At 44.4% G+C, this 72,089-nt stretch overlaps 2 protein-coding genes across 4 annotated transcripts; both read left to right on the forward strand.

Moving 5' to 3' along the window:
* The first annotated feature begins 7,402 nt into the window (after positions 1–7,402).
* Positions 7,403–9,820, forward strand: LOC125537451 (uncharacterized). The gene is made up of 5 exons (XM_087543976.1): positions 7,403–7,760; positions 7,858–8,068; positions 8,546–8,809; positions 8,905–9,061; positions 9,302–9,820. Exons 3-5 carry the CDS (start codon positions 8,779–8,781, stop codon positions 9,555–9,557), a joined length of 444 nt encoding a protein of 147 aa, XP_087400102.1. The 5' UTR covers positions 7,403–7,760; positions 7,858–8,068; positions 8,546–8,778; the 3' UTR covers positions 9,558–9,820.
* Positions 9,821–22,210: 12,390 nt separating this feature from the next.
* Positions 22,211–26,638, forward strand: LOC125537450 (uncharacterized). 3 transcript variants are annotated; one of them, XM_048700767.2, is made up of 12 exons: positions 22,211–22,413; positions 22,547–22,669; positions 22,782–22,854; positions 22,975–23,034; positions 23,191–23,307; positions 23,424–23,963; positions 24,116–24,528; positions 24,678–24,777; positions 24,883–24,942; positions 25,041–25,127; positions 25,327–25,464; positions 26,006–26,638. In XM_048700767.2, the coding sequence occupies exons 2-12, from the start codon at positions 22,557–22,559 to the stop codon at positions 26,360–26,362; spliced, it is 2,058 nt and encodes a 685-aa protein (XP_048556724.1). In that variant the 5' UTR covers positions 22,211–22,413; positions 22,547–22,556; the 3' UTR covers positions 26,363–26,638. The 3 variants fall into 3 exon arrangements, with proteins under 3 accessions (XP_048556724.1, XP_048556723.1, XP_048556725.1); XM_048700766.2 differs by having other exon boundaries at positions 22,213–22,413; positions 22,945–23,034; XM_048700768.2 differs by having other exon boundaries at positions 22,217–22,413; positions 22,945–23,034; positions 23,424–23,885; positions 26,006–26,637.
* The last annotated feature ends 45,451 nt before the right edge of the window (positions 26,639–72,089 follow it).

The raw sequence follows: 72,089 nt of genomic DNA on the forward strand, positions 1-72,089 counted from the left end.
GGGTTTTCTCAGTATTACGGGATATTTAACTAAGCTGTGTTCGGGAGTCGAGTGCTTACCGAGGTATCCAGATGGTTGCAGTCGAGGCCAATGTCTTCGGTGGTATCCGGCCACTACTTTCGTGTCCCAAAGAACAACTTCCACATTCCTCTGTGTGTCATGCCGAAGAAGTGCTGAAGGGTCCGTGGTCCTTCCGGATTGAACTCCCACATGCGGAGGGGCCGTCGCTGGCACGACAGGACCCGGTGGACTAGCATTACCTGGATTACGTTGATGAGGCCGGTGTCCTTTTCGAGGAGGCTCCGGATGCGGCTTTGTAGAGTCTGCACTTTGTCAATTGATCCCCAGTCCAGCCCCTTATTAATCCATGATGTGAGCTGTAATGGAGGGCCAAATCGGAACGCAGGTGTAGCTGCCCACTTGGTACCACAGGGTTCGGTGATGTAATACCACTCCCGCTACCATAGGTTGGAAGCTTCCGTGAAAGAGCCTTTGGGCCAAAAAGTGTTGGTGAGCTTGTTCACCGTAGCACCAACACACTCTATTTGCTTCCCCTCGATTACCTTCGGCTTTACATTAAAGGTCTTGAGCCATAAACCAAAGTGTGGGGGAATGCGGAGAAAGGCCTCCACATGACAATAAATGCCGAGATGTGAAGAAAGGAGTCCGAAGCTAGATTGTGAAAATCTAGCCCGTAATAGAACATGAGTCCGCAAACGAAGGGATGGAGAGCGAACCCTAGCCCATGGAGGAAGTGAGATATGAATTCGACCCTCCCGCCGGATCTGGGAGTAGGAATAACCTGTCCTTTAGCAGGGAGCCTATGGGGGATTTCCGCGGTCAGGTATCTTGCGCCCAGATCTTCGTGATATCCTCCTCTGTGACAGAGGAGGCCACCCATCGGCCTTGAGGGCTGGGTCCGGACATGACTGGGAGGCTCAGAAGAATTAAGTTGGAACATGGGTGCTGGAACTCGAGGTTGGAAGGGTTGAGGAAGAGATAGACGCCGAGGAGAAAGACGGGTCTGTGCCCCTTCATAAAGGAGATGAATATCAAACGCCTCCTCATAGGCCTTAAATCCTGCCTATTCCCAAGAGATCAAGCCAATGGAACGGCTGGTTATCCACGCCCATATTAATGAGAATCCCGTAATAAGGGGACACGATCTCTGCTTCGACAAGACGTGCCAATAAAACCGCATCTTAAAACGTTGAGCGGGAGGCTAAAAACGGTTCGAAATAATGGCCGGGCTGGGACGTGATGTCGTGCTACAAAACTTGTCAGCAGATTGGACTTGTAAAATATTATACTCTCTGCGGTTGTGTATGGTATTTGTTTTGCAGAGCTGGACACATTTTCTGTGTTCAAAGGCTGTTTTGGAGTATTCGGAGGAGGAACCCGCCTTGCAATGCCAAAGACAATCAGTGTGCCGGAAACCTCGTCATTGAAGCCTGGTTCAGGGGCTACTGAGGGAGTCCTGGATTAAGGGGTCCTCGGTGTCCGACCTGTTGGACATGGGCCGGACTAATGGGCCATGAAGATACAAAATAGAAGACTCTCTCCCGTGTCCGGATGGGACTCACCTTGGCGTGGATGGCAAGCCTGGCGTTCAGATACGAGGATTCCTTTTCTGTAACCAACTTTGTACAACCCTAGCCCCCTCTGGTGTATATATAAACCAGAGGGTTTAGTCCGTAGAGGCAATCATAATCATGCAGGCTAGACTTCTAGGGTTTTAGCCATTACGATCTCGTGGTAGATCAACTCTTGTAACCCCCATACTCATCAATATCAATCAAGTAGGACGTAGGGTATTACCTCCATCAAGAGGGCCCGAACCCGGGTAAAACTTCGTGTCCCTTGTCTCCTGTTACCATCAACCTTAGACGCACAGTTCGGGACCTCCTACCCGAGATTCGCCGGTTTTGACACCGACACCTGTATTTACAAGAAAGTGAGTGGGAGTTGTGTAGAATTTCTAATATTATATGTGGATGACATATTGTTGATTGGAAATAATGCAGAATTTCCGGATAGCATAAAAGGATACTTGAATAAGAATTTTTCAATGAAAGACCTCGGTGAAGCTGCTTATATATTGGGCACCAAGATCTATAGAGATAGATCAAGACGCTTAATTGGACTTTCACAAAGTACATTCCTTGATAAAGTTTTGAAGAAGTTCAAAATGGATCAGCCAAAGAAAGGGTTCCTTCCTGTGTTACAAGGTGTGAAGTTGAGTCAGACTCAATGCCCGACCACTGCAGAAGATAGAGAGAAAATGAAAGTCATTCCCTATGCCTCAGCCATAGGTTCTATCATGTATGCAATGCTGTGTACTAGACCTGATGTGTGCCTTGCTATAAGTTTAGCAGGGAGGTACCAAAGTAATCCAGGAGTGGATCATTGGACAGCGGTCAAGAACATCCTGAAATACTTGAAAAGGACTAAGGATATGTTTCTCGCTTATGGAGGTGACAAATAGCTCGTCATAAATGGTTATGTTGATGCAAGCTTTGACACTGATCCGGATGACTCTAACTCACAAACCGGATATGTATTTATATTGAATGGTGGAGCTTTCAGTTGGTGCAGTTCAAAGAAGAGCATCGTGGCGGGATCTACGTGTGAAGCAGAGTACATAGCTGCTTCGGAAGCAACAAATGAAGGAGTCTGGATGAAGGAGTTCATATCTGATCTAGGTGTAATACCTAGTGCATCGGGTCCAATGAAAATCTTTTGTGACAATACTGGAGCAATTGCCTTGGCGAAGGAATCCGGATTTCACAAGAGAACCAAACACATCAAGAGACGCTTCAATTCCATCCGCGATCAAGTCAAGGAGGGAGACATAGAGATTTGCAAGATACATACGGATCTGAATGTTGCAGACACGTTGACTAATCCTCTCTCATGAGCAAAACATGATCAACACCAAGACTCCATGGGTGTTATAATCATTACTATGTAATCTAGATTATTGACTCTAGTGTAAGTGGGAGACTGAAGGAAATATGCCCTAGAGGCAATAATAAAGTTCTTAGTTATATTTCCTTATATCATGATAAATGTTTATTATTCATGCTAGAATTGTATTAACAGAAAACTTAGTACATGTGTGAATACATAGACAAACAGAGTGTCCCTAGTATGCCTCTACTTGACTAGCTCGTTAATCAAAGATGGTATAGTTTCCTGACCATAGACATGTGTTGTCATTTGATGAACGGGATCACATCATTAGAGAATGATGTGATGGACAAGACCCATCCGTTAGCTTAGCATAATGATCGTTTAGTTTTATTACTATTGCTTTCTTCATGACTTATACATGTTCCTCTGACTATGAGATTATGCAACTCCCGAATACCGGAGGAACACCTTGTGTGCTATCAAATGTCACAACATAACTGGGTGATTATAAAGATGCTCTACAGGTGTATCCGATGGTGTTTGTTGAGTTGGCATAGATCGAGATTAGGATTTGTCACTCCGTGTATCGGAGAGGTATCTCTGGGCCCTGTCGGTAATGCAAATCACTATGAGTCTTGCAAGCAATGTGACTAATGAGTTAGTTACGGGATTATGCATTGCGAAACGAGTAAAGCGACTTGCCGATAACAAGATTGAACTAGGTATGATGATACCGACGATCGAATCTCGGGCAAGTAACATACCGATGACAAAGGGAATAACATATGTTGTTATGCAGTTTGACTGATAAAGATCTTCATAGAATATGTAGGAGCCAATATGAGCATCCAAGTTCCGCTATTGGTTATTGACCGGAGATGTGTCTCGGTCATGTCTACATAGTTCTCGAACCCGTAGGGTCCGCACGCTTAACGTTCGATGACAATTTGTATTATGAGTTATGTGATTTGATGACCAAAGTTTGTTCGGAGTCCCGGATGAGATCACGGACATGACAAGGAGTCTCGAAATGGTCGAGAGGTAAAGATTCATATATTGGAAGGTTGCATTTGGACATCGGGATGGTTCCGAGTAGTTCGGGCATTTTTTCGGAGTACCAGAAGGTTACCGGAACTCCCCGGGGAAGTTAATGGGCCTTAGTGGGCTTTAGTGGAGAGAGGGAAGAAGGGCCATGAGGTGGCGCACGCCTCGCCCCTGCCCAAACCGAATTGGATAAGGGGTGGGGGCGCGGCCCCCTCATTCATTCTCCTTCTCCCCTCCTTCATTTCCCTCCGGTGGAAGAAAGGAAAGAGGGGGGGGGGGCGAATCCTACTTGGACTAGGAGTCCAAGTAGGACTCCCCCCTTGGCGTGCCCCTCCTGGCCGGCCTCCTCTCTCCCTCCCTCCTTTATATACGTGGCCAGGGGCACCCCAATATCACAACCGACAATTGTGCGGTGCCCCCCTCCAAAGTTCAACACCTCGGTCATATCGTCGTAGTGCTTAGGTGAAGCCCTATGCCGGTAACTTCATCATCACCGTTGCCACGCCGTCGTGTTGATGGAACTCTCCCTCGTCCTCAACTGGATCAAGAGCTCGAGGGACGTCATCGTGCTGGACGTGTGCTGAACACGGAGGTGCCGTAAGTTCGGTGCTTGGATCGGTTGGATCGTGAAGTCGTTCGACTACATCAACCGCGTTACTGAACGCTTCCACTTTCGGTCTACGAGGGTACGTGGACACACTCTCCCCTCTCGTTTCTATGCATCTCCTAGTTAGATCTTGCGTGATCGTAGGATTTTTTTTTTGAATTACTACGTTTCCCAACATTGGGCTGCACTGCTCATACGGGTCAAAGTGCACAACAAGCACTTTCATATTTTCCTTTTCTGTACATCTCTTGTCTCAGTTTTCTATTTATTTTAGGCACTAAATGATATTTGTTCTACAAGATACTGCACATATAAATCAACTACAATATTTTGGGTGCTACACACAAGGTTCCATTTTATTTGGGAAAGTTTATACATTTGTTTGTTTTGAAAATGCCATTTTATTTTCTGTTACACCATTTAATAATTTCCTATGAATTTACTTGTGAGTCCAATGAAGTTGGTTTCAACCTGAAGATGAGGGGAACTTATAGAATTATTCGAACATTTTTAGTTTTACTACTCGAAGAATAAAAATTTCACTTGCAATTTAAAATTGTATTTGTTTTATAATTAAAGTCATTTAATAATTGTTTTCAGCTACTGTTTCATTTATTTTTGTGCACATAAACAATTTATAAAAAGATGATTTCTCCACCAATATTTTCTATATAATAATTGACACATTTAGAACAATTTAGTTTTGACATTTGAAAACTTTTAAAGTTTGACTTGAATTTAAAATAGAATTTGAACAGGGTTTGATCAACGTGAGTTTATCAAGAGTAACCGTGGTGACGTGGCAATACTAGTACAGGGTTACTGTAGCTTAATTATCCGGGCGTCACAAGCGGTAAGAAAGAAAGACGTATCATGCGCTATTGATTAAAGATACTTCCTAAAAGACAATTTAAAAATAATTAATAGGTAAACCAACATCATAGTCGGATTCTACATATTTTTCTAATCAATTTTCATATATGACATGTTAAACTTGGAGTTAGGTTTAAAAGATATGGATATTTTTAAAATGCCTTTGAATATGTCCCTAAACCTTATTTTAAAATGTTTAGGAGGTAAAAAAAACATCATACTCATATTGCACACATTTTTCTAATCCATTTTCGTATATAATATGTTAAAATTAAAATTAGGGTTTAAAAGATATGGATATTTTTGAAAAACATTTGAATCTGTCCAAAAATATGTTATTTTCTAGATGGACTGTGGGTTAATTAATCAAAATATCATGAGGTTTTTCTGCCAAAATCAATATCTCACCGAAAATAGGACCGCCGACATTTTTTCTAGTCTCATTTAAAACAGGATTGCGGGTCGATTTTAGAAAATAGGAGGCGGTTTTCTGCAAAAAATGTGAGGGACGGGCAAAAGCCCTCTCCTTATTTTTTTTCCTTTCGAAAAGGAGGTTAAGTCCCCGGCCTGGCCTCTGCATCAATCGATGCATACAGTCATTTTATTTATTATTCAACATAGGTCTAACAATCAAGCCACCACTCACACCTACAAAACTCGATAATGTGGAGTGCTCTCACTCCCCATATCTAAAACGGTGTAATCGTCGATTTATCCACATAACGTATCGGAACCCACAGCCGGTGCAGCAGACCTAAAGCATACATCACATGCACATGTTTTAGACCCACAATCATCATCGAACCGCTAGCCCATCTTCAGAAGAGAGATTTGCATTAGCCTTGCCAGTCCTCCATCCGTCGACGCCACCACAGCGCCCTACGGCGACCGCCATGCGCTCGTCCGTCCAAACACGGAGATTATGGAAGACTTGTCGTGCGTAGTACCTGCGGACCAGGCATAACACAGCGTAGCACCTGTCGCCCAGGTATGACTTGACATCTCCACGAAAAGCTTCGTGCAAGACGAAGCCGCTCCACCTCCTGCCTCTGTCTTCCAGCTCTGCTCCACAAACGATGCTCCCAAGAGAGAAAACGACACCGCAGTACCGTCGTCGTCTGATCTGGAAGACCAGATCCTAGGGTTTCCCCCGGAGCGGCACGAGTGGGTCGATAGTAGTTACACGACGATGCCTTCATCAAGATAACGACGCAGAACGCCACCATCACCTCCCATCGGCTCAGTTTTCACCGACAACTATGTCTTACCGACTTGCGGCCGGAACTAGATGGCGGATCTCGAGATCTGACCATACAGCCTTAGGCCAACCACCTTCGACGGAGGAGATGGCCACCACCGCTAGCGGCACCGGCCGGATCATATCTGATCGGAGGCGCCGCCAACCAGTCAACCATGGCCACATCCCCTCCTGATCCGCCCTCCCCAGGAAGCCGCCGGAGCAGCGCTGAACCGCCGGGAAAGACGAAGACCGAATGGCGATCTCAGGCCGCTGGTCCCTCCAGACCGCGGGGCTGCAGCCTAGATCCCCGCCGTCCCCATCACCGGCGGCGCCCGGGCTTAGCCGGCGCATGTCTCTGGGGATGACGAGGTGGAGGAGAGGGGGGAGGGGGCGGCGGCCGTGCGCTTGGGTTGGCCCCCTGATCGCCCTGGAGGGAGTGATAGGAGGGAGCCCGGGGAGCGATATGGGTGGGATAGATAGATGTACTAATCGAGGAGTGGAGTTTATGTGCTCGAGCACAAATGCGCTCGTAATCTGGGCAGTTCCTATTAGCATGGGGACACGAGCCATTCATTGCGTGGGCCATTTAAAGGGGCGGACGAAATAGTAGGAAAAGCGAAATACGTGCGCCGTGAACCCTGGACTATGGGCCGACGGAGCTACAACGCCGTGGACGGCTCCAAGCAGAGTCGTGACCCATGAAAACATGTTGTTCCCGATCCATGGCCCAGGAGACTTGCTTTCCAGTTACGGACAGGGACTTGCTACAGGGATGGTGAGCTCAGTTAGGGTCGTCTCCTGAGAGATGCTAGATACACGGACTTGCTACAGGGCGTTTACGGAGTGGTTAAAGGTGATTGGTTGAAATTAGATTAAGTGAGGCGGGCCCCCTAGTGAAAATCAGGGGGGCCAATTAGAGAAGAGCAGGAAGCAGGGTCCGTGAAAGTCCGTTGCGGGAGCCGTGTGTGTAGTATTATCAGTCGTCTCCTACCTCCGCCGCTGGATTAGTCACTTGCCGGTGGAGCTATGCGGCGATTCTCGTGGGCGACAGGGCGAACGGAACCACTGGACGCCAATTAAGAGGTGCACAGTGTGTCCCCTTTGTATTTTCTGGTGCGTGATTTTGGATGGTACTCGCTAAGTTGAGACCTTTTGTGGCCAATTTGGGTGTGTATGACAGCCGTGCTGGAAGAGGTAAATAACAGCAATATTCTGATGCAGCCGCTGCACTACCCAGTGGCGCAGCCGGCTGAGGAGCTGCTGGCGCCTATGGTGGAAGTAGGTGCGGACGGCCAGATCTGTGCGGCGGATGCATGTCAAAAAGGGTCGCCGACAGTGTCGGAGCAGTCAATTGGATAGATCGACCCTAGAGCTCCTGGCCGGAAAAGAAGGCATGTTAATTCTGCAGATCCACAAAATTAAATTGTTATGTTTGTACTTCCTGAACTTCTAGAAAAAGTTACAGGCGTGTGTCCATGTAAATATGGATGCAGAGCTGATTGAACTGTTAATGAAGTTTGGTGAAATTCAGAACTAGTATAAGTTAAGTAGGGATGCCTGTAAGCAGACATTGTAATGGACATTGCATGATTTGTGGTTTGAAGGAATGAATGAACATGTAGCTGATGAGTTGATGCTAAAGGACATTGTAGCATGTGAAAAGTAGAATATTGTAGGAATCAGAAGGATCTGTGTCGTTCCGGAGTTGATTGTGCAACTGAACCAAAAGTAGCATAGATGGAACAAAATTGTTACTGTTCGAGAACGGTGAGACTGCAAAAACTGATGTGTCGGCTGCTTGGAAATTTTTGCGAGCGCTTTGTGTGAAACTATACATGAAACTCATATCTGTTTGTGGGTGGCTGCAGGGTGAGGATAGGTGCTACTGCCCCAGGAAGGCTGCCATGTCCTAACCGGACTACTGTTCTCGAGAAGGCTATCCATGGTTTCGCCGACAATCCTGGGGACAATGTCATTGTGCCAGCTTTGGGTACAACCTTTGATTCTGTGCGTGAAGCATACAACTTCTACAACTTGTGTTCGTGGAGAAAGGATTTGGCATTAGATACGGTGAAAGCAGGCTAAATGTGGAGAGGACAACATGCATGCAGGCAATTGTTTGTGGCTGTGCGGTATGGGAATAAGGATTTGGCACTTGTTAGTAATTCAAATAATCTCGTGCGGGAGTTGTAGCTAAAATGTTCTCTCCTTTTTCCTGTTTTTTTAGGGAAAGGCGGGGTTGAGAACAGTAGGTCGTGTCATTGCGATTGCCTTGCTCTCATTAGGTTGTTGCGGTCCAAAGACAATGGTTGGTACATAGCAGAACGCCGTGAGAGGAGCACAACCACAGAAGTTGATCTATGGCACAGGAGATTCACTTTCAGGTTGTGCAAATGGAGACAATTCATTCTGTTAGGTCGATACTTCGAGGAGCTACTACTTATTTTAGTCAAAAAGGGTTGAATTGCTGAGACGACATGTGTGGAGAGGGGCGACTATTGACGATGATGGAGTTCCCGGTGCGACCCATGAGCAGCTAACATCAATATCGTTTTGAGAAGCAGGGTGTTTTAATTCACGATTTGTTGATTGCTTGCTTTTTTTCTTGCAATGGAGGGTTGCAGATTCCCCTTTCTGGAGGAATTGGATGAGAGCGCAACCCTGATGGAACAGGCAGCGTTCGCGGTGGTTCGTTTGGCCATGAGTGCGGACAAGAAGGTCCGTGAGGAAGACAGAGTAAAAGGTGTGAGGCGAGAGGCGTTGCCGCCGGAGTCCGAGATGTTCAACGGGAAGATGAACCTACATGCATCTGGTTGGGTTAAGAGGTGTGTTTCCCTAAATCTATCAAACAAGTATGCATTGCTGAATTTTTGTTGTTGAGGGATTAGCAGTGATGTTGTCATATGTGTATTGACATCCCCTTGATGTTAAGAACATTCAGACAAGTAGTTGAAGTTGTTCTTAAGTAGTGTACGGTTATGAATGGATGATGGTCTAACCAGCTTGGAGCATGTTGTTACTAATTCGAAGGTTGTTGTACAATTGGTTATTAGTTATGACTTATAGTTCATGTATGAGTCTTGTTGGATGCTTGTTTCTGAATTTAGTTGCGGAATGGAATCGAGATCACGATGTTGAATGTATGATTATGGATGTTCAATTCAGTTGGTAATGCTAGTTGTTTTTCATTCATTGGCACTGTTTAGGATTTGAAAGTGCTGTCTTTTCTGAATGCTGAACATGCTTCTGAAAATGGAAGAGTTATAGGTATTAGATGGTAATTTTGCATGTATTCAGGAGCATGTAGTTTGTGATTCGAATGTACGTAATATCTGTTACACAATACTGAAACCTGCTGCGGTGGATGACCTTTGATATGGGAGTTAAGCAGCTTGGAATCAAAATTAACATGATGATGGGGTCTGGTAGCATAGATAAAAAATAGCATGATATTGACGCCAGCTTGGATATGGTGGCAGCAGCACGATCTGGTTGCTGGGATGAAAAGTGACAAGAGGGAGCTTGAAGAGGAAGGCGTTGTTCGGTGAGAAGACGGATGGCAGTAAATGGGTCAGCGAATGCAACGGGCATTAGAACGCCTGGGGCACGGCCCAGACCGTTGGCAGCCATCTGAGCCGGCGCTAGCATGACGGCCAACGTCACATTAATGTGTTTGGTTGGTGCGCCATCGCCGGGAATAAAGATGCATATACTGCTTTTAATACGCAGAGAAATACCTTGTGGAGTGCGAATCTAAGAGGGAGCGGGCGATCAGGATAACGAGCACATATCAGCTCGGGCTCAGATAGGCACTTTCGTACTAATCGTTCCATATACTACCTTTATTTTTCAAGCAAGGAAAAAACTATGAGTTGATGATGATGATATGTACATAGTTTGGGCGGGTTGTATTAGAATTGTAGGCGGGCTAGTCTCGACAATTCAACATCACATGTTCACGACCCTATCGGGGCGTATTTTCCTTGGCCTTTTTAGTGGTACAACTGGAACTTTTACGGGTTTTGTATTTGTTTCACATGTTGGTTTAGGTGGGTCATGTACATCTCCGAGCAGAGGCTAGAAGTCAAATCCTTTTGTGCTGTATTAGAATTCTACAGTACTATATACTACTTTTAGGTAAATCAATTTAAAATACAGTTTTGTTAGAGCACATTTAGATGTGTCATAATATTGCACATCTAAGTTCTATGTCATCGATCTTACTTCGAGATGCGTATGGATATTTCTTTAAAATATCGGTTTGACAAAGATTTAGATCCTTTTAGAGGTACATTTGACCATATACCATGTTAACGAATGATGATAGGGCAGTTTCTGTCTTGGCGAAAATACCATAAAGCTGCTAATCAAAGGCAAAGTCTTGAGTGTGGTGAACTAAAATCAAACTACGTAGGAGTAGAAAGAATCATTATCTGGAGCGTGAAGTAAAAAAAAAGAAACAAAAAATGCTCCATTGCCGGGATTTGAACCTGGGTCGCCTGGGTGAAAGCCAAGTATCCCAACCGGGCTGGACGACAATGGATTAGTGACGTTTTTGTGGGACAGAGTTTTACAATCTTTGGAGTAGCAGTCAATACTATTGTAAAACTGGCCTGGCAAGCGCAGCTCAAAATTTTGTCTGGGAAATACAGTACCATTTCCATTTCAAAATAGAGGAAGTCCCAGGTAATGGCTCACAGTCATTTATTGCGACGTAGAGAGATTTATTGCTGCAGACTGCAGTAAAAAACTGGAGCAGTGGCAACAGGTGCAGGCTTGTCTGCATCATCTGTTCATCCAACACATCCTGTTGAATTGGTACTCTATGAAAGATTGAGACACCACTAAACCCTTGAGGTTGGTGAAATGGCGAGGAAGAAATGAATGCCCGATATGTTGATATTCCATCTCTGCATCCCGTTTGCCATTACTACTCCTGACATGACACAGTCGTTGTTTCGCCTGAAATCAGCGACCACAGATTATTACTGGTGTTTTTACAGTCCCTTTTCAGCTTCCAATTAAGCACTTCACAAAGGACGTGTAAGAATTTTCCCATTAAAACCAAAAACCCTTTTCCCCCTTAATTAAGCCATGCTATTTCCCTAGAAGGCAAATTAAGGTCTGAAACTGCTGCACGCGATACTCGCCGGCTAATATTGTAGCGTGTCCCAGCTTTTAGTGGAAGCAAAAAAAGAAGGCTTTTCTCTACTCACATTTGCGTCTTCTTTTTACCTTTTTATTTGAAAAAGAATGTGCTTTTTTGTTCGCCTTTGTTGCATAATAATAATGATAATGTCTGCCGTTTGTGCAATGTGGTAATTGAAAACCTTTAGTTCTCCCCCCTTTTGACCCCTTTTGGCTTTTGTTGCATGCACGGGCCTTTCATTTTCACCTTTTTTCCCTCATGTAATATATATTTGCTTGCTGCTTTCCCATTCGTGTTTATTGATGCATGTCTCTGTCTCTGTCTCTGTTGGGCGCACGTATCATTGACCTTTTTGTGCTTTTACGTGCATGCATGCAGATGCAGATGCAGGAGCAGGAGCACGATTCCCGGTGACAAATGCTGCTCTATTTAGTGAGCTCCTTTGGTTAAGACATCCATCAAGATTCACTTGTAGTTGTAGGCTATATTTGCGGTTGGTGCAGACCGGAGAGGATTATCTTCTCTGGTGACTAAAGCTACCACTTCAAAGTTGAAAGCGGTGAAAAGCTGGTACTGCAAAAGACCTGCCCTTTGCGCTTGCCTATAAATAACGGAGTACTACGAGCTGGAACAGGAATTGGTTGGATGATTACCCCAACTTGTTTTGTACAGCTAGCAGCATCCGTGTGGACTTTGGGTACAAGATATTGGATTCTCCTGTCTTTTGACCTTTGCAATAAACAAGAAGAAAACGGTGCAGTAACCTAGGGCTAGGCTAGGGCTAGGGAGAAGACCTCATCGAGACACTTAAAATTTGCACACTTGGACTTGGATGCATTTAGATAAGTTAAGGCCTCTTTTGGTTCATAGGATGTGATTATCATAGGAATAGGAATTTTGTAGGAAATGAGATGACATGTATCTCATATCCTATGAGTAGGAATAGGAAACGAGATGTCATTTGGCTGACACCAAAGGAATTTTTCCATTGAATCTAGACTCATTTTTATTTCCCTATGAAATGTGAAGGATAGGAACCAATCCTATGTAGGAATAGGAATCTATTCCTATGAACCAAAGGGCTCTAAAGAAAAAAAATCCTATAAGAATCATATCCTCTAAAATTCTTATGAAATTCCTCCAAACCAAAGAAGGCTTAAACATTTATTATCAAGCATTGATTGATAACATGTGAGCTGGCATTTTAAAACTTGTCATAATTATTTTCTTAGTCCTTCACTTCAAGCTAATACTTTCTCTTCCTCGCAAAAAATAATAATGCTTTAGACATAGAAGTCATGGTTTCCAACTAACCATTATTTTTCACATTGTAATATATATTATTTACATTATGAAGTGCTTTTTTGACAAATCTACACATATGCATAATTTCCAGGCACTCAATATGGTTTTAAAATTAATACTGGTGTTTCAGAAATTGTCTCTCTTTTGTAGATATAAAAACAAGAACGTCTTTTAGAGTGATCTTGACTATACATATGGCATTATATGCTTGTACTTGTGAACCGTATGGAGTACTCCCTCAGTACCAGTGCATAAGTCATCGTACGAAAACCAAATAATCTCAAAACACTTAGGTGCGATGCATTAACTCTTACCCCATTTCTTGTTTCTTGACATGAATGAATGAATCAACCAATAAGAGACATGAGACATGTATGCTTTTGATAACTTGGGACTAGATAACACAATATACAATGGTCAGTTCATAGCATGCAATGATATTAATTACTACCTCCATCCTCGGGGACTCGGCTGCGTTGACAATTGCGGCTACAACTATCTTCTATCTAGATCACCAGATCATGTAACAGAACCCCTCCTGCGACCCCCGCGTCGCCTCCCCCGGCGGCCGCGAGGAACCCTAGCCACGCCGCTGCGGCGCCCTCCCAACCTCGCCCCACCTCCTCGCCGCCGCCTGAGGCAGCCGCCGGGCAAGCCCGGGGTGCCAAGGATGGTGGCGGCGGGGCCTCGGCTACCCTGCCTGTGTGAGGAGTCCCGGATCTGGAGCGGCGGCTCCTTTGGCGAGGCACGACAGGCTCCGGCGAGCAACCATGCGGGCGGTGGATCCGGCGTCCTGGCCGCGCAGGCGACGGGATCCCGGTGGTCGTTGCCGCTGGCGACGGTTGGTGCGTGCGATCTGGCGCCTCCCCTCCTCCCCTGTTCCGCGTGCGGGCCAGCCTAGTCGGGCCGCGCCTCCCTTGGTCGTCGGTTCTGTACAGGAGGCGCTGCTGGTGGTGGGGATCTAATTCGGACAAAATCCCTGGGCGACCATGACCGGCCGCGCGGATGGCGACACCTGAGGGCGTCGTTACCCTCCTTGGAGGCGTCGCTACGAACTGATCTCCTCATTTCCCCTTCCCCTAGGTCTCCCGGGCGAAAGCCCTAACTTTGTTGGGCGGCGGCGCCGCTCATGGCGCCGTCCCCTTCTTGAAGGCGCCGCTTTGGAAACCTTGGGGTTAGGTGGCGCTTGCGGGGGGTGGGCGACGACGGTGGTGCGGTCCTATCCTACCATGGATCTACGTATGTTGCTTGGAGATGGATTCACGTTCGTGGAGGTCGACGTTTGGCGTCGTGGTGGCGTCGATGGTGGAGGACTTGCCAAGACTCGCGTAGGTGGAGGTCGTCGTTTGGCATCGTGGTGGCGTCGATGGCGAAGGACCTGCCAAGGTTGACACCTCAATCTGCTCTGAAGATGGACCAGTGGAAGATAGCGGCAATGACACATGTGAGTGCGTCGACCGGTTTGTATCCCGGACCTGACAGATGGCTGGGTCGGGGCCTCCGGCTTTAGATGTTAGGCTTAGGTGAGAGGCCTGGATATGTGGCCCAGCTTGCACCCCTTCATCATATGGATAGTAGCGGCAGATTGCCAAGATGGTGGATTTAGGCATATTATTGTTCTACTTTGTAAGGTCCTCGAGAATAATCAATAAAATGGCCGCATGCCATCTCTCGGATGCAGAAGCCGGGGGTCATCCTCCTTTTCTAAAAAAAATTCCTGATTTATTGGTCCTCATTGTATTATGTACCAAATGCATTAACATTTGTTAGTTAAATTCTTGGTCAATATTTGACACAAATTACAAAGGGAACTAATAAACCGGAACGAAGGTCGTAGCAAATGAACATTAAGTTCTCTCATTTTCCCCTCCGCCTTGATCGTGATGCACAATGTAAAACGACTTATGCACCGGTAGGGAGGGAGTACTCAAACTTAGAATCTCCTGACACAATAAGGATCGGTTAGTATCCGATTCCGACCACAAGTTTAAGAATCAGTCATGCATAATCAAACCTCCAGTTTAATTATAGATCACACCACAGATCTGAAGATCCATGCGAGAGTTTGATATACGGAGTAACTGTTGAGATTCCAGGCTGTGACTGCGTCGGGCTGTCTTCCTGTCTGTCCATCTTGTTATCTTGTTGTAGCTACTCTGCTGGGCGTATAAATATAAATATTTATTTTGCATCATCTTACAATCATCAGGACAATTGAGGACACTGTTACGCTAATGGACATAAACCAGTAACATGAACGCTGACTCGAACTATTGTCCTATTATGTTGATCAAATCATATCAAACCTATTTTAGTATTTGTCAGGTTCTTTTTAATTTGTCAAAAAATGGAACCACATGTCCTTTAGAAGTTGCATTATCATCCTGAGGGTGAAAAAGTAGACACGGCGGAAAGCTTATAGCAAGACTCAAACAGGATACAGATAATGTGGGATCAGCATGTAAATTGATCTGAGAAAAGAGCAACAAAAGAGGGAGCTGCTACACTTTTTTTTTGCCTATCCTTCACTTTGTCTAAGCCTAGACGCCTACTATTAACTAGTTAGCCCATGCACCAAATCAGATGCAAGCAAAGAGAGACAGGCAGAGACAACATTCCACACCAAAAAAATATTCTGGTGACAAGCAAGAAGCTGGCTTAGTGCAGAGGACAAGTAGTTAGTTGCAAATGAGGATTTCTTTTGAGAAGGGAAAAGAGCACTAGCAGTTTTTAGTCGCAAACAAGAGGAAAAGCCCAAGAGAGCAAGGCCTTCCTTTTATCCCCCCACGCACACTTTCACCGCTTTTGAGGCCACCCCTGCACCTTTCCTTCCATTCTTTAGGCTTATGCACCCGAAGAAGGTTTCAAGTTTAAACATTCTATTCTTAGGACAAAACTTGGGGTTTTGTCTCCTAATGCCTGGTTTTTACTCCTGATTTGTACTCCTATGTAGTATGGTCCCAAACCATTTCCATGCTCGCGGAAGCTTTTGTTTAACAGCTCTAATGACGGAGCCTTTCACCAATAAGCAGTCACTACCACTGTATAAGTGTTTCTTTTTGTTTTTGAACATAGTGCATGCCCTTCTTTCTTTACCTTCTTATTTTTATTCAAAAATGATAGTACAGGAAGAGAGCTTTCGAATTCTCCACTGAGGAAGAGAAAATAAATGAGTAAACTGTTAACATGTATGTATGTAGTGCGCATGTCGCCTCCTAATTTGTAGGATCTGAACTGACTACCCCAGCCTGCGTGCCTTGTCCATGGGGTGTATATATGTAACACTGATGTATGTGTGATTAATCAACACAAGAGAGCAAGTTTACTCTCCAACTTGGTATCAGTAGTCTCCAGGCCGCCGCCATGCCGGAGCAGCACTCCTCTTCCTCCTCCGCGGCGACTCTCTTCGCCACCTCGTCGCCCTCCCTCTCCGGCACTGCTCCCTCCTCGGCCTCCTCTAGCGCGGGCACCTCCCCGTTTATCTTTGGCACCCTCCCGGCTAACCCTAGCGCCACTGCCCCCGCTTCCTCTCAATTCGCCCCCATCTTCTCCTCCACCGCGCCGCCGCCGCCGCCCCCGGCCAAGCACCCTATCCTCAACGTCGACCTCACCAACCACATCCGCTTCCTTCTCAATCCCGCCGAGCACAATTATCACAAGTGGAAATCCTTCTTCCTTATGGTTCTGCTTCGTTACGGCGTCATGTATCTCATCGAGCACCCATCCCCACCCAACGCCAACAGCCAGTACCTCGAGCTCGACACCCACGTCGCCCTCGCCATGTATGCCACCCTCTCTAATCAGATCGCCGACCACGTGATCGGCGCCACCACCACTTCCGATCTCTGGTCTCGGATCAGGGACTACTTCCTCGCAAATCGCGCGGCTCAGTACATGATGCTCATCGTCAGTATCGCAACCTCAAGCAGGGCGACCTCTTCGTCGAAGAATACACACGCCGCATGAAGCTGCTCACCGCGGGCCTCGCCGACATCGACCATGCGGTCTCCGAGGTGGATCTGACCACTCAGTTCCTCCACGACATCGACGGCCGCCTTGACATGATCCGGGTCGTGCTGGGGGACACGGTTCCCTTGCCCCCGTTTGAGACCGTGTTTTCGCGCCTGAAGCTCGCCGAAGAAAACCTCGCTCAGCGCACCGCCGACGCCCCGGCCACGGTCCTCGCCGTCCATGGGCTCGGCGGGCCATCCGGTGGCTCCGGATCCAGCAGTGGTGGCAGCTCCTCTTCTCGTCCGGGCGATCGGGTGGATCGTCCCCTGGACCGCATCCCCAATCGGGCGCCTGGGCGCGACTCCAACAACCGCAGCGATGCTGGTGACCGTGGACGCGGCCGTGGGCGTGGACGTGGCGGTCGCAACGGCCAACAAGGTCGTGGTGGCTCCTCTCCCGCGCCGTTCAATCCCTACATGGGGTTCTTCGCCCCGTACGGCATGGCCATCCCTCCACCGCGCCCTGGCTGGGTGCCCCCGAACGCCGCCGGTGTCCTCGGCCCCCGTCCGGGCTCCCATGCTCAGGCGTACCCGATGCAGTACTCTCCCTACCAGCAGCCGTCTTGGGATCACATGGCTCTCCTTCACGCCGCCTACAGCAACCAGGGCTTCCACAACACCGCGCCGTCCAACGAGTGGTACCTCGACAGTGGCGCCTCCAACCATGTCACCGGCAACCCTGGTAACCTCAGCCACTCGAATTCTTCTTTACAGCGTAAATTCTCTAGCATTGTTGTAGGCAATGGCCATCACCTTCCCATTCATGCCACTGGCTCCACCTCCCTCCCTCCCCATAATTTCCAACTGCGCAACATCCTTTTCTCCCCTTCTGTCACTACTAGCCTCATCTCTGTTCGCCAATTTATCAAAGATAATTTTTGTTCCGTCGAATTTTACCCATTTGGCTTTCTTGTGAAGGATCTTCGCACACGGAGGGTAATCCTGATCTCCGCTAGCTCCGGCGATCTCTACCCGTTCTTCGGCAATAACACAACGCGGTGCACTGCCCTCTCCGCCACGACCTCCGATGGTGACGTGTGGCATCGTCGCCTCGGCCATCCAAGCACCCAATCATTCCAAGCCATTACTAGTAGTTTTCCCTTTCAATGTAATAAGCCATACACCGGCCCTTGTAATGCCTGCCAATTAGGGCACCAACCTCGCCTACCTTTCTTCTCCTCTACTAGCCGCACCAATGCTCCTTTCGAACTCATTCATTGTGATCTGTGGACCTCTCCGGTCGTGAGTTTTTCTAGCTATGAATATTACTTGGTTGTCCTTGACGATTATTCTCACTTCTCTTGGTCATTTGCATTACGGCGCAAATCGGACACGTCCATTACCCTCCAACGTTTCTTTGCTCATGTACGCACCCAATACAATGTTGTCATCAAGGCCCTCCAATGCGATAACGGTGGTGAGTTCATTAACTCCACCCTTCGTTCCTTCTTCTCTTCCCATGGCATTTCCTACCGTTTCTCGTGCCCACACACCTCCCCTCAAAATGGCAAGGCCGAACGACTCCTCCGCACTACAGATGACGTCGTGCGTACCCTCATCTTCCAAGCCAACCTCACCCTGTCGTTTTGGGTGGAGGCCCTTCACACGGCCACATACCTCCTCAATCTCCGCCCCTCACGTGCCATTCATGGCCATACACCTTACTATCGCCTCCACGGCATCCACCCCACCTACGACCACCTTCGAGTTTTCGGTTGCCTTTGTTTCCCTAACCTACACGCCACATCTTCCCACAAACTTGCCCCCCGGTCTACTCGTTGCGTCTTCTTAGGCTACCCACTCGAGCACAAAGGCTACCGCTACTACAACTTAGAATCGCGCCGCGTCATCGTTTCACGTCACGTTGTTTTCGATGAGAACGTTTTTCCCTACATCTCTCCCACACCACCAACCAGCTTCCCACCAGCCACAAACGATCCCAACCACCAAATCTCGCTCCAGCCGCGTCTTCCCGATCCCCATGCACTAGCTGGGCCCCGCCACCCGTGCACACCTGCCACACCAAGCGATCCGCCAATCCCGTCGCCCCGCACACCGGCCACCCAATCCACCCGCTCCACGCGCTCCACCCCCACGCGCTCCACCAGCTCGACCGAATCTTCCTCGCCTCCTGCGCCGTCCCCACCTGCTGCCCCGCAGCGCACTACCTCCGACCACAATCCTGTCAACCAATCTACCTCGAATCGTGCGTCCACCTCGTCCAATTCTCCTCTGATCGGATCCCCCTCGGATCACGCGCCCAGCTCCGGCCCCAGCGGATCCAACCCAACCTACCACACCCCGCCACGTCATCCTCCCCATGCAATATCGATTCGGCCCCCTCTCAACGCGCATAAAATGCGCACACGCGCCAAATCTGGCTTCTGTCAACCGAAGCGCCTCTTCCTCGCCACCCAAATGGCTTCCCCCATCTCACCCATCCCCGCCACATATCGCTCAGCCCTCCGAGACCCTCATTGGCTACATGCAATGCAAGATGAATTTAACGCTTTAATCAAGAACTCGACTTGGTCTTTGGTTCCCAAACCTGCAGGTGTTAATGTGGTCACTGGCAAATGGATATACCGCCACAAGTTCAATCCTGACGGCTCCTTGGCGCGGTACAAAGCTCGGTGGGTTGTTCGGGGTTTCACTCAAAAGGAAGGCATGGACTATGAGGAGACTTTCAGCCCAGTGGTGAAACCGGCCACGATCCGTGTGGTTCTCAGCCTCACCACCTCTGGTTCTTGGCCCATACATCAACTTGATGTCAAGAACGCATTTCTTCATGGTGAACTCAAGGAGACAGTCTATTGTGCACAACCATCCGGCTTCATCGACCCCTCTCACCCGGATCATGTTTGTCTCCTCCGTAAGTCTCTCTACGGCTTGAAACAAGCCCCCCGCACGTGGTTTCATCGCTTCAAGTCTTTCCTCTTATCCCTTGGTTTTCATGCATCCAAAAGCGACTCCTCACTCTTCATTATGTCTCACGGGTCCTCCGTTGCTTATCTACTCGTCTACGTTGATGACATAATTCTCACCGCAAGCACACCGCATGTTCTTCACTCCATCATCCACTCCCTCAAAGCCGAATTTTCCATGACAGACCTCGGCGAGCTTCATCACTTCCTCGGCATTATTGTCACACCCAACCGATCCGGTCTCTTCTTGAGTCAGCAACAATATACATTAGAGGTTTTGGATCGCGCCCATATGCTCAACTGCAAACCTGTGTCCACCCCAATTGACACCACCGCCAAACTCTCTTCTACCGATGGCCGCCTCCTTTCCAACCCAACCACCTATCGCAGCATTGCCGGTGCCTTGCAATACCTCACCCTAACCCGTCCGGACATATCATATGCGGTGCAACAGATTTGCCTTTTCATGCATCAACCAAGGGATACTCACATGCAACTAATCAAGCGTGTTCTTCGCTATCTCCGGGGTACCACCCACTTTGGACTTCAGCTCTACAAGTCCTCCTCTCTCGATCTCATGGCCTATACCGACGCCGATTGGGCAGGTTACCCTGATACGAGAAAATCCACGTCGGGGTTCTGTGTCTTTCTCGGCAACAGCTTGATCTCCTGGTCCTCCAAACGCCAGCCGACCGTTTCCCGCTCCAGCGCCGAGGCTGAATACCGTGGCGTTGCAAACTGCGTTGCCGAATCTTGTTGGGTCCGTCAGCTTCTCCACGAACTACGGCGCCCCCCTTCTCGAGCCACCATTGTATATTGTGACAACATCAGTGCATCTTACCTCTCATCTAATCCAGTTCAGCATCAGCGCACTAAACATATAGAGATTGATCTTCACTTCGTCCGTGATCGCGTGGCACTCAGCGAAGTGCGGGTTCTCCATGTTCCGTCCAGTTCTCAGTTTGCAGACTTGTTCACCAAGGGGCTTCCTTCACAGGTCTTCACTGAGTTTCGATCCAGCTTGAACGTCCTCCCAAACGGCATTCCAGCCGAGGGGGGTGTTAACATGTATGTATGTAGGGCGCACGTCGCCTCCTAGTTTGTAGGATCTGAACTGACTACCCCGGCTGCGTGCCTTGTCCATAGGGTGTATATATGTAACACTGATGTATGTGTGATTAGTCAACACAAGAGAGCAAGTTTACTCTCCAACTCAAACCTCTCAAGTGTATGTGTATGTGGTGGTTAGGCTGGTTAGTAAATGCCACAGTCAAAGATCCTACAGTAGCATCATCCTGCAGTTGCTATAAATGTTGTAGCAGATCCCTTGCACTCATATCATCATATCACACTCTGCTGTTCACTTGTCCATCAATGCCACAGCGATCTCCATGTGAAAGGGGCAGCACAGAGATTTTGAAATGTGTTCTTCTCTTGACTGTCACATCTTGGAAAACCTACACACACTGCAATTGAAACTGTGCGCCAGGGTTAAGCAGAGACATAAGTACTATTAGTCCTAAATGTAGTACGTACAGTACAGGCACTGCTTAATTAAGGACGTGCTGCATTAATGCGGCATTGCTTCATGTGCCCATTGGTTTGGGGGCCTGCTCCATTTTTATATGGTTGAAATCTTGGAGCAAGAAAAGCGAGAGGCTTGCGTTGGCATTTGTCAGCAAGCATTGGCTTATTAGCAAGACAAGATAGGAGTACTTCCATTAATCTAATCCTAGAATCTCCCCGCTTCACAGTCACCACATGAAATTAGTGACGTACTGCCCATGGTCAGGGTAGACATAAAAATAAAAATGAATGAAAACTATTTTTTCCCCTCTGCCTAGTCGAGTTAAAAAGGTGCAGCATAAATTAAGAAGAGAAAGGCAAAGGAAAAAAGAGCCGTCTGTTTTGTGATCTTTATCCAGTTCCTTTTTGCAGTTGCAGGCAACACACATGCTAATCGGCCAATGGTGATGTTGTTGCGTTTGGATAACTGGGGGTGGTTTCTGCTCTGCGGATAATGAGGATTTGCAAAATGTCCACTATCTCTATCTGTTTCTGTTGAAAACAAAAAAGAAAAATGTCCACTACCAGTAGTTACTTTGACCAGAGGAGTAGGTGCTGGTGGGTAGATGGCACCGGTGGCTATGTATGTGCAGGGCAGGGCAGGGCAGAGCTTCTTGGAGCCTAGTGTGCCTTTCTGAAGCCACCATTCTGCTCGCTTGCATCATTGGCCTCTCTCCCCCACTCTCCCGCTTCACTGCTCCAGCCTTCAAGTCTCTTTCTCCCACCTCTGCTCCACTGCCCAACCCTTAAATCAATTCCGAGCACTCCACCAGCTAAATTGTGTGAGCTCTCTCTCTTTTCTTTCTTTTGTATTCTTCGTTGCATTTCTCTCTCCCTGTGTGTTGGCGCAATCTTGTTTGGTTCTTGATCACCTGCCATGGTTTCCATCTTCTGATTTGGTTGGTTTCAAGACAGTTTGTGGAGAATGAGAGAGATGGAGGCACTGGAGAAGAAAAGCCACAGATCCTTGGCCAAAGCCAAACCACTCAAGCCCTCCTACAACTACAATGCCCCATCCAGGCACAAGCGTTCCAAGAGGTTGGAAACATCATCATCTTCTCCTCTGCAAATTTCCCTCTTCCTTTTCTCATCTTGATTGATGCTTATAAGTTAGTGCTCATCAAAATGTTTTTATGCTTTGTAATGGCAGTGATTTGGAGGAGAAAAATGCCAACGATGCGCTGCATTCTTCGCAGAAAGCGTCTCATAATCAGCCAAAGTTGGTAAGTTTTTGTCCTTTTTCTTGTGCTCCATATAGTGCCACTGCTTCTCTGTAGATTTGAGATTTTCCCTTTTTTTGTGGTGTCTTCTAGAATGGCAGAAACTCAAACTCTCATCTGCAGAGCGAAACCAACAAGGGAATCCAGCCCAAGACTGACACGCAAGACTCACTCAGAAAAGAGGCAAGCATCATCTTTTTTTCTTTGCTGTTGTTAGCTCACAGGCAGAAGAAATCAGAGACTGAATCTTGAAAGAATTGCCACAACATTTTCATCTCCGGATGCCGAACCGCACTCAGCATCATTTTGGTCTAATGAGATGACGATGCTCTGACGCAGATTGTGCAGCTGGAGAGGCACCTTGACGATCAGCAAACGGTGCGCGGCGCACTGGAGAAAGCGTTGGGTCCCAACCCTGCTCCGCTCACTCTGTCCAATGAGAGCCCAATCCTCCAGGTGAGACTTACAGTTTTACCAGGAAATCTATCTTTCATTTTAACACCATCTGTTCATTCATTAATAGTAGTATGTGTTCATCAGATGAAACTGAAACTGATGTTTTCTTTTGGCAGCCCACTAACCAGCTGATAAGGGAGGTTGCCACATTGGAACTGGAGATCAAGCACCTGGAGCAGTACCTCCTAACACTGTACAGGAAGGCATTTGAGCAAGCGCCCACGGTGCCATCCTCACTTGTCGTCCGTCAGGAGGAGCCGGCGCCGCCAAAGCCGTCAGTGAGCTCACGGTCTGCGCAGATGGAGGAAACGCCCAAGCCAAAGGCCACCGCCGGAAGAGGTGGCGATGCGATGCTCCATTACAGCTGCCCTCCCCTTAGCAAGAGGAGGAATGGCACGATGATGGAGGACTGCTCTCCGTCCACATGCCCAACCAAGGCCATGGACTCTGATCATGGCCTGCGCAGCCAGTCCGCGCTGTCGTTCCGCGGCGTGTGCTCGTCGAGGATATCGCCGTCGGAGGAGAGCCTGGCGAGAGCTCTTCGCTCCTGCCACTCTCAACCTTTCTCCTTCTTGGAGGTGACCCATCTGAATTTTCCAATTCCACAGTTGGCTTCAGACAGTTTCATGTTGAAGTTCAGACACAACATACTACTGGTAACAGAAAATTCACTGAAATTTGAATAAATGTGCTGCAACGGCAACATTCAAATTCAAAATGGTTGATGTTACTGCTGCAAACTGTTGCAAGATTTTAAATTCTGTTACTTATCAGCTAACCTGACTGACATTATTATGTTATTTCGCAGGAAGGAGAGGCTGCTACTACATCAGGAGTGGTAAGCCTGGCTGACTATCTGGGGACTAATGTGGCTGACCACATCCCTGAAACCCCAAACAACCTTTCTGAGGAGATGGTGAGGTGCATGGCAGGGGTGTACTGCAAGCTCGCAGATCCACCTCTGGTTCACCACCGTGCATCGTCGTCGCCGACGTCGTCGCTCTCATCGACGACGAGTGTGGTCTCCCCACAGTACCTTGGGGACATGTGGAGCCCCAATTGCAGGAGAGAAGCCACTCTGGACTCGCGGCTGATCAACCCGTTCCACGTCGAGGGGCTCAAGGAGTTCAGTGGACCGTACAACACAATGGTTGAGGTCCCGTCGATTTCCCGCGACCGCCCGAGGCTTAGAGAAGTCGAAGATTTGCTCCAAACTTACAAGTGAGCTGCTCCTGCATTTTATTTTCGTACTCTCCAAACGTTCTTGTCCAAATAGGGAAATGTACGAAAATTCTTGTGTTCTATTGTTCAGTGCTACTAATGTGGTATGAGCAGTTGTGAATGAGCACTGATAGGTTTGACGTTTTCAGGTTAATTCTTCATCGGTTGGAGAGCGTCGACCTCCGGAGGATGGCGAACGAGGAGAAGCTCGCCTTCTGGATCAACATACACAACGCATTGTTGATGCATGTAATGCTTGCTTGCTCCCTGGTCCAGTCCATACTACTCACATAGATACAGTATATATTTGTCTGAATGAGTGAAATGATGAAGCGTTGGCACAAACTCCCACAGGCTTACCTCAAGCATGGCATCCCGCAGAACCATCTGAAGAAGACATCACTTCTTGTCAAGGTAAGGTGGGACAGCTGAATCAAGAAAGCAAGCGCCGTTCTTCTTCTTGCTGCTTTCTTGGGATGTGACACTGACAGAGGAAATTCCCTTTTGCCCAGGCCGAGTGCAAGATCGCCGGGCGCAGCATCAACGCGGCGGCCATCCAGGGGCTGGTCCTCGGATGCAGCACCCACTGTCCTGGACAGGTATGTACTCCCAAACCATGTATGGCTATGTTGCATCATTTGGTCAAGAAGGCATGGTGCTGCTTATCGAGTGGTAGTATCTCCAATGCTGCATCATTTGGTCAAGAAAGCATGGCGCAGATCGAGTAGAATGTTCCTGCAATACTTGATTAAATGTATGGACAAATTCTGATTGTAACACTTTGGCCGGCGCATGCAGTGGCTGAGGACTTTGCTGCAGCCAAGGATGAAAAGCAGAGGGAGCAAAGCAGGGGGGCAATGGCAAGCCTTTGCCATCCATCGGCCCGAGCCTCTCCTGCGCTTCGCGCTTTGCTCCGGGAGCCACTCCGATCCCGCGGTATGATATGAACTACTCTAGACTCTAGCACGCACCAGAAATTTTCAGATTTCCGAAAAGATGCTCCCAAAAGACGGAACACTCTTAGCATCGAGACATACATACAAACACTGTCGCGAGACTTTCTTTTGACTAATTGGATGTAGAGGAAACATGAGGAGTATAACCCTAGTAGAGTAAAGTGGAGTGGAACAAATGTTTCCCAAAGTGATAAAGCTAAATGCACCACGGCATGACACAACACAATGATGAAACAAAACTTAACTTGACACCCCTTTTTCTTTCTCCGTGGAATGTTGCTGCATCTTTTCTTTTGTTGGCCAAAGTAAATACTCCCTCCGTTCCTAATTACTTGTCTTAGATTTGTCTAGATAGGGAGGTATCTAGTTCTAGAGCGGCTCCTCGCCGGAGCGGCTCCTCGCCGGAGCGGCTCCTCGCCGTATCTAGACAAATCTAAGACAAGTAATTCGGTACGGAGGGAGTACCAACCAGCAGTCCAGCAGTAGATTACTGATCCATGCAAGGCGCGACGGGCATGCAGGTGAGGGTGTACACGCCGAAGCGGCTGTTCCAGCAGCTCGAGGCGGCCAAGGAGGAGTACATCCGCGCCACGGTGGGGGTCCGCCCGCCGGACCATCAGCACCGCCGCGGCAGGGTGCTGCTTCCCAAGCTGGTGGAGGCCTACGCCAGGGACGTCGGCCTCTCGCCGGAGCGGCTCCTCGACGCGGCGCAGCGGTGCCTGCCGGAGAGTGTGCGGGCAGCGGTGCAGCGGTGCCGGCCGCAGCAGCAGCAGCATCAGGGGACGACGGCGAGCAAGGCGGTGGTGGAATGGGCGCCGCACAGGCAGAGCTTCCGGTACCTGCTCGCCAGGGACCTCGCGTTCCCGCACCTCAGCTGATCGCAGCTTCCACGGGCCACGGCATTGGCCATCACCCGCATTGTTGCCGTGGCTGGGCCTTTGCTTGACTTGACTTCATTGATTAGTGGCAGTGAACGAGATTAATTAAGTCATCACTAAATTGTTGATAGATTTGGTTCTAGGATTACACTACTTATCTCCATTTTCTTGTGTGTATCTACTTTGTCCAAGGAGATGCGCGCGCTGTAAAGACATTTTGCCTTTTGTAGATAAAGATATGATGGAGGATGAGGGCAACCAATTGTTGTTTCAATCTTTTACAGGAAATTTCTTACTCTTAGTATTGAGTGCAGGGGCGGGCCCAGGATTTAAAGAGGGTATATTTAGAAATAGTAAGACTAACGATTCTTTAATAGCCTAAAGCCTATAATGGGGCATAATTGAATACGTAAAAGGCTGCTAATTTTTACAAGTAATGATCATTGTCACATTGTTACAAATTTATGGACATTCTCACATTACAAATTCGCATCACAAATCATGAACATTTTTTTAAAAAAACTCCTCCCATGCATTAATTAAGAGCATGTTCGGGAGCCCTCCAACTCTCAACTCCATCAACTCCAGGTCCAGATCTCACCCGAACGCTCCAACTCTTGGCTTTGAGGGAAATAAGCTGGCGATTCGGTACATACAAATTTGCTTGAGTTACGGAGTTGGCAAACTCAAACTCCGCGAAAATTGGGAAATTGGAGTTGTCGATAATCACACCGAGGGTGTCACTGCAAAGTGAAACGGCCGGTACCGGTTCGATCGATCAGGCAAGAACACCTGGTCACGCATCTCCGCCTGACCAGGCCTACGGCCCAACCCTTCTTTCCCACACTGTTTGGAATGTCATCTTGCTCCGCATGGGCCTGTAACATCCTAAATTTTCAGTTTGGATGTTATACATAGATCATCATATGCATATCATATTTTATTTGCATTTTGGTTGCGAGTCTAGAAATCTTAAGCAACTCAATGACCCAAGGAGAGAGTTGGAGATTTCATTTATTTTCATGTTCGAATTTTCTTAAATTTGAAAAGAGGATCATTTTGATTTTAATAATTTTTCTCTCCAAAATATTTCCAATACTAAAATAATGAGAGGAAATAAAATGACTTCTCCAAAATATCAGAGGAATATTGGAGGAAAAATATTAAAATTAAATAAATATTTTATTTCGAATTTTATCGCAATTTTATTTGAATTAGAAAAATATGCATTTTTCAAAACTGCATAATTAGGCCAGAAAAATGTTCCCCTCGTTCTAAATATTTTATTTAGACGGCGAAAATTATTTTTGGCATTTTTAGAATTTTTTTATATGTATTTAAGATTTTTCTTCAGCGGAATTTTATTTTTTTTAAAAAGTCGTGCGCCAAACTGGGCCGGCCCCGCTGGGAGCCAGGCCTCGGCCCAGCACCCCGCCGCCTCGCGCCGCGCCCGTGTCCCCGCCGGACTCCGGCGAGGAGTCCGGATCGTCGTCGCCGCCCCGCGCCCCTCTCGCCCAAGTCAGATCCCCGGGGCCCCTTTATATGCAGCCGCCCCGGCCCCCTCCTCCCACATCGCCAACCGTCGCCGCCCCCAAGCCACAGCAGCAGCAGCAGCGCCGTCGCCGCCTGCTCCGCCGCCGCACCGCCGCCCCGCGCCGACGCCGCCACCTCGCGCCGCCCCGCCTCGCCGGAGCCACCGCCCGCCACCATTGACCCGCCGCCGCGAATCGATAAAAAAACCGCCGCCGGTTTTTCTTTAAGTTTAGAGCTAGATCGTTTTTTTAGGGTTAGGGTTTTTCTCGGTTTTCTTCGGTTTCTCTATTTAGCGGACGTTCGTCCGAACGCTTCTGTTCATGAACGTGTTCGTTCTTTCGTCTCTGCTAGCGAACGTTCGTTCGTTAGTCTTTTATTTTTATTTTATTTCCGACCAGGGACCTATCCGCGATTATTTTTATCACAGATTAGCCTCTGATCTTCAAACGCCCGCAACTTTTTAACCCTTTGTCCAAATCCAGTGAAACCAACGCCAAAATCTTCGTCTCCAAGCCCTCTTTCCAGTTAACCAACTTGAACATGATTTTGATAAATTAAAATTTGGTTTCAAGCAGATTTGATTTCGAATTTCTTTTGATCGTAGTTTGAGTTTCGTAGCTCCGATTTGAATGATTCTTTTTGCAAATCGAAGCTCTTCATTTGAACTTTCAGTTTGGACTTTCTCATCTGAGTTTTACCCGTGCATCTATGCTTGAGTGCTTATGTATGGTATTGTTTGTTTGTGATAGAATTTCCGGAGTGCGAAGCATGCTACTACGAGTCTCTAGGGTTTGCAGATCATCAGCAAGACAAGTAACACTTTGATCATATCCCTTTATTACCCAGTTTTTATGCATTAGATTCAATCCTCAAACATTGCATGAGTAGGATCTGCTTAACATGTGAGTTTTGGGAAGTAGATGATGAGGTAGAACATATTGCCCCTTTTTATCAAACCCTGGAGTTACTTCTACGTTATGCTTATCCCACTATGCTATGCTTGTACACGTGGTTTGGTTGAGTGTATCCATGACATATATGAGAGCTGTTAAATAATGGTTAACTTGATGTGGCTACTTTAATACACATCTGGGTGGATTGGTGTAACATCCCAAAATTCTAAATTTTGGAATGTTATAATAAATAGATAGATTGATTGTTTGTTTGATTGTTGTGTGATTGATTGAGTGAAATTCGAAACTTTTTGAAAGTTAAATGAGAGGGAATAAAAGGACTTTCCCAAACTTTCACCTTTTTGCATTTTGATCTCCGTGAATTCAAATTCTTTTCAAATACAAAACCCTCGAGAGAAGATGACATGACTTCTTCCATTTAATTAAATGAAAATGGGTTTTTGAAAAGATTTGAATTTTATTTGGAAATATTTCAAATTCAGAAACTTTAAGCAACTCAATGATTTTCATGAGAGAAGATAAAATGACTTCTCAAAAATATATGAAATACGAGTTGGAAGTTTAAAAGGATCAAATTTAAAGTCCGTTCAAGTTATTTTTTTCAATTTGGAGTTATTTGGGTTTTATTCAAATTATTTTTCTCCAAAAATAAAATAAATAGAAAATAGGGTAAAATGATTCCCTACACCAGAAAATTGGAGAGAAATAATTTTGAAATCATTTTGATATTTTTAAAATGATTTTTATTGGATTTTAGTGGGGAAGTAGCACTCTTTGAATTGTTCGCATTTGTCTCTATTTTATATGACTTGACAAAAATGTCCACATTGTAGAAAATCGTTTTCTGAAAATTTTGATATATAATATGGCTATATAAAATTATATTTTATTTTCGTTATCCAGTTTTCCTTTTTGTTTCTATATAAAAAAAGAAAAAAAAACTACGCGTGCACCTGGAACTAACCGCCGCCCACATGCGTAGCATAGCAGCAGGCTGGCCCGTTTTTCTTTTGTTTTCTTTTGTCTTTTTATTTTATTTTATTATCGTTAAAGTTTAAATTTTTTTTGAAACAAATTTCAGAAAAAAATAGACTTCGGAAAAAAATGCAGCACGACGCGCGGCCGGCCGAGGCCTTTAGGCCAGCGCGAGGCGTTAGCCTTTTTCATCTCTGTTTCGTATATTTTCGTCTACGTTTAGTCCCACATTGCCTAACCTTTGACCTCAAAACTTTTTTCTACCTATAAATATAGACCCATATAGCCTCCAAAAATCATCCGAATCGGGTTAAATCAATATTTTGGTTTGACTAGATTCATTTAAGAAAAATATTTTTCTCCTCTCCGGCGTGATTTCTGGAAGTTGTCTCCTCTCTCCGAAGTTGTTTTTTCTCTACTTTATAAAGGTATCTTTCTTTGTTTTTTTCCTTTTATACTTTCGTAGCTTATTATTTCTAGACTAATACGATAGAACAACTAGATTATCAATTAGTCTACGTATTTATACATTAGACCCTACTCGTAGCTATTTTTCTTTCGTAAAACAGCTTGACCCTAATTTTTCAAATAACTTTTCACTCGTTTATCCAAATTAGATGAAACTAGCGTCTATAGCTTCGTCTTGTTTTCACCTATCCAGTGAACCTGTCACATCAAAATTTTGAAATTTTTAATTTTCAAATTTTGTTCAGATTCATATTCAAACTTCTTTTGAACATAATTTGAGTTTTGTAACTCCGATTTAGTTGATTCTTTTTGCAAATCGAAGCTCTTGACCTAAACTTTTTGATAAGGCCAAACTCACATAATTTTGGTACGGTTAGAAATTTTTTTATGTTGCAAGAGTTAATTGCTTGGTTTTGATGTTTTCCGAACTATCTTCTTCGTTCTTCCCGATCTTTTGAGTGATTGCTTATGTGTGGTTACTATTGCTTGCTCACGATAGATTGAATGGAGTGTGACGAGTAGAACTATCAAGAGTTATGAGTGCGAATCATCTTCATCAACAGTACAAGGCAAGTTCACACTTTGATCATATCCCTTCCATACCCAGTTTTTATGCATTAGTTTCACCCTCAAACATTGCATGAGTAGGACTTGATAACATGTGGGTATTGGGAAGTAGTTGATGAGGTAGGAACCTATTGTCCTGTATCAAACCCTGGGAGTTACTTATACGTTATGCTTATACTGCTATGCTATGTTCGTAGACGTGGATTTGGTTGAGAGTATTCATGACAGATGTGAGAGTTCATAATTAATGGTTAACTTAAGGTGGCTACTTAAACACACATCTGGGTGGAATGGTTGGGGCACCCTGGAGTACCCAGTGGTTTGCCCGGGCACCTGGAGAACCCAGTGCTTGCAAGGGGATCCCGGAGGACTCGTGTGATCACCCTATGGAATGCCACCCAAGCTCAAAGGGATCATAAGATTATTCATGCTAGAAACTTCTGTGTGCAGCCATAAGCTATTATGGGCTCTAGCATAGTTGAGTAAGTTGCGTGAAGCTCTTGAAGAGATAGACTAGCAGGTAGTGGGTTGTAGGTGGTATAGTCTATCCGGAGTAGAGAGTTAATGCTTCTGAAAGACTGTGTCTCGGTCATCCGTTTCTCAAACATCATGTTGTGCGAGAAATCCAACGGAGGAGATCGAGTCTGGTGGGGAAAAGTGCGCAAACCTCTGCAGAGTGTACAAACTAATCATGATTAGCCGTGTCCCCGGTTATGGACATTTTGAGTATCTGGTTCTTGGATTATCATATTGATCTCATCACATTACTTAAATAATTTGTTGGGTTAATGATGTTAATTTGGGATTGAGTTGGAGGAACCTTCTCAATATTTTTTTCAACCAACTTTGGAGTTAAATAAATTATATTCCTTTGCAGTAGGGAAAAATTGGCTTTTCGTAAAAACATTATAACCATAGAGCTTTTCCACCAGCCAAATATGCATGTAGTGATAGCTATTATTCATCATTATCCTCTGGTGTGAATTTGCCAGTACATTCAATGTACTGACCCTTTGTGGATGAAACGTCTCATGTTGCAGGACTTCTTACGACGAGTAAGTGATATGTTAGGGTTACGATTTCTACACTCAACTTTGCCGTTTGTGTTGATGGGATCCACAACCTTGTTGTTACTTCCGCTATTTGGATTATGGTAATAGTATTTACGTTATTTTATACATGTGATTTACCTCTGTTATAAATCCTCGAGTACTGTGTGTGTTAGCATACCGATCCAGGGATGACACTTAAGCACAGAGACTTGACCATCTGAGATTGGGTCGCTACAAGATGGTATCAGAGCACATGTTGACTGTAGGACGTGACCCAAGAAACTGGCAAGCCCATAGGAAGGATTTTCTCTAAAACTTTCTTTTTCAAAAAGATCTTTTACCTCTCTTCTCTTCTGTGCTTATTCAAATATTCCCTTTTATTGAGACCATACCCCTTTTCCCTTTTGACCACTCAAAGATTCGACTGATGAGACCACTCCAAGAAGGACAAGATATTGAACCACAAATACCACTTTGGAATGAAGAGGATTTTACAGAGCATTATAATAATGGAAACTACAATGGTTGAAGACTCCAAAGACTAGGAGAAATTTGAAGGCTCTGAAGAATTTACAGATTGGTATGACCTAGGAAGGCTACCATTATGGAACTGGTCAGACCATAGAAGCTGACAGTACCCGAGATCAAGGTGTGTCGGAGAAAGACCGGAACATGGAGAGTTAAAAACTCAAAGTTTTTGTCAAAAACCCTAAGGCAGGTGATATCAATTATTGAAGGATAGCTCATGGCAATGACAAGGGCAGAAACACGGCTATCCATGAGGTTATCGCCCGCTTACGTTATTGTCACCATGCTGAGTTAAGCATGCATATGCATGGAAGGATTGGATGGTAGAAGGCTAATGAAGCACCTATCAGCAAAAGATGAAGTTTTAACCTTAGCTGGTGTATCACCAGGATTTGGAGTATTACATCAAGAATTATAATATGGATCTTTAGGAAGCCGTATTTGACAAAGAAGCATTTTCATGAAGAGCTCAGGACCCTAGAAGCTGAAAGTAGCCAAGAAAGAGGAGCAAAACCTCGAGAATACCGGAGATTCGTCAGGAACTGAAGGACAGTAGGACCATGATTCATGACAAGGAAGTTGAAACCCAGAACTTTGGAACGCAACTCCAGAAATATTAAAGGACTTCATGAGAAACTTTGCGTCAACAGAGTTGATCCAGCAAAAGAACTTGAGGAGGACAAGCACAATTGGAAGAAGCCATCGGAGACATGAACAAGACCTGAAGAGTCTGGCGACGTTGAAGATTTATGGACCTTTAGAAGACCAAACCCCTGTTATCTACTTACGTTAGATGCGACGATGGTGAGTTGTCATTGTTTGATGTTTTTTTCGACAACCACAAAATAAAAAAAATATGTCTTTTCAAAACTATTGGTTGCATTGTGTGTATCCCTCTCTATCTCTCTCATCTCACCCCAAAACCCTTGGACCCAATAGAGGATGAATGGAGATGAGCTCGTATTTTCTGGACCAATGAGTTAGTTGGAGACAGACCGATGGATTCAGAACATGGAGGATCACATAGAGAATAACCCTATAGTTGGAAATGATATGACCCAGCATGCTCTTCAGTGCTTTGAAAGAGGTGCTGCTACTTGGTGGAGGATGTACAAAACCATGAATGGATGGCAAGGAGTAACCACTTGGAAAGAATTTAAGTTGACTCCATAAAGATCTCATCTTGTGTCCCAGAAGTTGAAGCCTTATGGAAAGGATATGAAGAAACCTTGTGCATGCAAGATTTGTGGAGAAATAGGACACACCCATAAAGAACACAAGGATGAATGCCCTAATTGTGAAGGAAGTCACTCAGTTGAAGAATGCCCAACTAGGCAAATTACTTGTTTCTTGTGTGAAGGGACTACCCACTATCCTGCTCAGTGTCACATTTACCCCATGGTATGAAGAACCGTACATCATAAGAAAGAAGTAAAGAAAGGAGCCCTTATGGAAATTTTAGAAGAACCCGTGATGAAGAAGATGCCGGGGACACACCCAAAGAAGAACCAATTAAACCCTGCACCAAGTCATGCTATTCAGGTGGAGAAGAAGGACACATCTCCCAGAATTGTATGAATGGGGATCTAGTAGAATTCCCGACGGAGGAAGTAGAGTATGACCCATAAGAAATAGAAACCATGATTGGCATGGAAAGGTTCAGGAAGAGAAGCAGGTTGGATTCCAGGAAGGACCTGAGTCATATCACCTGTTACAGGTGCAAGGAGTCAGGGCACTACCTCAGTAGTTGCCCAAAAAGGAAACCTCGAGACTTGTCAGAAGTAATATGTTTTCGTTGTAATGGAGCAGGGCATTTTGCCAGAGAATGCCCCAAGGAGAAGGAGACTTGTGATAATTAGTGGTGTCTGTGAGAAGTATAGCAGTAGTAGTGAGAACATTTCTTTAGTATTGAGGTGTTGAGTTGAGGCATGTAAAGGAAATGCAAGAGATGGTAATAAGTTGAGAATCAATAAATTTAGCATCGGTGGTACTGATTTGGATTTTATGAGTTATTACTCTATGAAGAAAGATTTTGACCATTTTCGAGGATATGAGAAATATGGTCTATGAAAGATTGGAGCATTTTAAGGGTGGTAGTACCCTGTGAGGAGATTTGACCCCTGGAAAGGAATAATGTTGTTCCACGGAGTGGACTTCAAAAGTATAAGTTTTATATCGATATGCGGGATACCCCAAGAATATGAAGAGATGAAGTACTATTGGATCTAAAGGAGGTATGACGTTGGTAATATGGAGCAATTGTAACTCCAGGATGAGTCTGAGTAATCATGTCTTAGTTTGGTGCCAAAAGAAGGAAGATGGGACAGTACAATGGGATGGATTTAAGAATGCTAGGAAGTTGGATGTTGGAGTAATGATCAGTTGCCCCGATGATGAGTTTAAGGTTTACAAGTGATGAGATGGGCCATAACCCACAGGCTCCAGGACCTTCCAAGAAGCAAGCACACTCTTGCTGAAGGAAAAAAACCCTGGTAGAATTTACGACTTTATCAACGAACGATTTTATAGGAGTAACGCAAAACCTGAGAGTTGTGAAGAAACGATAGATGTTTGTTTGGCTTGCGGAATCCATGGATTTATCCGAACTTAGTTCGTCGACAAGAGAAATTTCTGCATTGCTTGTGAGGGTGACCGAGTGTTAGAATGCGAGATTCGCTAAACCATATACAAGGTAATGATTTGGGTGCGGGATGGATTGATCACCATACCGACTTACTCTTATTGTTCGCCTTGTTATATGGGATGGTAAATCTGAGTGGCTTACCCATAGTAGAGCGACGACGATCAACACCTTGTTTGAACCTTAGAATGGTATGACAATTTTTCCCCTTGTACAAGGCAGCTGTTGCCAACTATAGGTCATACGGTGATGTTCAAGCCCAGACCCGTTTTCTTCAGGGACCCAATCAAATTGTTTGTTGACCACCATGAGATATTGATAGTTTTTTAGTTTTGGCGCTAGACCCGTCAGCTAAGAAGACCCAGTCTCGGAATAACCTTACCAAGATGAAAGGACAGAAGAATTGAGGAAAAGGTTATGCCGCTATCGGAAGAGCCAAAGAAGGAATTATACTGAAGATCTGAGAAGACCGGCCTTGTCAAGAATAAGGATGGAGTATATGAGTATTGATGGGACCGTAACGATGTTTCTAAGGGTGGTAGCACCCCAGACCCCTGAGACGCTCGATGGATTTTGAGGAGACCCCCAAACCCTAACCTATTTCTTTCTAGCCTCTCCGAATCTCGAGGACGAGATTCATTTTAAGGGTGGTAGGTTTGTAACATCCCAAAATTCTAAATTTTGGAATGTTATAATAAATAAATAGATTGATTGTTTGTTTGATTGTTGTGTGATTGATTGAGTGAAATTCGAAACTTTTTGAAAGTTAAATGAGAGGGAATAAAATGACTTTCCCAAACTTTCACCTTTTTGCATTTTGATCTCCGTGAATTCAAATTCTTTTCAAATACAAAACCCTCAAGAGAAGATGACATGACTTCTTCCATTTAATTAAATGAAAAGGGGTTTTTTGAAAAGATTTGAATTTTATTTGGAAATATTTCAAATTCAGAAACTTTAAGCAAATCAATGATTTTCATGAGAGAAGATAAAATGACTTCTTCAAAATATATGAAATACAAGTTGGAAGTTTAAAAGGATCAAATCTAAAGTCTGTTGAAGTTATTTTTTCAATTTGGAGTTATTTGGGTTTTATTCAAATTATTTTTCTCCAAAAATAAAATAATTGTAAAATAGGGTAAAATGATTTCCTACATTAGAAAATTGGAGAGAAATAATTTTGAAATCATTTTGGTATTTTTAAAATGATTTTTATTGGATTTTAGTAGGGAAGTAGCACTCTTTGAATTATTCACACTTTTCTCTATTTTATATGACTTGACAAAAATGTCCTCATTGTAGAAAATCTTTTTCTGAAAATTTCGATACATAATATGGCTATATAAAATTTTATTTTATTTTCGTTATCCAGATTTCCTTTTTGTTTCTATATAAAAAAGAAAAAAACTATGCGTGCGGCTGGAACTAACCGCCGCCAACATGCGTAGCATAGCAGCAAGCTGGCCCGTTTTTCTTTTCTTTTCTTTTGTCTTTTTTCTATTTGTCTTCTCTCTTCGAAGTTGTCTTTTCTCTACTTTATAAAGGTATCTTTCTTTGTTTTTTTCCTTTTACTTCTGTAGTTTATTATTTCTAGACTAATACGATATAATAATTAGATTATCAATTAGTCTACGTATTTATACATTAGACCCTAGCCGTAGATATTTTTCTTTCGTAAAACAGCTTGACCCTGGTTTTTCAAATAGCCATAACTTTTCACTCGTTTATCCAAATTAGATGAAACCAGCGCCTATAGCTTCGTCTTGTTTTCACCTATCTAGTGAACCTGTCACATCAAATTTTTGAAATTTTCAAATTTCAAATTTTGTTCAGATTCATATTCAAACTTCTTTTGAACATAACTTGAGTTTTGTAACTCTGATTTAGTTGATTCTTTTTGCAAATAGAAGCTCTTGACCTAACCTTTCTGATAAGGCCAAATTCACATAATTTTGGTACTGTTAGAAATTGTTTTATGTTGCAAGAGTTAATTGCTTGGTTTTGATGTTTTCCGAACTGTCTTCTTCGTTCTTCCCGATCTTTTGAGTGATTGCTTATGTGTGGTTACTATTGCTTGCTCACAATAGATTGAATGGAGTGTGACGAGTAGAACTATCAAGAGTTATGAGTGCGAATCATCTTCATCAACAGTACAAGGCAAGTTCACACTTTGATCATATCCCTTCCATACCTAGTTTTTATGCATTAGTTTCACCCTCAAACATTGCATGAGTAGGACTTGATAACATGTGGGTATTGGGAAGTAGTTGATGAGGTAGGAACCTATTGTCCTGTATCAAACCCTGGGAGTTACTTATACGTTATGCTTATACTGCTATGCTATGCTCGTAGACGTGGATTTGGTTGAGAGTATTCATGACAGATGTGAGAGTTCATAATTAATGGTTAACTTAAGGTGGCTACTTAAACACACATCTGGGTGGAATGGTTGGGGCACCCTGGAGTACCCAGTGCTCGCCCAAGGGGATCCCGGAGGACCCGTGTGATCACCCTATGGAATGCCACCCAGGCTCAAAGGGATCATAAGATTATTCATGCTAGAAACTTTCATGTGCAGCCACAAGCTATTATGGGCTCTAGCATAGTTGAGTAAGTTGCGTGAAGCTCTTGAAGAGATAGACTAGCAGGTAGTGGGTTATAGGTGGTATAGTCTATCTGTAGTAGAGAGTTAATGCTTCTGAAAGACTGTGTCTTGGTCATCCGTTTCTCAAACATCATGTAGTGCAAGAAATCCAATGGAGGAGATCGAGTCTTGTGGGGAAAAGTGCGCAAACCTCTGCAGAGTGTACAACCTAATCATGATTAGCCGTGTCCCCGGTTATGGACATCTTGAGTATCTGGTTCTTGGATTATCATATTGATCTCATCACCTTACTTAAATAATTTGTTGGGTTATTGATGTTAATTTGGGATTGAGTTGGAGGAACCTTCTCAATATTTTTTTCAACCAACTTTGTAGTTAAATAAATTATATTCCTTTGCAGTAGGAAAAAATTGGCTTTTCGCAAAAACATTATAACCATAGAGCTTTTCCACCAGCCAAATATGCATGTAGTGATAGCTATTATTCATCATTATCCTCTGGCGTGAATGTGCCAGTACATTCAATGTACTGATCCTTTGTGGCTGCAACGTCTCATGTTGCAGGACTTCTTACGATGAGTAAGTGATACGTTAGGGTTATGATTTCTACACTCAACTTTGCCGTTGGTGTTGATGGGAATCCACAACCTGGTTGTTACTTCCGCTATTTGGATTGAGGTAATAGTATTTACGTTATTTTATACATGTGATTTACCTCTGTTATAAATCCTCGAGTACTGTGTGTGTCAGCATACCGATCCAGGGATGACACTTAAGCACAGAGACTTGACCGTCTGAGGTCGGGTCGCTACAATTGGTTGAGGCACCCTGGAGCAGCCAGTGGTTGTCTGGGCACCTGGAGCAATCCAGAGCTGTCCTGGGATATCCCGAAGTACCCATGCGATCATCCTATGGTTTGCCACCCAGTCTCAAAGGGATCATAAGATTATTCATGCTGGAAACTTCTGTGTGCAGCCACAAGCCATTATGGGCTCTGGCCTAGTTAAGTAAGTTGTGGGAATCCTTTCCATGATGGGCTAGCAGATGCAGGGGATTGTAGGTGTACCGGCCTATCTATCGGTTAAGGGGACCTCTTCGGAAAGACTGTGTCTCGGTCATCCATTTCTCAAACAGCATGAAGTGTGAGAAATCCAACGGAGGAGATCGAGTATTATGGGGAAAAGTGCGCAAACCTCTGTAGAGTGTACAAACTAATCATGGTTAGCCGTGTCCCCGGTTATGGACATCTTGAGTATGTGGTACTTGAATTATTGATTTGATCTCATCACTCTTAATTAATTTTGTTGGGCTGTTAATTACCTTTAACCGGGATTGAGTTGGAGGAACCTTCTCAATGTTTATCAACTACCATGATAGTTAAACAAAATATATTCATTTGTTGTGGGGAAAAATTGGCTTTTAGCAAAAACATGATAATGGTAGAGCCTCCACCAGCCATATATGCATTTAGTTATAGCAGTTACATGTTCATTGCTCTACAGTGTTATTTTGCCAGCATATTCCATGTGCTGACCCGTTTTCGGGCTGCAACGTATTAAGTTGCAGACTTTTCAAACGATGAGTAAGGTGCGCTAGGTCGTTGTCGTGCACTCAGCTATGCCGTTGGAGTTGATGGACTCACTTTATCGTCGAAGCCTTCTGCTGTTATCTTATTTAGATGGCCTTAAGCCATATTATTGTAATAAGTTCTCTTTTGAGACTATCAATGTATTAAGTGTGTGATTGCACTCTGTTATAAATCCTTCAAGTACGGTGTGTGTCAGCATTACCGATCCAGGGATGACACTTATGCACACAGATTTGACCGATTGAGGTTGGATCGCTATAGGGCCACATAGGGGCGATTTGATGGGCTTCAGGCTCGCTCCCTCCTGCCAGCAAGAAGAGGTCTTGCCGAACGGACCGCTCGCTCTAGGATCCATCGTGAGAAGCTGGAGGAGGCCAAATTTGGTGTTTTGATCCTTTTTGAAAAGTTTATCCCGATTTGACCCTGCTTTCAATTTTTTTGAGATTTGACCCTTTTCCTACCGCCAGGGAAGATGGCAGTAGGGTATAACTGCCTATCGCTAAGGTCTCTAGCGGTATGGTTGACGATAGAGGCAGACGGCCGTCGTCCATTGCTGACGTGGCCATGAGTCCCTACCACCAGAGTGGGAGGCAGTAGCTAGAACAAACCTACCGACAGGGTCGCTGGCGGTAGACATTAAACCCCCTGGAAAACCCCTTGCTCTTGTCTATACTATTCTGGAAAGCGCACTATTTTTACGGTAAGGTGTGCAACCCTACCGCCAGAGCCCTCGGCTGTAGGTGTAGATTAGGCGAATTCGGTGTTGATCATGAAAGTGGTTTATTTTTTACGGTAGGGTGCGCAACCCTACCGCCAGAGACTCTAGCGGTAGGGATCTGCCCTCTACAAACTTTATTTTGATTCCTACACAAAACTTGGTCATTCAATAACCATATTCTCACACATCATAATATAGTCTTGAAATAAAAATTATTATCATACATCGAAAATAAAGGATAGATACTTCAACACATCCAAGATAACAAATAGGTGATAGTAATAGTTCAACCTAACTAACAAGTTCTCCTTGTTCAACTCGACACAAAGTAAATAGTTCAACTCAACACATAGAAAATAGTCCACGTTCACTTAGCCTTCCTGCCCCTCTTGGCGGTACGCTCCTCGTTTCTATTCGAGCGGGTTCCATCTGGCTTTTTTGTGCGACAAGGAGGATGCTCTTTATAAATGGGGATGGACTTTGCCAATGCTTCTTTGGTTGTTTCTCCCTCTTGTCCTGGATTGGCTGAGTGGGTGGAGGTCCGTCATCATCGTCGTACTCCTCCTCGCCACCTCCTTCCTCTTCTCCCTCAGCTTGCTCCTCATCCTCTTCTTCCTCATCATCTTCTCCCTCGTCATCCTTAACAATGCGAGATGACGAGGCGGCCTGGTTAAAGGAAACTCCGCCAGCATGGCTCGATGAAGCGAGGGTACATGTAGACGGTCCAGGAACATGCGCATCAGCCGAGCTAGTGCATCCAATAATGCCCATTAGCTTGCGGCAACGGTTCATGATCTTATGCAATAACAAATAAAGAAGAACATGGCATGTATCATCTTTAGGGTTACAAATAAAGAAGAACATGACATGGATCAAATTTGTGGTTACTCGACCATAAGGTAAGGCTAGGAGGAGGCTCAAACTTACCTTCATCGCTTCCCTCAACTTGCTATCAGAATCCTTAGTCTCGGGATGGTAACTTAGCGCATCTGAGCCATCGAAAATGCTTATGTTCAGCTCTGAAGCCTACAAATGTAAGCATCATGAATAAGTTAGTGACAATGATTAAAGTAGATTCTCATCCAACTGCCGGCTCGAAAAAACTTAAAACAACTTACCACTCTGTTCATCAGGGGTGCATACTCCCTAAATTCACCTTTTAACTCTCTGATGCTTTCATTGTAGGCTTCATCATCGGAGTCATCCTCCTGCAGTTATGCGATAACGCCTGCCGTCCACTGTGGCCTTAGGCACACATGGTACTGTCCGGCCTAGTATCAAAACTAAAATTTGCAATCTAGTGTGCGACCTCATTAGCACTTTGATTAATCTGTTTCAGGTGAAAATTTTGAAGCAGTTTATAGATGGATATAACCTCCTTCTTCGAATCGATGAGGGATGACCTGTCAAGGTTTTTGCTACTTCTTGAGTTTGCGTTGGTTTTTCCCTTGAATAAGAAAGGGTGATGCAACAAAGTAGAGATAAGTATTTCCCTCAGTTAGAGAACCAAGGTATCAATCCAGCAGGAGGTACAAGCAAGTCCCCAATCTATGCACATGCACAAACAATCAAACACCTGCACCCAAGCGATAAAGGGGTTGTCAATCCCTTCACGGTCAATTGCAAAGGTGAGATCTGATAGAGATAGATAAAACTAAACAAAAGATATTTTTTTGGGTTTTTTGGTTTATAGATCTGAAAATAGAAGATTGCAAAATAGTAGATCAGAAACTAATATGATGGAAAATAGACCCGGGGGGCATTGCCTTCAGTAGAGGCTTCTCTCATGAAGGAAAATAGTACGGTGGGTGAACAAATTACTGTCGAGCAATTTATAGAAAAGCGCAAAGTTATGACGATATCCAAGGCAATGATTATGCATATAGGCATCACATCCGTGTCAAGTAGACCGACTCTTGCCTGCATCTACTACTATTACTCCACATATCGACCGACTCCTGCCTACATCTAGAGTATTAATTAAGTTCAAGAGAACAGAGTAACGCATTAAGTAAGATGACATGATGTAGAGGGATAAACTCAAGCAATATGATGAAAACCCCATCTTTTTATCCTTGATGGCAACAATACAATACGTGCCTCCCTACCCCTACTTTGTCCCTGGGTGAGGACACCGCAAGATTGAACCCAAAACTAAGCACCTCTCCCATTGCAAGAAAAAACAATCTAGTTGGCCAAACCAAACAAATAATTTGAAGAGAAATACAAAGATATCAAATCATGCATATAAGAAATCAGAGAAGATTCAAATAATATTCATAGATAATCTGATCATAAATCCACAATTCATCGGATCTCGACAAATACACCGTAAAAGAAAATTACATCGGATAGATCTCCAACACTACTACAGGATGCTGCTAACGCGACACTACGATCAGAGACCCTTCGATGAAACTGTGTGCGATGCAGTAATCGCAAACCTTGGTGTAAAAGAACCATCAAAAAAGGTGCAAAACATTTGCGATGTCGGAGCCATCAAACACGATTCATATTTTAGTTGCGTGTGCGATGCAGGGCATACGGTTCAGTTCAATGAACTGTTTGCGATGAGGAGGAACAAAAGAAATGGGCAGCCAGATGAAGGCGTGTGCGATATACAACATACGGTTCACTCGGATGAACTGTTTTTAATGAGGAGGTACAATAGAAACGGGCAGCTAGATAAAGGTGTGTGCGATTGAGGGCATACGCTTCAGAAGGATTAACTATTTGCGATTAGGCAACAGAACAGAAACGGGTCAGCCAGATCAAAGTGTCTGCGATTATTAGCAAAAAAATGTCTGCGATTGATGGCATACACTTCACACGGATGAACTGTTTGCAATTAGCCACAACAAACTGAAACAGTTAGATAGATCAACGTGTGTGCGCTAGACGGGCACACACATTCTAATTAGAAGAAGCGTGCGCGATGGTAATAACGAGCACGCACGGTTGTTGGAACAAGACGTGTGCAGACGCTGCCTATTGCGGTGCACCCTATGGTGCAAACGCCACGTACGCAGCCAAGAAGGCGTACGTGCCCACATTACGCCTTCCGGGAATAGTGCCACACTTATAACCGTCAGTAAATTTTGAGCCTGCGTCCCGTCACATTCCAAATTAGAAACCCGTTCACACCGATCAAAACCTAAACGGTTTCCCACTTAGGAGCGTATTAGTACTCGGTTATAAATACTACTACTCGAAGATGACTGGACATTCCTCCTCAACTCCTCATCCACAAAAACAAACAAGTCATTCATCATCGTTCCCTTGCGTCTGCCATGGCCAGTGTGAGTTCTGGGTCGAGAGATTGCCATCAGGGAGATGCGAGCATGGTAGCGGAAGCACGTGAGATGTCCCGCCTCGCCGCGAACGCAACCAGCATGACCCGCTGCGTGGCCGTAGCAACATAGAGGTCCCGCCATGCCGCCGAAGCAGCACGGAGGTCCCAACACACCGTCGATGTAGCAGACTGGTCTGGCCGCGCCGCGGAAGCAGAAGAGATGTCCCGCCGCGCCGCGAATGCATCAGAGATGTCCTCCTTGTTGGGGAACGTAGTAATTTAAAAAATTTCCTACGATCACGCAAGATCTAACTAGGAGAAGCATAGCAACGAGATGGGAGAGTGTGTCCACATACCCTCGTAGGCCGAAAGCGGAAGCATTTAGTAACGCGGTTGATGTAGTCGAACGTCTTCACGATCCACCCGATCCAAGTACCGAATGTACGACACCTTTGTGTTCAGCACACATTTAGCACGATGATGTCCCTCGAGCTCTTGTCCAGTTGAGGACAAGGGAGAGTTCCGTCAGCATGACGGCATGGCGACGGTGTTGATGATGTGATCCGCGCAGGGCTTCGCCTAAGCACTACGACAATATGACCTAGGTGGTAAACTATGGAGGGGGGACCGCACACTGCTGAAGAACAATTGATGTGCCTTTGGGGTGCCCCCCGCCCCCGTATATAAAGGAGGAGGGGAGGAGGTCGGCCACAAGGGGGGTGCCAAGGAGAGGGAAGCCCTACTAGGACTCCAATCCTAGTATGATTCGCCCCTCCTTTTTCCTTCTACAGGAGGGGGGAAAAGGGAAGGAGAGGGAGTAGGAGAAGGAAAGGGGGGTGGCGCCCCCTTCCCTAGTCCAATTCGGCCTCCTCCCTTGTGGGGGCACACCAGCCCCTTGTGGCTGGTTAGCCTCCCTCCTATGGCCCATATCTTTCCCCGGGAGGTTCCATTAACCCCTCCGATACTCCAGTATGTACCCGATACACTCCGGAACCCTTCCGGTGTCCGAATACTACCTTCCCATATATAAGTCTTTACCTATCGACCATTTCGAGACTCCTAGTCATGTCTGTGATCTCATCAGGGACTCCGAACGAACTTTGGTCACCAAAACACATAACTCATAAATACAAATCATCATCGAACGTTAAGCGTGCGGACCCAACGGGTTCGAGAACTATGTAGACATGACCGAGACACCTCTCCGGTCAATAACCAATAGCAGAACCTGGATGCTCATATTGGTTCCCACATATTCTACGAAGATCTTGATACGTCTCCAACGTATCTATAATTTTTGATTGTTCCATGCTATTATATTATCTGTTTTCGATGATAACGAGCTTTATTTTACACTTTTATATTATTTTTGGGACTAACCTATTAACCGGAGGCCCAGCCCAAATTGCTATTTTTTTTGCCTATTTCAGTGTTTCGTAGAAAAGGAATATCAAACAGAGTCCAAACGGAATGAAACCTTCGGGAACATGATTTTTGGAACAAACATGATCTAGAGGACTTGGAGTGGATGTCAAGCAATCAACGAGGAGGCCATGAGGCAGGGGGGTGCGCCTACCCCCTGGGCACGCCCTCCACCCTCGTGGGCCCCTCGTTGCTCCACCAACCTACTTCTTCCTCCTATATATATTCATATACCCCGCAAACATCCAGGAGCACCACAAAACCCTATTTCCACCTCCGCAACCTTCTATACCCAAGAGATCCCATCTTGGGGCCTTTTCCGGAGCTCCGCCGGAGGGGCCATTGATCACGGAGGGCCTCTACACCAACTCCATGGCCCCTTCGATGATGTGTGAGTAGTTTACCTCAGACCTTCGGGTCCATAGCTAGTAGCTAGATGGCTTCTTCTCTCTCTTTGGATCTCAATACAAAGTTCTCCTCGATTCTCTTGGAGATCTATTCGATGTAATATTATTTTGTGGTGTGTTTGTCGAGATCCGATGAATTGTGGGTTTATGATCAAGTTTATCTATGAACAATATTTGAATTTTCTCTGAATTCTCTTATGTATGATTGTTTTATCTTTGCAAGTCTTCGAATTATCAGTTTGGTTTGGCCTACTAGATTGATCTTTATTTCAATGGGAGAAGTGCCTAGCTTTGGGTTCAATCTTGCGGTGCTCGATCCCAGTGGCAGAAAGGGAAACGACACATATTGTATTGTTGCCATCGAGGATAAAAAGATGGGGTTTATATCATATTGCATGAGTTTATCCCTCTACACCATGTCATCTTGCTTAAGGCGTTACTCTGTTCTTATGAACTTAATACTCTAGATGCATGCTGGATAGCGGTCGATGTGTGGAGTAATAGTAGTAGATGCAGGCAGGATTCGGTCTACTTGTCACAGACGTGATGCCTATATACATGATCATACCTAGATATTCTCATAATTATTCGCTTTTCTATCAATTGCTCGACAGTAATTTGTTCACCCACCGTAATACTTATGCTATCTTGGGAGAAGCCACTAGTGAAACCTATGGCCCCCGAGTGTATTTTCAATCATACAAGTTTCCAATCTATTTTATTTTGCTATCTTTTACTTTCAATCTATATCATAAAAATACCAAAAATATTTATCTTATTATTATCATCTCTATCAGATCTCACTCTTGCAAGTGGCCATGAAGGAATTGACAACCCCTTTATCGCATTGGTTGCGAGATTCTTATTTGTGTGTGTAGGTACGAGGTGACTCGCGCGTGGTCTCCTACTGGATTGATACCTTGGTTCTCAAAAACTGAGGGAAATACTTACGCTGCTTTACTGCACCACCCTTTCCTCTTCAAGGGAAAACCAACGCAGTTCTCAAGAGGTAGCAAGAAGTATTTCTGGCGCCGTTGCCGGAAAGATCTATGCCAAGTCAAGATATACCAAGTACCCATCACAACTCTTATCCTTCACATTACATTATTTGCCATTTGCCTCTCGTTTTCCTCTCCCCCACTTCACCCTTGCCGTTTTACTCGCCCTCTTTTCCTTTCGCCCTCTCTTTTCCGTTCGCCTCTTTTTCGCTTGCCTCTTGTTGCTTGTTGCCCTTATGGCTTTACCAAAAGGAGTTGACCCTCACCTTAGAAGGTTGGAAGAAATCGAAAACAACGTTAGAAGTTTTATGTCCTTGCAGTTTGAGCATAATAATTTCTTTAGAAACGAGCTTAAAGAACAAAAAAGTTTTATCGGTTTCATGAATAAAGAGCTCGATGATATGTCTAAGGAATTTTACGGTTTAAAATCTCGGCTTGCTCATCTTGAAAAATTAATTGCTGAAATCTCGGATAAGCAGGCCACCTTAGTTAATAAGATGGCCGCTAAACCGGAAAGTTTTCATGACAATAAAGATGAAGATCTAAAATTAATTGACGTGTCCCCTATTAAATCCTTGTTTTGCAATATGAATCTTGATAATGATGGGACTGGAGATGAGTCAACTTTAGTTAGAAGGCGTCCCAAAAAATTCGGAGTTTTTAGATCTTGATGAAAAAATTGGTAAAAGTGGGATTGAAGAGGTCAAAACTTTAGATAGCAATGAACCCACTATCTTGGATTTCAAGGAATTTAATTATGATAATTGCTCTTTGATAGATTGTATTTCCTTGTTGCAATCAATGCTAAATTCTCCTCATGCTCATAGTCAAAATAAAGCTTTTACTAAACATATCGTTGATGCTTTGATGCAATATTATGAAGAAAAACTTGAGTTGGAAGTTTCTATCCCTAGAAAACTTTATGATGAGTGGGAACCTACTATTAAAATAAAAATTAAAGATCATGAATGCTATGCTTTGTGTGATTTGGGTGCTAGTGTTTCCATGATCCCCAAAACTTTGTGTGATTTGCTAGGTTTCCGTGAATTTGATGATTGTTCTCTAAACTTGAACATTAAGAAACCTATGGGAAGAATTAATGATGTTCTTATTGTTGCAAATAGGAACTATGTGCCCGTAGATTTCATTGTTCTTGATATATATTGCAATCCTTCGTGTCCTATTATTCTTGGTAGACCATTCCTTAGAACGATTGGTGCAATTATTGATATGAAGGAAGGGAATATTAGATTCCAATTTCCGTTAAGGAAAGGCATGGAACACTTCCCGAGAAAGAAAATTAAATTACCTTATGAATCTATTATGATATCCACTTATGGATTGCCTAGCAAAGATGACAATACCTAGATCTATCTTTGCTTTTATGCCTAGCTAGGGGCGTTAAACGATAGCGCTTGTTGGGAGGCAACTCAATTTTATTTTTTGTTCCTTGATTTTTGTTCCTGTTTAGTAATAAATAATTTATCTAGCCTCTGTTTTGGTTGTGTTTTTTGTGTTTAATTAGTGTTTGTGCCAAGTAGAACCGTTGGGAAGACTTGGGGAAAGTCTTTTTGATCCTGTTGTAAAAAACAGAAACTTTAGCGCTCGCGAGAATTGCTGCCATTTTTTACTGGAGAGTGCTATTTAGTTAATTCTTTTTGAAGACGATTAATAGATAAATTACTCACGTCCAGAAATTTATTTTAGAATTTTGGGGTTCCAGAAGTATTCTAAACCTACAGATTACTACAGACTGTTCTGTTTTTGACAGATTCTGTTTTTCGTGTGTTGTTTGCTTATTTTGATGAATCTATGGTAGTAATAGAGTTTATAAACCATAGCGAAGTTGGAATATAGTTGGTTTAACACCAATATGAATAAAGAATGAGTTCATTACAGTACCTTGAAGTGGTGGTTTGTTTTCTTTTACTAACGGAGCTCACGAAGATTTTCTTTTAAGTTTTGCGTTGTGAAGTTTTCAAGTTTTGGGTAAAGATTTGATGGATTATGGAACAAGGAGTTGCAAGAGCCTAAGATTAGGGATGTACAAGGCACCCCAAGGTAAAATACAAGGACACCAAAAAGCCTAAGCTTGGGGATGCCCCGGAAGGCATCCCCTCTTTCGTCTTCGTCTATCGGTAACTTTACTTGGAGCTATATTTTTATTTGCCACATGATATGTGTTTTGCTTCGAGCATCTTGTATGATTTGAGTCTTTGCTTTTTAGTTTACCACAATCATCCTTTCTGTACACACCTTTTGAGAGAGACACACATGAATTGGAATTTATTAGAATACTCTATGTGCTTCACTTATATCTTTTGAGCTATATAGTTTTTGCTCTAGTACTTCACTTATATCTTTTAGAGCATGGTGGTGGTTTTATTTTATATAAATAATTGATCTCTTATGCTTCCCTTATATTATTTTGAGAGTCCTTTAGAACAACATGGCAATTTGCTTTTAGGCATAATAAAAACTTTCATATAAGTGCATTGAATACTAAGAGAAGGTTGATACTTGATGATTGTTTTGAGATATGGAGATAGTGATATCAAAGTTGTGCTAGTTGAGTAGTTGTGAATTTGAGGAATACTTGTGTTGAAGTTTGCAAGTCCCGTAGCATGCACGTATGGTAAACATTGTGTAACAAATTTGAAACATGAGGTGTTATTTGATTGTCTTCCTTATGAGTGGCGGTCGGGGACGAGTGATGGTCTTTTCCTACCAATCTATCCCCTAGGAGCATGCGCGTAATACTTGGTTTTTGATGACTTGTAGATTCTTGCAATAAGTATGTGAGTTCTTTATGACTAATGTTGAGTCCATGGATTATACGCACTCTCACCCTTCCACCATTGCTAGCCTCTTCGGTACCGTGCATTGCCCTTTCTCACCTTGAGAGTTGGTGCAAACTTTGCCAGTGCATCCAAACCCCGTGATACGAGATGCTCTATCACACATAAACCTCCTTATATCTTCCTCAAAATAGCCACCATACCTACCTATTATGACATTTCCATAGCCATTCCGAGATATATTGCCATGCAACTTTCAACCATTCCGTTTATTATGACATGCATCATCATTGTCATATTGCCTTGCATGATCATGTAGTTGACATCGTATTTGTGGAAAAGCCACCATTCATAATTCTTTCGTACATGTCACTCATGAGTCATTGCACATCCCGATACACCGCCGGAGGCATTCATATAGAGTCATATATTGTTCTAGTATCGAGTTGTAAATAAATAGAAGTGTGATGATCATCAGTAATAGAGAATTGTCCCATAAAAAAAGGCCAAATAAAAAAAGGCCCCAAAAAAGGGGGCAATGCTACTACCCTTTTTTTCCATACTTGTGCTTCAAAGTAGCACCATGATCTTTATGATAGAGAGTCTCTTGTTTTGTCATTTTCATATACTAGTGGGAATTTTTCATTATAGAACTTGGCTTGTATATTCCAACAATGGGCCTCCTCAAGTGCCCTAGGTCTTCGTGAGCAAGCAAGTTGGATGCACACCCACTTAGTTTCTTTTGTTGAGCTTTCATACATTTATAGCTCTAGTCCATCCGTTGCATGGCAACCCCTACTCCTTGCATTGAAATCAATTGATGGGCATCTCCCTAGCTGAGATAGCCTGGCTTATTAGGGATGATAGACTACTCATATCAATAAGGAATTCCTTCTTTTCTGGTAGCCCATTCGGACAGAACTCCAAAGTTAAGCGTGCTCAGCTTGAAGTAGTGTCAGGATGGGTGACCGACTGGGAAGTTGCTCCCGGGTGCGCATGAGTGAGGACAAAGTGCGCAGAAAAGACCAGTATTGATCTGTGGGGCCAGTCTAGATCCCGCCAGGAGTAACGACCACCGGCGGGTGTGTCTGGAGCGTTACAAGTTGGTATCAGAGCCAGGTTCTCGCGGTTACACAGTTGTTTGCGGATAGGTGCACGGTCATGTTGTTCATGACGTTTGTGACCCGTCGTGGCACACGGCATGGCACATGTACCGGACTGGATGCACAGACGGTTGTGCCAAGAGGGAACGTTCCTGTGGCCCGACGAGGACGTCGGTGTTGGGGAACGTAGTAATTTCAAAATTTTCCTACGCACACGCAAGATCATGGTGATGCATAGCAACGAGGGGAGAGTATGATCTACGTACCCTTGTAGATTGCAACGGAAGCGTTGACACAACGTTGAGGAAGTAGTCGTACGTCTTCTTCCCGATCCGACCGATCCAAGCACCGTTACTCCGGCACCTCCGAGTTCTTAGCACACGTTCAGCTCGATGACGATCCTCGGGCTCCGATCCAGCAAAGCGTCGAGGAAGAGTTCCGTCAGCACGACGGCGTGGTGACGATCTTGATGTACTACCGACGCAGGGCTTCGCCTAAGCACTGCAACAATATGACCGAGGTAGAATATGGTGGCAGGGGGCACCGCACACGGCTAAGGAACGATCTCAATGATCAATTGTGTGTCTAGAGGTGCCCCCTGCCCCCGTATATAAAGGGGCAAAGGGGGAGGGGTGCGGAAGCCATAGGAGGAGTCCTACTCCCGCCGGGAGTAGGACTCCCCTCCAATCCTATTCCAAATAGGACTCCCCAAGTGGGGAAAGAGAGAGGGGTTGGCCGGCCACCTTCCCTAGTCCTAATAGGACTAGGAGAAGGGGGGGAGGCGTGCAGCCCATGGGGCAGCCCTTTCACCTTTCCACCAAGGCCCATGTTGGCCCATTTGGCTCCCGGGGGGTTCCGGTAACCCTCCCGGTATTCCGGTAAAATCCCGATTTCACCCGGAACACTTCCGATGTCCAAACATAGGCTTCCAATATATCAATCTTTACGTCTCGACCATTTCGAGACTCCTCGTCATGTCCGTGATCACATCCGGGACTCCGAACAACCTTCGGTACATCAAAATGCATAAACTCATAATAACTGTCATCGTAACGTTAAGCGTGCGGACCCTACGGTTCGAGAACAATGTAGACATGACTGAGACACGTCTCCAGTCAATAACCAATAGCGGGACCTGGATGCCCATATTGATTCCTACATATTCTACGAAGATCTTTATCGGTCAGACCGCATAACAACATACGTTGTTCCCTTTGTCATCGGTATGTTACTTGCCCGAGATTCGATCGTCAGTATCCAATACTTAGTTCAATATCGTTACCGGCAAGTCTCTTTACTCGTTCTGTAATACATCATCCCGCAACTAACTCATTAGTTGCCATGCTTGCAAGGCTTAAGTGATGTGCATTACCGAGAGGGCCCAGAGATACCTCTCCGATGATCGGAGTGACAAATCCTAATCTCGAAATACGCCAACCCAACATCTACCATTGGAGACACCTGTAGTACTCCTTTATAATCACCCAGTTACGTTGTGACGTTTGGTAGTACCCAAAGTGTTCCTCCGGCAAACGGGAGTTGCATAATCTCATAGTCATAGGAACATGTATAAGTCATGGATAAAGCAATAGCAACATACTAAACGATCGGGTGCTAAGCTAATAGAATGGGTCATGTCAATCAGATCATTCAACTAATGATGTGACCTCGTTAATCAAATAACAACTCTTTGTTCATGGTTAGGAAACATAACCATCTTTGATTAACGAGCTAGTCTAGTAGAGGCATACTAGTGACACTCTGTTTGTCTATGTATTCACACATGTATTATGTTTCCGGTTAATACAATTCTAGCATGAATAATAAACCTTTATCATGATATAAGGAAATAAATAATAACTTTATTATTGCCTCTAGGGCATATTTCCTTTAGTCTCCCACTTGCACTAGAGTCAATAATCTAGATTACACTGTAATGATCCTAATACCCATGGAGTCTTGGTGCTGATCATGTTTTGCTCGTGGAAGAGGCTTAGTCAATGGGTCTGCAACATTCAGATCCGTATGTATCTTGCAAATCTCTATGTCTCCCACCTGGACTAGATCCCGGATGGAGTTGAAGCGTCTCTTGATGTGTTTGGTCCTTTTGTGAAATCTGGATTCCTTTGCCAAGGCAATTGCACCAGTATTGTCACAAAAGATTTTCATTGGACCCGATGCACTAGGTATGACACCTAGATCGGATATGAACTCCTTCATCCAGACTCCTTCGTTCGCTGCTTCCGAAGCAGCTATATACTCCGCTTCACATGTAGATCCCGCTACGACGCTTTGTTTAGAACTGCACCAACTGACAGCTCCACCGTTTAATGTAAACACGTATCCGGTTTGCGATTTAGAATCGTCCGGATCAGTGTCAAAGCTTGCATCAACGTAACCTCTTACGGTGAGCTCTTTGTCACCCCCATATATGAGAAACATATCGTTAGTCCTTTTCAGGTATTTCAGGATGTTCTTGACCGCTGTCCAGTGATCCACTCCTGGATTACTTTGGTACCTCCCTGCTAAACTTATAGCAAGGAACACATCAGGTCTGGTACACAGCATTGCATACATGATAGAGCCTATGGCTGAAGCATAGGGAACATCTTTCATTTTCTCTCTATCTTCTGCAGTGGTCGGGCTTTGAGTCTTACTCAATCTCACACCTTGTAACACAGGCAAGAACCCTTTCTTTGCTTGATCCATTTTGAACTTCTTCAAAATCTTGTCAAGGTATGTGCTTTGTGAAAGTCCAATTAAGCGTCTTGATCTATCTCTATAGATCTTTATGCCTAATATGTAAGCAGCTTCACCGAGGTCTTTCATTGAAAAACTTTTATTCAAGTATCCCTTTATGCTATCCAGAAATTCTATATCATTTCCAATCAGTAATATGTCATCCACATATAATATTAGAAATGCTACAGAGCTCCCACTCACTTTCTTGTAAATACAGGCTTCTCCGAAAGTCTGTATAAAACCAAATGCTTTGATCACACTATCAAAGCGTTTATTCCAACTCCGAGAGGCTTGCACCAGTCCATAAATGGATCGCTGGAGCTTGCACACTTTGTTAGCTCCCTTTGGATCGACAAAACCTTCCGGTTGCATCATATACAACTCTTCTTCCAGAAATCCATTCAGGAATGCAGTTTTGACATCCATCTGCCAAATTTCATAATCATAAAATGCGGCAATTGCTAACATGATTCGGACAGACTTAAGCATCGCTACGGGTGAGAAAGTCTCATCGTAGTCAATCCCTTGAACTTGTCGAAAACCTTTTGCGACAAGTCGAGCTTTGTAGACAGTAACATTACCATCAGCGTCAGTCTTCTTCTTAAAGATCCATTTATTCTCAATTGCTTGCCGATCATCGGGCAAGTCAACCAAAGTCCATACTTTGTTCTCATACATGGATCCCATCTCAGATTTCATGGCTTCAAGCCACTTTGCGGAATCTGGGCTCACCATCGGTTCTTCATAGTTCGTAGGTTCATCATGATCTAGTAGCATGACTTCCAGAACAGGATTTCCGTACCACTCTGGTGCGGATCTCACTCTGGTTGATCTACGAGGTTCAATAGTATCTTGATCTAAAGTTTCATGATCATCATCATTAGCTTCCTCACTTATTGGTGTAGGTGTCGCAAAAACAGTTTTCTGTGATGTTCTACTTTCTAATAAGGGAGTAGGTACAGTTACCTCGTCAAGTTCTACTTTCCTCCCACTCACTTCTTTCGAGAGAAACTCCTTCTCTAGAAAGTTTCCGAATTTAGCAACAAAAATCTTGCCTTCGGATCTGTGATAGAAGGTGTATCCAATAGTTTCCTTTGGATATCCTATGAAGACACATTTCTCCGATTTGGGTTCGAGCTTATCAGGTTGAAGCTTTTTCACATAAGCATCGCAGACCCAAACTTTAAGAAACGACAACTTTGGTTTCTTGCCAAACCATAGTTCATAAGGCGTCGTCTCAACGGATTTTGATGGTGCCCTATTTAACGTGAATGCGGCCGTCTCTAAAGCATAACCCCAAAATGATAGCGGTAAATCAGTAAGAGACATCATAGATTGTACCATATCTAGTAAAGTACGATTATGACGTTCGGACACACCATTACGCTGTGGTGTTCCGGGTGGCGTGAGTTGCGAAACTATTCCACAATTTTTCAAATGTACACCAAACTCGTAACTCAAATATTCTCCTCCACGATCAGATCGTAGAAATTTTATTTTCTTGTTACGATGATTTTCAACTTCACTCTGAAATTCTTTGAACTTTTCAAATGTTTCAGACTTGTGTTTCATTAAGTAGATATACCCATATCTGCTTAAGTCATCTGTGAAGGTGAGAAAATAACGATATCCGCCACGAGCCTCAATATTCATCGGTCCACATACATCGGTATGTATGATTTCCAACAAATCTGTTGCTCTCTCCATAGTACCGGAGAACGGTGTTTTAGTCATCTTGCCCATGAGGCACGGTTCGCAAGTACCAAGTGATTCATAATCAAGTGGTTCCAAAAGTCCATCAGTATGGAGTTTCTTCATGCGCTTTACACCGATATGACCTAAACGACAATGCCACAAATAAGTTGCACTTTCATTATCAACTCTGCATCTTTTGGTTTCAACATTATGAATATGTGTGTCACTACTATCAAGATTCATCAAAAATAGACCACTCTTCAAAGGTGCATGACCATAAAAGATATTACTCATATAAATAGAACAACCATTATTCTCTGACTTAAATGAATAACCGTCTCGCATTAAACAAGATCCAGATATAATGTTCATGCTCAACGCTGGCACCAAATAACAATTATTTAGGTCTAATATTAATCCCGAAGGTAGATGTAGAGGTAGCGTGCCGACCGCGATCACATCGACCTTGGAACCGTTTCCCACGTGCATCGTCACCTCATCCTTTGCTAGTGTCCGCTTATTCTGTAGTCCCTGTTTCGAGTTGCAAATATTAGCAACAGAACCAGTATCAAATACCCAGGTGCTACTGCGAGCATTAGTAAGGTACACATCAATAACATGTATATCACATATACCTTTGTTCACCTTGCCATCCTTCTTATCCGCCAAATACTTGAGGCAGTTCCGCTTCCAGTGACCAGTCTGCTTGCAGTAGAAGCACTCAGTTTCAGGCTTAGGTCCAGACTTGGGTTTCTTCTCTTGATCAGCAACTTGCTTGCTGTTCTTCTTGAAGTTCCCCTTCTTCTTCCCTTTGCCCTTTTTCTTGAAACTAGTGGTTTTGTTAACCATCAACACTTGATGCTCCTTCTTGATTTCTACCTCCGCAGCTTTCAGCATTGCGAAGAGCTCGGGAATAGTCTTGTTCATCCCTTGCATATTATAGTTCATCACGAAGCTTTTGTAGCTTGGTGGCAGTGATTGGAGGATTCTGTCAATGACGCAATCATCCGGAAGAGTAACTCCCAATTGAATCAAGTGATTATTATACCCAGACATTTTGAGTATATGCTCACTGACAGAACTGTTCTCCTCCATCTTACAGCTATAGAACTTATTGGAGACTTCATATCTCTCAATCCGGGCATTTGCTTGAAATATTAACTTCAACTCCTGGAACATCTCATATGCTCCATGACGTTCAAAACGTCGTTGAAGTCCCGATTCTAAGCCGTAAAGCATGGCACACTGAACTATCGAGTAGTCATCAGCTTTGCTCTGCCAGACGTTCATAACTTCTGGTGTTGCTCTAGCAGCAGGCCTGGCACCTAGCGGTGCTTCCAGGACGTAATTCTTCTGTGCAGCAATGAGGATAATCCTCAAGTTACGGACCCAGTCCGTGTAATTGCTACCATCATCTTTCAACTTTGCTTTCTCAAGGAACGCATTAAAATTTAACGGAACAACAGCACGAGCCATCTATCTACAATCAACATAAACAAGCAAGATACTATCAGGTACTAAGTTCATGATAAGTTTAAGTTCAGTTAATCAAATTTACTTAAGAACTCCCACTTAGATAGACATCCCTCTAATCCTCTAAGTGATCACGTGATCCAAATCAACTAAACCATAACCGATCATCACGTGAGATGGAGTAGTTTTCAATGGTGAACATCGTTATGTTGATCATATCCACTATATGATTCACGCTCGACCTTTCGGTCTCCGTGTTCCAAGGCCATATCTGTATATGCTTGGCTCGTCAAGTATAACCTGAGTATTCCGCGTGTGCAACTGTTTTGCACCCGTTGTATTTGAACGTAGAGCCTATCACACCCGATCATCACGTGGTGTCTCAGCACGAAGAACTTTTGCAACGGTGCATACTCAGGGAGAACACTTCTTGATAATTTAGTGAGAGATCATCTTATAATGCTACCGTCAATCAAAGCAAGATAAGATGCATAAAAGGATAAACATCACATGCAATCAATATAAGTGATATGATATGGCCATCATCATCTTGTGCTTGTGATCTCCATCTCCGAAGCACCGTCATGATCACCATCGTCACCGGCGCGACACCTTGATCTCCATCGTAGCATCGTTGTCGTCTCGCCAATCTTATGCTTCCACGACTATCACTACCGCTTAGTAATAAAGTAAAGCATTACATCGCGATTGTATTGCATACAATAAAGCGACAACCATATGGCTCCTGCCAGTTGCCGATAACTCGGTTACAAAACATGATCATCTCATACAATAAAATTTAGCATCATGCCTTGACCATATCACATCACAACATGCCCTGCAAAAACAAGTTAGACGTCCTCTACTTTGTTGTTGCAAGTTTTACGTGGCTGCTACGGGCTTAAGCAAGAACTCATCTCACCTACGCATCAAAACCACAACGATAGTTTGTCAAATAGACTCCGTTTTAACCTTCTCAAGGACCGGGCGTAGCCACACTTGGTTCACCTAAAGTTGGAGAGACAGTCGCCCGCAAGCCATCTATGTGCAAAGCACGTCGAGGGAACCGGTCTCGCGTAAGCGTACGCGTAAGGTTGGTCCGGGTTGTCTCGTCCAACAATACCGCCGAACCAAAGTATGACATGCTGGTAGGCAGTATGACTTGTATCGCCCACAACTCACTTGTGTTCTACTCGTGCAAATAACATCAAACCATAAAACCTAGGCTCGGATGCCACTATTGGGGAACGTAGTAATTTCAAAATTTTCCTATGCACACGCAAGATCATGGTGATGCATAGCAACGAGGGGAGAGTATGATCTACGTACCCTTGTAGATCGCAACGGAAGCGTTGACACAACGTTGAGGAAGTAGTCGTACGTCTTCTTCCCGATCCGACCGATCCAAGCACCGTTACTCCGGCACCTCCGAGTTCTTAGCACACGTTCAGCTCGATGACGATCCTCGGGCTCCGATCCAGCAAAGCGTCGAGGAAGAGTTCCGTCAGCACGACGGCGTGGTGACGATCTTGATGTACTACCGACGCAGGGCTTCGCCTAAGCACTGCAACAATATGACCGAGGTAGAATATGGTGGCAGGGGGCACCGCACACGGCTAAGGAACGATCTCAATGATCAATTGTGTGTCTAGAGGTGCCCCCTGCCCCCGTATATAAAGGGGCAAAGGGGGAGGGGTGCGGCAGCCATAGGAGGAGTCCTACTCCCGCCGGGAGTAGGACTCCCCTCCAATCCTATTCCAAATAGGACTCCCCAAGTGGGGAAAGAGAGAAGGGTTGGCCGGCCACCTTCCCTAGTCCTAATAGGACTAGGAGAAGGGGGGGAGGCGTGCAGCCCATGGGGCAGCCCTTTCACCTTTCCACCAAGGCCCATGTTGGCCCATTTGGCTCCCGGGGGGTTCCGGTAACCCTCCCGGTATTCCGGTAAAATCCCGATTTGACCCGGAACACTTCCGATGTCCAAACATAGGCTTCCAATATATCAATCTTTACGTCTCGACCATTTCGAGACTCCTCGTCATGTCCGTGATCACATCCGGGACTCCGAACAACCTTCGGTACATCAAAATGCATAAACTCATAATTACTGTCATCGTAACGTTAAGCGTGCGGACCCTACGGTTCGAGAACAATGTAGACATGACCGAGACACGTCTCCAGTCAATAACCAATAGCGGGACCTGGATGCCCATATTGATTCCTACATATTCTACGAAAATCTTTATCGGTCAGACCGCATAACAACATACGTTGTTCCCTTTGTCATCGGTATGTTAATTGCCCGAGATTCGATCGTCAGTATCCAATACTTAGTTCAATCTCGTTACCGGCAAGTCTCTTTACTCATTCCGTAATACATCATCCCGCAACTAACTCATTAGTTGCCATGCTTGCAAGGCTTAAGTGATGTGCATTACCGAGAGGGCCCAGAGATACCTCTCCGACGATCGGAGTGACAAATCCTAATCTCGAAATACGCCAACCCAACATCTACCATTGGAGACACCTGTAGTACTCCTTTATAATCACCCAGTTACGTTGTGACGTTTGGTAGTACCCAAAGTGTTCCTCCGGCAAACGGGAGTTGCATAATCTCATAGTCATAGGAACATGTATAAGTCATGGATAAAGCAATAGCAACATACTAAACGATCGGGTGCTAAGCTAATAGAATGGGTCATGTCAATCAGATCATTCAACTAATGATGTGACCTCGTTAATCAAATAACAACTCTTTGTTCATGGTTAGGAAACATAACCATCTTTGATTAACGAGCTAGTCTAGTAGAGGCATACTAGTGACACTCTGTTTGTCTATGTATTCACACATGTATTATGTTTCCGGTTAATACAATTCTAGCATGAATAATAAACATTTATCATGATATAAGGAAATAAATAATAACTTTATTATTGCCTCTAGGGCATATTTCCTTCAGTCGGTTCCTCTGAGTGGGGGTGTATGAGATAGCCTGGCTTATTAGGGATGATAGACTACTCATATCAATAAGGATTTCCTTCTTTTCCGGTAGCCCATTCGGACAGAACTCCAAAGTTAAGCGTGCTCAGCTTGGAGTAGTGTCAGGATGGGTGACCGACTGGGAAGTTGCTCCCGGGTGCGCATGAGTGAGGACAAAGTGTGCAGAAAAGACCAGTATTGATCTGCGGGGCCAGTCTAGATCCCGCCAGGAGTAACGACCACCGGCGGGTGTGTCTGGGGCGTTACACTAGCCCATTGATTAGCCGCGTCGATGTGAGACTTTCTCCTTTTTTGTCTTCTCCGCATAACCCCCTTCATTATATTCTATTCCACCCATAGTGCTATATCCATGGCTCACGCTCATGTATTGCGTGAAAGTTGAAAAAAGTTTGAGATTACTAAAGTATAAAACAATTTCTTGGCTTGTCATCGGGGTTGTGCATGATGAGCATTCTTGTGTGACCAAAATGGAGCATGACCAAACAATATGACATTGATTAGCCGCGTCGATGTGAGACTTTCTCCTTTTTTGTCTTCTCCGCATAACCCCCTTCATTATATTCTATTCCACCCATAGTGCTATATCCATGGCTCACGCTCATGTATTGCGTGAAAGTTGAAAAAAGTTTGAGATTACTAAAGTATAAAACACTTTCTTGGCTTGTCATCGGGGTTGTGCATGATGAGCATTCTTGTGTGACCAAAATGGAGCATGACCAAACAATATGATTTTGTAGGGATGAACTTTCTTTGGCCATGCTATTTTGAGAAGACATGATTTCTTAGTTAGTATGCTTGAAGTATTATTATTTTTATGTCAATATTAAAATTTTAACTTGAATCTTTCAGATCTGAACATTCATGCCACAATAAAGAAAATTACATTGAGAAATATGGTAGGAAGCATTCCACATCAAAAATTCTGTTTTTATCATTTACCTACTCGAGGACGAGCATGAATTAAGCTTGGGGATGCTTGATACGTCTCCAACGTATCTATAATTTTTGATTGTTTGATGCTATTATATTTTCTGTTTTGGATGATAACAGGCTTTATTTTACAATTTTATATTATTTTTGGGACTAACCTATTAACCGGAGGCCCAGCCCAAATCGCTGTTTTTTTGCCTATTTCAGTGTTTCGTAGAAAAGAATATCAAACGGAGTCCAAACGGAATGAAACCTTCAGGAACGTGATTTTTGGAACAAACGTGATCCAGAGGACTTGGAGTGGACATCAAGTAATCAACGAGGCGGCCACGAGGCAGGGGGCGCGCCTACCCTGCCTGGGCACGCCCTCCACCCTCGTGGGGCCCTTGTTGCTCCACCGACCTACTTCTTCCTCCTATATATATTCATATACCCCGCAAACATCCAGGAGCACCATGAAACCCTGTTTCCACCGCCGCAACCTTCTATACCCAAGATATCCCATCTTGGGGCCTTTTCCGGAGCTCCGTCGGAGGGGGCATTGATCACGGAGAGCCTCTACATCAACTCCATGGCCCCTCCGATGATGTGTGAGCAGTTTAACTCAGACCTTCGGGTCCATAGCTAGTAGCTAGATGGCTTCTTCTCTCTCTCTCTTTGGATCTCAATACAAAGTTCTCCTCGATTCACTTGGAGATCTATTCGATGTAATCTTATTTTGCGGTGTGTTTGTCGAGATCCGATGAATTGTGGGTTTATGATCAAGTTTATCTATGAACAATATTTGAATCTTCTCTGAACTCTTTTATGTATGATTGGTTTATCTTTGCAAGTCTCTTCGAATTATCAGTTTGGTTTGGCCTACTAGATTGATCTTTCTTGCAATGGGAGAAGTGCCTAGCTTTGGGTTCAATCTTGCGGTGCTCGATCCCAGTGACAGAAAGGGAAACGACACGTATTGTATTGTTGTCATCGATGATAAAAAGATGGGGTTTATATCATATTGCATGAGTTTATCCCTCTACATCATGTCATCTTGCTTAAGGCGTTACTCTATTCTTATGAACTTAATACTCTAGATGCATGCTGGATAGCGGTCGATGTGTGGAGTAATAGTAGTAGATGTAGGCAGGCGTCGGTCCACTTGTCACGGACGTGATGCCTATATACATGATCATACCTAGATATTCTCACAGTTATTCACTTTTATATCAATTGCTCGACAGTAATTTGTTCACCCATCGTAATACTTATGCTATCTTGAGAGAAGCCACTAGTGAAACCTATGGCCCCCGGGTCTATTTTCCATCATACAAGTTTCCAATCTATTTTATTTTGCTATCTTTTACTTTCAATCTATATCATAAAAATACCAAAAATATTTATCTTATTATTATCATCTCTATCAGATCTCACTCTTGCAAGTGGTCGTGAAGGGATTGACAACCCCTTTATCGCGTTGGTTGCGAGGTTCTTATTTGTGTGTGTAGGTACGAGGTGACTCGTGCGTGGTCTTCTACTGGATTGATACCTTGGTTCTCAAAAACAGAGGGAAATACTTACGCTGCTTTACTGCACCACCCTTTCCTCTTCAAGGGAAAACCAACGCAGTGCTCAAGAGGTAGCAGATCTTTATCGGTCAAACCATTATGATAACATACGTTTATTCCCTTTGTCATCGGTATGTTACTTTCTCCAGATTCGATCGCCGGTATCTCCATACCTAGTTCAATCTCGTTACCGGCAAGTCTCTTTACTCGTTCCGTAATGCATCATCCCTCAACTAACTCATTAGTCACATTGCTTGCAAGGCTTATTATGATGTGCATTACCGAGAGGGCCCAGAGATACCTCTCCGGTACTCGGAGTGACAAATCCTAATCTCGATCTATGCCAACCCAACAAACGCCTTCGGAGACACCTGTAGAGCATCTTTATAATCACCCAGTTATGTTGTGACGTTTGATAGCACACAAAGTGTTCCTCCGGTATTCGGGAGTTGCATAATCTCATAGTCAAAGGAATATGTATAAGTCATGAAGAAAGCAATAGCAATAAAACTTAATGATCATTATGCTAAGCTAACGGATGGGTCTTTTCCACCACATCATTATCCTAATGATGTGATCCCGTTCATCAAATGACAACACATGTCTATGGTTAGGAAACTTAACCATCTTTGATTAGCGAGCCAGTCTAGTAGAGGCTTACTAGGGACACTGTGTTTTGTCTATGTATCCACACATGTATTAAGTTTCTGGTTAATACAATTCTAGCATGAATAATAAACATTTATCATGATATAAGGAAATATAAATAACAACTTTATTATTGCCTCCAGGGCATATTTCCTTCAGTCTCCCACTTGCACTAGAGTCAATAATCTAGTTCACATCGCCATGTGATTTAACACCAATAGTTCACATCACCATGTGACCAACACCCAAAAGTTTTACTAGAGTCAATAATCTAGTTCACATCGCCATGTGATTAACACCCAAAAAGTACTAAGGTGTGATCATGTTTTGCTTGTGAGAGAGAAGTTTAGTCAACGGGTCTGCCACATTCAGATTCGTATGTATTTTGCAAATTTCTATGTCTACAATGCTCTACATGGAGCTACTCTAGCTAATTGCTCCAACTTTTAATATGTATCCAGATTGAGACTCGGAGTCATCCAGATCAGTGTTAAAGCTTGCATCGACGTAACTTTTTATGATGAACTCTTTATCACCTCCATAACCGAGAAATATTTCCTTAGTCCTCCAAGGATAATTTTGACCGCTGTCCAGTGATCTACTCCTGGATCACTATCGTACCCCTTTGCTAAACTCATGGCAAGGTACACAATAGGTCTGGTATACAACTTGGCATACTTTATAGAACCTATGGCTGAGGCATAGGGAATGGCTTTCATTCTCTCTACCTTCTGTCGTGGTCGGGTTTTGAGTTACTCAACTTCATACCTTACAACTCAAGCAAGAACTCCTTCTTTCACTGATCCATTTTGAACTTCTTCAAAACTTTATCAAGGTATGTGCTTTGTGAAAGTCCAATTAAGCGTCTTGATCTATCTCTATAGATTTTGATGGCCAATAAATAAGCAGCTTCACCGAGGTCTTTCATTGAAAAATTCTTATTCAAGTATCCTTTTATGCTATCCAGAAATTCTGTTATTATTTCCAATCAACAATATGTCATCCACATATAACATTAGAAATGCTACAGAGCTCCCACTCACTTTCTTGTAAATGCAGGCTTCTCCAAAAGTCTGTATAAAACCATATGCTTTGATCACACTATCAAAGCGTATATTCCAACTTCGAGAGGCTTGCACCAGTCCATAAATGGATCACTGGAGCTTGCACACTTTGTTAGCACCTTTAGGATCGACAAAACCTTCTGGTTGCATCATATACTACGCTTCTTTAAGAAATCCATTAAGGAATGCAGTTTTGACATCCAGTTGCCAAATTTCATAATCATAAAATGCGGCAATTGCTAACATGATTCATACAAACTTAAGCATCGCTATGGGTGAGAAGGTCTCATCTAGTCAATTCCTTGAACTTGTCGAAAACCTTCCGCAACAAGTCGAGCTTTGTAGAAAGTAACATTACCGTCAGCGTCAGTCTTCTTTTTGAAGATCCATTTATTCTCTATGGCTTGCCGATCATCAGGCAAGTCAACCAAAGTCCACACTTTGTTCTCATACATGGATCCCATCTTAGATTTCATGGCCTCAAGCCATTTCGCAAAATTTGGGCTCATCATCGCTTCCTCATAATTCATAGGTTCATCATGGTCTAGTAACATGACCCCCAGAACAAGATTACCGTACCACTCTAGTGCGGACCGTACTCTAGTTGACCTACGAGGTTCGGTAGTAACTTGATCTGAAGTTTCATGACCATCACCATTAGCTTCCTCACGAATTGGTGTAGGAATCACTAGAACCGATTTATGTGATGAACTACTTTCCAATTTAGGAAAAAGTACAATTGCCTCATCAAGTTCTACTTTCCTCCCACTCATTTCTTTCGAGAAAAACTCCTTGTCTGGAAAGGATCCATTCCTAGCAATAAATATCTTGCCTTTGGATCTGTGATAGAAGGTGTACCCAACAGTTTCTTTTGGGTATCCTAGGAAGATGCACTTCTTCGATTTGGGTTCGAGCTTATTAGCTTGAAACTTTTTCACATAAGCATCGCAACCCAAAACTTCAAGAAACGACAGCTTTGGTTTCTTGCCAAACCATAGTTCATACAGTGTTGTCTCAACGGATTTAGATGGTGCCCTATTTAACGTGAATGCAGCTGTCTCTAATGCATAAACCCCAAAACGATAGCGGTAAATCGGTAAGAGACATCATAGATTGCACCATATCTAATAAAGTACAGTTATGACGTTTGGACACACCATTACGCTGCGGTGTTCTAGGTGGCGTGAGTTGTGAAACTATTCCACATTGTTTTAAATGAAGTCCAAAACTCATAACTCAAATATTTGCCTCTGTGATCAGACGGCAGAAACTTTATTTTCTTGTTACGATGATTATCCACTTCACTCTGAAGTAGGTATACCCATATCTGCTCAAATCAATTGTGAAGGTTAAAAAAATAACGATACCCGCCACGAGCCTCAACACTCATCGGACCGCATACATCGGTATGTATTATTTCCAATAAGTCAGTGGCTCGCTCCATTGTTCTGGAGAATTGAGTCTTAGTCATCTTGCTCATGAGGCATGGTTCACAAGCACCAAATGATTCATAATCAAGTGATTCCAAAAGTCCATCCGCATGGAGTTTCTTCATGCGCTTTACACCAATATGACCTAACCGACAGTGCCACTAATATGTTGCACTATCATTATCAACTTTGCATCTTTTGGCATCAATATTATGAATATGTGTATAACCATGATCGAGATTCAACAAACCATTCACATTGGGTGTATGACCATTGAAGGTTTTATTCATGTAAACAAAACAACAATTATTCTCTGACTGAAATGAATAACCGTATTGCAATAAACATGATCCAATCATATTCATGCTCAACGCAAACACCAAATAACATTTATTTAGGTTCAACACTAATCCCGAAGGTAGAGGGAGTATGCGATGGTGATCTTATCAACCTTGGAATTACTTCCAACACACATCATTGCCTCGCCCTCAACTAGTATCTGTTCATTTTGTAACTCCTGTTTCGAGTTACTAATCTTAGCAACTGAACCGCTATCAAATACCCTGGGGTTACTATGAACACTAGTAAAGTACACATCAATAATATGTATGCCAAATATACCTTTCACTTTGCCATCCTTCTTATCCGCCAAGTAGTTGGGGTAGTTCCGCTTCCAGTGACCATTCCCTTTGTAGTATAAGCACTCGGTTTCAGGCTTAGGTCTAGCTCTGGGTTTCTTCATGGGAGTGGCAACTTGCTTGCCATTCTTTGAAGTTCCCTTTCTTTTTCTTTGCGCCTTTTCTTGAAACTAGTGGTCTTGTTAACCATCAACACTTTATGTTCTTTCTTGATTTCTACCTTCGCCGCTTTTAGCATCGCGAAGAGCTCGGGAATTGTTTTTTCATCCCTTGCATATTATAGTTCATCACGAAGTTCCAATAACTTGGTGATAGTGACTAGAGAACTCTGTCAATCACTATCTTATCTGGAAGATTAACTCCCACTTGATTCAAGCGATTGTAGTACTCAGACATTCTGAGCACATGCTCACTGGTTGAGCTATTCTCCTCCATCTTGTAGGCAAAGTACTTGTCAGAGGTCTCATACCTCTCGACTTGGGCATGAGTCTGAAATACCTATTTCAGCCCTTGGAACATCTTATATGCTCTATGGCGTTCAAAATGTTTTTGAAGCCCCAGTTCTAAGCCGTAAAGCATGGTGCACTAAACTATCAAGTAGTCATCATACCGAGCTTGCCAAACATTCATAGTGTCTGCATCTGCTCTTGCAAAAGGTCCCTCACCTAGTGGTGCATCAAGGGCATAATTATTCTGTGCAGCAATGAGAATAATCCTCAGATCACGGATCCAGTCCACATCATTGCTACTATCATTTTTCAACTTATTTTTATCTAGGAACATATCAAAAATAAACGGGGAGCTATAACGCGAGCTATTGATGTACAACATAATTTGCAAATACTATCAGTACTAAATTCATGATAAATTAAAGTTCAGTTAATCATATTACTAAAGAACTCCCACTTAGATAGACATCCCTCTAGTCATCTAAATGATCACATGATCCATATCAACTAAACAATGTCTGATCATCACGTGAGATGGAGTTGTTTTCAATGGTGAACATCACTATGTTGATCATATCTACTATATGATTCACATTCAACCTTTTGGTCTCAATGTTCCGAGGCCACATCTACATATGCTAGGCTCGTTAAGTTTAACCCGAGTATTCTGCACATGCAAAATTGGCTTGCACCCGTTATATGTGAACGTAGAGCTTATCACACCCAATCATCACGTGGTGTCTTGACACGACGAACTATAGCAATGGACCAACGGTGCATACTCAGGGAGAACACTTGTACCTTGAAATTTAGTGAGGGATCATCTTATAACGCTAGTGCCGTACTAAGCAAAATAAGATGCATAAATGATAAACATCACATGCAATCAAAATATGTGACATGATATGGCCATCATCATCTTGTGCCTTTGATCTCCATCTCCAAAGCACCGTCATGATCTCCATCGTCACCGGCTTGACACCTTGATCTCCATCGTAGCATCGTTGTCATCTCGCCAACTATTGCTTCCACGACTATCGCTACTGCTTAGTGATAAAGTAAAGCAATTACATGGCGATTGCATTTCATACAATAAAGCGACAACCATAAGGCTCCTGCCAGTTGCCGATAACTTTTACAGAACATGATCATCTAATACAACAATTTATATCTCATCATGTCTTGACCATATCACATCACAACATGCCCTGCAAAAACAAGTTAGACGTCCTCTACTTTGTTGTTGCAAGTTTTACGTGGCTGCTACGGGCTTCTAGCAAGAACCGTTCTTACCTACGCATCGAAACCACAACAATTTTTCATCAAGTGTGCTATTTTAACCTTCAACAAGGACCGTCCGTAGTCAAACTCGATTCAACTAGAGTTGGAGAAACAGACACCCGCCAGCCACCTATGTGCGAAGCATGTCGGTAGAACCAGTCTCTTGAACGCGGTCATGTAATGTCGGTCCAGGGCGCTTCATCCAACAATACCGCCGAATCAAAGTAAGACGTTGGTGGTAAGCAGTATGACTATTATCGCCCACAACTCTTTGTGTTCTACTCGTGCATATATCATCTACGCATAGACCTGGCTCTGATACAACTGTTGGGGAATGTAGTAATTCAAAAAAATTCCTACGATCACTCAAGATCTAACTAGGAGAAGCATGACAACGATACGGGAGAGTGTGTCCACGTACCCACGTAGACCGAAAGCAGAAGCGTTTAGTAACGCGATTGATGTAGTCGAACGTCTTCACGATCCAACCGATCCAAGTACCGAACGTACGGCACCTCCGTGTTCAGCACACGTTCAGCACGATGACGTCCCTCGAGCTCTTGTCCAGTTGAGGACGAGGGAGAGTTCCGTCAGCACGACGGCGTGGCGACGGTGTTGGTGATGTGATCCGCGCAGGGCTTCGCCTAAGCACTACGACAATATGACCGAGGTGGTAAACTGTGGAGGGGGTACCGCACACGGCTGAGGAACAATTGATGTGACTTTGGGGTGCCCCCTGCCCCCGTATATAAAGCAGGAGGGGAGGAGGCTAGCCACAAGGGGCGCACCAAAGAGAGGGGAGTCCTACTAGGACTCCAGTCCTAGTAGGATTCACCCCCCTTTTTTTCATTCTACAGGAGGGGGAAAAGGGGAAGGAGAGGGAGTAGGAGAAGGAAAGGGGGGTAGCGCCCCCTTACCTAGTCCAATTAGGCCTCCTCCCTTGTGGGGGGTGCACCAGCCCCTTGTGAGCTGGTTAGCCTCCCTCCTATGGTCCATATCTTTCCCCGGGGGGTTCCGGTAACCCCTCTGGTACTCCGGTATGTACCTGATACACTCTAGAACCCTTCCGGTGTCCGAATAGCTCTCGATCATTTAGAGACTCCTTGTCATGTCCGTGATCTCATCTGGGACTCCGAACAAACTTCGTCCACCAAAACACATAACTCATAATACAAATCATCATCAAACGTTAAGCGTGCGGACCCAACGGGTTCGAGAACTATGTAGACATGACCGAGACACCTGTCCGGTCAATAACCAATAGCGGAACCTGGATGCTCATATTGGTTCCCACATATTCTACGAAGATCTTTATCGGTCAAACCATTATGACAACATACGTTTATTCCCTTTGTCATCGGTATTTTACTTGCCCGAGATTCGATCGTCGGTATCTCCATACCTAGTTCAATCTCGTTACCGGCAAGTCTCTTTACTCATTCCATAATGCATCATCCCACAACTAACTCATTAGTCACATTGCTTGCAAGGCTTATTATGATGTGCATTACCAAGAGGACCCAGAGATACCTCTCTGATACTCGGAGTGACAAATCCTAATCTCGATCTATGCCAACCCAACAAACACCTTCGGAGACACCTGTAGAGCATCTTTATAATTACCCAGTTATGTTGTGACGTTTGACAGCACATAACGTGTTCCTCCGGTATTCGGGAGTTGCATAATCTCATAGTCAAAGGAATATGTATAAGTCATGAAGAAAGCAATAGCAATAAAACTTAACGATCATTATGCTATGCTAACAGATGGATCTTTTCCATCACATCATTCTCCTAATGATGTGATCCCATTCATCAAATGACAACACATGTCTATGGTTAGGGAACTTAACCATCTTTGATTAACGAGCTAGTCTAGTAGAGGCTTACTAGGGACATTGTGTTTTGTCTATGTATCCACACATGTATCAAGTTTCTGGTTAATACAATTATAGCATGAATAATAAACATTTATCATGATATAAGGAAATAGAAATAACAACTTTATTATTGCCTCTAGGGCATATTTCCTTCACTCCCGCGGCGCGGCGGCCTGCGAAAATGTCTCACGTGCAGGCGAGGACTCTTACAGGCGCATGCATGCGATCGTCCATAGCCAGCTGGATAAGATCTCCGGCTGGGCAAGGTTGCAGGATGACATGAAAGCCTCTTTTGAACAGGCTACCGGTGTCATCTAGGAACTAAATGAGAGCAATGCGAAGCTCTGGGCTGAGCGCAACCCGCTGAGGGCGAAGATCGTCGGAAGTGCGGAGCAGCAGGAGGAGACCACTGCCTTCTTGAAGAGGACCGGCGTCATCATCGAGAAACTTACGGACGAGAATGCCAAGCTGTGCATGGAGCACAGAAGGCTGGTGGGGGAATCTGTGGATGCTCTTAAGCAGCATCTTGAGGACAAGAAAGAACTCATCGCCGCTCTCCACGGAGACTAGTTCCCACGTCCTGCAGCAACGCATCAAGAAAATAGAGATCAGCGAGCCAGATCGTTGTTTTCCTTCTTCTTTTGCCCCTGTGTATTTCGGGCGTTGCCGCGTGTGGCTTTTTTAATTATGTTCCTAAATATGTAAGAAAATTATTATCCACTGTCATCGTCCTTATATTCATCATGCTTGCTATAAGTCGCAGTCGGTGCTATATAGGTCCGTCGGATCTTACATCAAGATTGTAAGGGCATATTTATCCCTAAGTGTTTTGGTCATTGATGACAATGCATTTGCGGACTAATCATGTGCCTTGAGTATTCCAGACACTTCATTGCTAGGCACAAGATGATTGGTTGCCCCTCGAAGATTGATGAAGACAGCGTCTTTTCTACGTTTCTTTTTGGTGGATTTGAGTCATAGGAAAGCCATACTATTAAGAGGGGGTCCGCATTGGAAATGTTTGGGTGGAATCATCACGTACACGTCTCCTTCTTGTCCCCTCCTTTTTCCTTGGATCTTCCTCCGTTTTCTTGCCTCCCTTGTCTGGCTGCTGTGGTTGGTCGCGGTAGTACTGCTCCCAGGAAAACGGTAGTACCGTAGGCATCTGCGGTAGTATCGTGCGGTGGCGCGGTAGTACCGCAGGTGCCCACGGTAGTACCGCTCCCCTGGAGCCGCACTACCGCTGCCCACCAGGCTAGTGCCGCCCCTTTGCGGTAGTAGGGGCGGATGTAATTTTTTACATCCGCACCTACCGCGGTAGTACCGTTTTCGCCGAGTGGTAGTACCGCACTATGCAGTCAGGCAGTAGTACCGCCCCTCGGCAGTACTACTGTGTCGGGTTTTTGCTACTACCGTTTCTTTGCGGAAGTAGGCACGGAAGTTCCTTTCCCCCTGGCTGGGGTTTTTTGCCATGCGGTAGTACCGCATGGGGGGCGCGGTAGTACCGCGCGTGCGGAAGTACCGCCCCCAGCTCATGCGCGTCTATTTTTCTTTTCTGTCGCTGGGGTTGCGGCAATACCGTGGGTCGGTACGGTAGTACCGCACAGCCGTGCGGTAGTACCGCTTGGTGGCAAGCAGTAGTACCGCGCGGCCTTGCGGTAGTACCGCTGGCCGCGGGCTGGTTGGTGGGTAACGGTTGGATCCTTTTCCCACACTATATAAGGGGTCCCCTTCTTCCCCGTTGACTCACCTCTTCCACCCCTAAGCTCCATTATTGCTCTAAGCTCCATTTTCGCCTGATCTCACTCCCTAGCCGACCAAACTTGTTGATTTGCTCGGGAGTGGTTGAGAAGGCCTCGATCTACACTTCCACCAAGAGATATTTGATTCCCCCCACTAATCCCTTGCGAATCTTGTTACTCTTGGGTGTTTGAGCATCCTAGACGGTTGAGGTCACCGCGAAGCCATAGTCCATTGTGGTGAAGCTCCGTGGTGTCGTTGGGAGCCTCCAATTGAGTTGTGGAGATTGCCCCAACCTAGTTTGTAAAGGTTCGGTCGCCGCCTCCAAGTGCACCAATAGTGGAATCACGGCATCTCTCGTGAGGGCTTGAGGAGAATACGGTGGCCCTAGTGGCTTCTTGGGGAGCATTGTGCCTCCACACTGCTCCAACGGAGACGTACTTCCTCTCAAAGGGAAGGAACTTCGGCAACACATCCTCATCTCCACCGTCTCCACTCTTGGTTATCTCGTGCCTTTACTTGTGCAAGCTTATTTGTTTCATATATCTTGCTTGCTTGTGTTCCTATCCTTGTTGCATCATATAGGTTGCTCACCTAGTTGCATATCTAGACAATCTACTTTGATGCAAAGTTTAAGTTATTAAAGAAAAGCTAAAAATTGTTAGTTGCCTATTCACCCCCCTCTAGTCAACCATATCGATCCTTTCAATTGGTATTAGAGCCTCGTCTCTTTATTAAGGACTTTACCGTCCAAAGAGTATGGTTGATACCATAGACGGTGTGGAGGAACACTCCGGTGTGAATCCGACCTCGTCTACGGGCGATGGGGGAACCTCGGTCTCTCGTGAGGAGTTCAATGTGGCCTTGGTGACATTGAAAACCTCCATGACGACCGAAGTTGAAAGCATGTTTACTAAATTTCTTGAGGGGCTTAAACTATCCACTGCACCGTTGAAAGTGGGTGACCCCGCCGACAAGGTGACGGATGCTATCCCCGACAAGGGGGAAGCTAGTAGTGAAAAGGCTCCCTCTTCTAGTGGTAAGAATGGCACCGACATCTTTGCCCATGTGGAACCACCACTTGTTTATGGTGGACCGGTTCCTTCCACTCATTTGAATCATGCCGGTCCTCCTCCTAAGATTGTGAAAAATGAGGACTTTGATTCTTGGGTTTACCGCTTTAAACGTCATTTAAATCATGTGAACACTAACCTTTGGAGAATCATTGAAGAAGGTTTCTATCCGCATGATCCAAGCAACTTCACTCCTCGAGAAGCCGCGGACAATCAATTCAATGAGAATGCTCTCTTCATCATTCAAGATGCAATTCCACCCGAATACCTACCTCATCTTCGTCCCTTCGCCTTGGCCAAAGATGCATGGCATTGTGTTGTCTCTCTCTACCGGGGAAGCGCAAGCATTCAACGCTCCAACTATGAAGTGGTACAAGATGAGGCCGATGAGTTTGCAATGAAAGAAGATGAAGAACCTCGTGAGCTTTATCGGAGAGTAACCAAACTCGCGGTCTCACTACGAGATCACAGGAGCAAGGACACGGATGACAATTGGATCAAGCGCAAATTCCTCAAGGCAATGATGCC

This window comes from Triticum urartu, chromosome 2A (genome assembly GCF_056163025.1).
Source record: "Triticum urartu cultivar PI428250 chromosome 2A, HENAU_Tu73, whole genome shotgun sequence".
Taxonomy (NCBI): domain Eukaryota; kingdom Viridiplantae; phylum Streptophyta; class Magnoliopsida; order Poales; family Poaceae; genus Triticum; species Triticum urartu.

What these genes read in the sequence shown, in the direction of transcription:
- LOC125537451 (XM_087543976.1), top strand. Translation starts at nt 8,779, where the DNA reads ATGCATGCAGGCAATTGTTTGTGGCTGTGCG. An exon ending in CAATTGTTTGTGGCTGTGCG is followed by an intron (nt 8,810 to 8,904) that starts GTATGGGAATAA and finishes CTGTTTTTTTAG; the next exon opens with GGAAAGGCGGGGTTGAGAAC. An exon ending in CACAGGAGATTCACTTTCAG is followed by an intron (nt 9,062 to 9,301) that starts GTTGTGCAAATG and finishes GGAGGGTTGCAG; the next exon opens with ATTCCCCTTTCTGGAGGAAT.
- LOC125537450 (XM_048700766.2), top strand. Translation starts at nt 22,557, where the DNA reads ATGAGAGAGATGGAGGCACTGGAGAAGAAAAGCCACAGATCCTTGGCC. An exon ending in AGGCACAAGCGTTCCAAGAG is followed by an intron (nt 22,670 to 22,781) that starts GTTGGAAACATC and finishes TTGTAATGGCAG; the next exon opens with TGATTTGGAGGAGAAAAATG. An exon ending in GATTTGCTCCAAACTTACAA is followed by an intron (nt 24,529 to 24,677) that starts GTGAGCTGCTCC and finishes TGACGTTTTCAG; the next exon opens with GTTAATTCTTCATCGGTTGG.